Genomic DNA, 52,794 nt, shown 5'->3' on the forward strand with positions numbered 1-52,794 from the left:
CATTCTTTCTCTGAACTTGTGGGCGGGTATCAGCATCTAGCATGTTCATTGTTTTTGCCTCCAGTCTGGATTTCCTCCTGATCTGATGAAGGACCTTCAGTGTGGTTTCTGTTGAAGGTGTCATTACAGCTGACATTCCATCATCTCTTTGTTCGTCCTTGGTAAATCCTGCCCTGGACTTGGTTATAGCAAAGATTAATTTGCGCAGAACTCAAAATGCATATACTTCCCCTTCCTCCCCCCACCCCCCAACAGAGAATAATAGCTGCAAAAGATCCTTCCAGTTGGAGCAAGAAGGAGAGCTGCAGAGTGAAGGAACTGGGTTTCTCCAAGAGCACAGTCCAGGTGAGCAGCAGGGACCTGTGGGTCAGGAGGAGCAGGTGCCTACTGTGAGTGTGTCCTTTAGAAATACTCACTGAAGATTCTGTCAAGTGAGTGATACTTTCTAAAACAAAAGTGAGGATATTGGGGCAAAATGCCTCATGTGGTTACAATCCTTGCATAAATCAATCACAATTCATGTGTCCTCTTCCCCCTGTCTTTCTCTTTAGGGAAAAGGATATTCATGCAATTACTGCAGTGAAACATTGGTGTAGCGGTCCTGATCCTCCTATTTAAAGATTTTTGCAACCATTTGCTGACCCAACATCTTTCCACCACTTAACATCTTTCGCATAATCAATCCTCATTTTTTCTTTCTTTTTTTTATTAATATGAAATTTCTTGTCAGATTGGTTTCCATACAACATCCAGTGCTCATCCCAACAGGTGCCCTCCTCAATGGCCATCACCCACCCTCCCCCCCTCCCACCCCCTATCAATCCTTACTTTGTTCTCAGTTTTTAAGAGTCTTTTATGGTTTGGCTCCCTCCCTCTCTAACTTTTTTTTCCTTCCCCTCCCCCATGGTCTTCTCTTAAGTTTCTCAGGATCCACATAGGAGTGAAAACATATGGTATCTGTCTTTCTCTGTATGACTTATTTCACTTAGCATAACATTCTCCAGTTCCATCCACGTTGCTACAAAAGGCCATATTTCATTCTTTCTCATTGTCACGTAGTATTCCATTGTGTATATAAACCACAATTTCTTTATCCATTCATCAGCTGATGGACATTTAGGCTCTTTCCATAATTTGGCTATTGTTGAGAGTGCTGCTATACACATTGGGGTACAAGTGCCCCTATGCATCAGTACTCCTGTATCCCTTGGGTAAATTCCTAGCAGTGCTATTGCTGGGTCATAAGGTAGATCTATTTTTTAATTTTTTGAGGAACCTCCACACTGCTTTCCAGAGTGGCTGCACGAGTTTGCATTCCCACCAATAGTGCAAGAGGCTTCCCGTTTCTCCACATCCTCACCAGCATCTATAGTCTCCCGATTTGTTCATTTTAGCCACTCTGACTGGCGTGAGGTGGTATCTGAGTATGGTTTTGATTTGTATTTCCCTGACGAGGAGCGACTTTGAGCATCTTTTCATGTGCCTGTTGGCCATCTGGATGTCTTCTTTAGAGAAGTATCTATTCATGTTTTCTGCCCATTTCTTCACTGGATTATTTGCTTCTTGGGTGTGGAGTTTGGTGAGTTCCTTATAGATTTTGGATACTAGTCCTTTGTCTGATATGTCATTTGTAAATATCTTTTCCCATTCCGTGGATTGCCTTTAAGTTTTGTTGATTGTTTCCTTTGCAGTGCAGAAGATTTTTATCTTCATGAGGTCCCAATAGTTCATTTTTGCTTTTAATTCTCTTGACTTTGAAGATGTGTCAAGTAAGAAATTGCTACAGCTGAGGTCAGAGATGTTTTTTCCTGCTTTCTCCTCTAGGGTTTTGATGGTTTCCTGACTCACATTCAGATCCTTTATCCATTTTGAATTTATTTTTGTGAATGGTGTCAGAAAGTAGTCTAGTTTCAACCTTCTGCATGTTGCTGTCCAGTTCTCCCAGCACCATTTTTTAAAGAGACTGTCTTTTTCCATTGGATATTCTTTCCTGCTTTGTCAAAGATCAGTTGGCCATATGTTTGTGGGTCCAATTCTGGAGTCTCTATTCTATTCCATTGGTCTATGTGTCTGTTTTTGTGCCAATACCATGCTATCTTGATGACTACAGCTTTGTAATAGAGGCTCAAGTCTGGGATTGTGATGCCTCCTGCTTTGATCTTCTTCCTCAATATTACTTTGGCTATTTGGGGTCTTTAGTGGTTCCATACAAATTTTAGAATTGCTTGTTCTAGCTTCGAGAAGAATGCTGGTGCAATTTTGATTGGGATTGCATTGAATGTGTAGATAGCTTTGGGTAGTATTGACATTTTGACAATATTTATTCTTCCAATCCATGAGCATGGAATGTTTTTCCATTTCTTTATATCTTCTTCAATTTCCTTCATAAGCTTTCTATAGTTTTCAGCATACAGATCTTTTACATCTTTGGTTAGATTTATTCCTAGGTATTTTATGCTTCTTGGCGCAATTGTGAGTGGGACCAGTTTCTTTTTCTGTTGCTTCATTATTAGTATATAAGAATGCAACCGATTTCTGTACATTGATTTTGTATCCTGCAACTTCGCTGAATTCACGTATCAGTTCTAGCAGACTTTTGGTGGAGTCTATCCAATTTTCCATGTATAATATCATGTCATCTGCAAAAAGTGAAAGCTTGACTTCATCTTTGCCAATTTTGATGCCTTTGGTTTCCTTTTGTTGTCTGATTGCTGATGCTAGCACTTCCAACACTATGTTAAACAACAGTGGTGAGAGTGGACATTTCTGTCGTGTTCCTGATCTCAGGGAAAAAGCTCTCAATTTTTCCCCATTGAGGATGATATTAGCTGTGGGCTTTTAACAAATGGATTTTATGATGTTTAAGTATGTTCCTTCTATCCTGACTTTATTGAGGGTTTTTATTAAGAAAGGATGCTGAATTTTGTCAAATGCTTTTTCTGCATCAATTGACAGGATCATATGGTTCTTTTCTTTTATTAATGTGATGTATCACATTGATTGATTTGCAAATGTTGAACCAGCCCTGCATCCCAGGAATGAATCCCACTTGATCATGGTGAATAATTCTTTTTATATGCTGTTGAATTCGATTTGCTAATATCTTATTGAGAATTTTTGCATCCATATTCATCAGGGATATTGACCTGTAGTTCTCTTTTTTTGCTGAGTCTCTGTGTGGTTTGGGAATGAAAGTAATGCTAGCTTCATAGAATGAGTCTGGAAGTTTTCCTTCCCTTTCTGGTTTTTGGAACAGCTTGAGAAGGATAGGTATTATCTCTGCTTTAAATGTCTGGTAGAATTCCCCAGGGAAGCCATCTGGTCCTGGACTCTTACATGTTGGGAGATTTTTAATAACTGATTCAATTCCTTCACTGGTTATGGGTCTGTTCAAGTGTTCTATTTTTTCCTGTTTGAGTTTTGAAAGTGTGTGAGTGCTTAGGAATTTGTCCATTTCTTCCAGGTTTTCCAGTTTGTTGGCATATATTTTTTTATAGTATCCCCTGATAATTGCTTGTATTTCTGAGTGATTGGTTGTAATAACTCCATGTTCACTCATGATTTATCTATTTGGGTCATCTCCCTTTTCTTTTTGAGAAGCCTGGCTAGAGGTTTATCAATTTTGTTTATTTTTTCAAAAAACCAACTCTTGGTTTCATTGATATGCTCTACAGTTTTTTTTAGATTCTATATTGTTTATTTCTGCTCTGATCTTTATTATTTCTCTTCTTCTGCTGGATTTGGGGTGTCTTTGCTGTTCTGCTTCTAGTTCCTTTAGGTGTGCTGTTAGACTTTGTATTTGGGATTTTTCTTGTTCCTTGAGATAGGCCTGTATTGCAATGTATTTTCCTCTCAGGACTGCCTTCGCTGCATCCCAAAGCATTTGGACTGTTGCATTTTCATTTTCACTTGTTTCAATATATTTTTTAATTTCTTCTCTAATTGCCTGGTTGACCCATTCATTCTTTAGTAGGGTGTTCTTTAACCTCCATGCTTTTGGAGGTTTTCCAGACTTTTTCCTGTGGTTGATTTCAAGTTTCATAGCATTGTGTTCTGAAAGTGTGCATGGTATGATCTCAATTCTTTTATAATTATGAAGGGCTGTTTTGTGACCCAGTATGTGATCTATCTTGGAGAATGTTCCATGTGCACTTGAGCAGAAAGTATATTCTGTTGCTTTGGGATGCAGAGTTCTAAATATATCAGTCAAGTCCATCTGATCCAGTGTATCATTCAGGGCCCTTGTTTCTTTATTGATCCTGTGTCTAGATGATATATCCATTGTTATAAGTGGAGTATTAAAGTCCCCTGCAATTACCACATTCTTAGCTTACGATTGTTTTATATATTTGGGGGCTCCCGTATTCGGCACATAGACATTTATGATTGTTATCTCTTCCTGATGGATAATCCCCATAATTATTATATAAAGCCCTTCTTCATCTCTTATTATAGCCTTTAATTTAAAGTCTAGTTTGTCTGATATAAGTATGGCTACTCCTGCTTTCTTTTAATTTCCAGTAGCATGATAGATGGTTCTCCATCCCCTCACTTTCCCTCTGAAGGTGTCCTGAGGTCTAAAATGAGTCTCTTATAGACAGCAAATAGATGGGTCTTGTTTTTTTTATCCATTCTGATACCCTATGTCTTTTGGTTGCCACATTTATTCCATTTACATTCAGTGTTATTATTGAAAGATATGGGTTTAGAGTCATTGTGATGTCTATAGGTTTCATGCTTGTAGTGATGTCTCTGGTAGTTTGTGGTCCTTGCAACATTTCACTCACAGAATCCCCCTTAGGATCTCTTGTAGGGCTGGTTTAGTGATGAATTCCATCAGTTTTTGTTTGGGAAGACCTTTATCTCTCCTTCTATTCTGAATGACAGACTTGCTGGATAAAGGATTCTTGGCTGCTTTTTTTTCCTATGCATCACATTGAAGATTTCCTGCCACTCCTTTCTGGCCTGCCAAGTTTCAGTAGATAGGTCTTCCACTAGTCTTATGGGTCTCCCTTTGTAGGTTAGAGCTTGTTTATCCCTAGCTGCTTTCAGAATTGTCTCTTTATCCTTGTATTTTTCCAGTTTCACTATGATATGTCGTGCAGAAGATCTATTCAAGTTTCGTCTGAAGGGAGTTCTCTGTGCCTCTTGGATTTCAATGCCTTTTTCCTTCCCCAGATCAGGGAAGTTCTCAGCTATGGTTTGTTCAAGTACACCTTCAGCCCCTTTCTCTCTCTCTTCCTCCTCTGGAGTTCCTATTATACAGATATTGTTCCATTTGATTGCATCACTTAGTTCTCTAATTCTCCCCTTACTCCTGAATTTTTTTATCTCTCTTTTCTCAACTTCCTCTTTTTCTATAATTTTATATTCTAATTCACCTATTCTCTCCTCTGCCTCTTCAATTTGTGCTGTGGTCACCTCCATTTTATTTTGCACCTCATTTATAGCATTTTAGCTCCTCATGACTATTTTTTAGTCCCTTGATCTCTGTAGCAATAGATTCTCTGCTGTCGTCTATGCTGTTTTCAAGCCCAGTGATTAATTTTATGACTATTATTCTAATTCTCATTCTGTTATATTGCTTAAATTGGTTTTGATAAATTCATTAGCTGTTGCTACTTCCTGGAGTTTCTTTTGAGGAGAGTTCTTCCGTTTCATCATTTTGGGTAGTCCCTGCAGTGGCTCCAAACTGCAGGGCACTTCTTCTGTGCTGTCCTGAGTAACTTGTGTTGGTGGGCAGGGCCACAGTGAGACCTGATGTCTGCTCTCAGCCCACCACTGGGGCCACAGTCAGACTGGCATGTACCTTATCTTCCCTTCTCTCAGAGGCAGGACTCACTGTGGAGTGGTGTGGCCCCTGTCTGGGCTATTTGCACACTGCCAGGCTTATGGTGCTTCTTCAATGGGATCTGGCGTATTAGCCAGGGTGGATGATCTGCAAGGTGCACAGGGGCGGGAGGGGCAGGCTTAGCTCTCTTTGCCATTGGTGGTCCCCTTTGGGAGGAGCCCTGCAGCACCAGGAGGGAGGCAGAGCTATCAGAGGGATGGATCCACAGAAGCACAGCTTTGGGCGTTTGCGCGGTGTAAGCAAGTTCGGTGACAGGAACTGGTTCCCTTTGGGATTTCGGCTGGGGGATGGGAGAGGGAGATGGCACTGGCCAGTGCCTTTGTTTCCCACTGATCTGAGCTCTGTCTTCCTGGGCTCAACAACTCTCCCTCCAGGTGTCCTCTTGCCCTCCCCACTCTCCAAGCAGAGCTGTTGACTTTTAACATTCCAGATGTTGAGTCCCACTGGCTGTCAGAACTCACTCTGTCTGGCCCCTGTGCTTTTGCAAGCCAGACTCGGGGGCTCTGCCTTGCTGGGCGAGCTGCCCCTCCACTGCCCCATCTCCCTCCCACAGGTCCGTGTAGTGCTCACCACCTCTCCGCCCTTCCTACCCTCTTCCGTGGGCCTCTTGTCCATGCTTGGCTCTGGAGAGTGCATTTTTCTAGTCTTCTGGTGGTTTTCTGGGTTATTTAGGCAGATGTGGGTGGAATCTGAGTGATCAGCAGGACGCAGTGAGCCCAGTGTCCTCCTATGCTGCCATCTTCCTAATTTTCCCAATCCTCATTTTTTTCTAACTGACAATGAACTTTAAAATGTTTCTATGACCTAGAGTATTCGTTTGGCACACTTTCCCAGCTGAGTGCCAATTTCTGAAAGATACTTACCTGGACTTTGATGATTTTCTACATTTTTATTCCACTAATGCCATTCTAAGAATTTATATTTTTTCAATTATTCTAGACAAGGAAAGTCTCCGCAAAAAACAAGAAATGATATTAACACAGCATATCCACAAGAAGGGCATGGCCCTGACTGTGCCAAAGGTAAGTTTCATGGGGATAGTCCCTAGACATCCAAACTAAAGGCCTAAAGGTAATGAGATAAGTTGATAATTGAGCACAATTGCCTGAATGTAATTAAGTTAGGATTAAGCTCTTTCCTGGCAAAAAGTTTTGGGTAGTTTTAAATCAGTGAAGAAATTAACATGAGTTCAAATGAATGAATAATAACCTGAGATCTAAAAAAAAAAGAGGGAAAGAGACAATTGCATAAACATTGCTTATTACCTCATATTTGAAATGTATATACTCTTCAAAGTTAATCTGATAACTCTGAGGTTGGGATACTAAAAAAGAGAAAATAATGGTGCCTACAGGGGAGTAGCAACATGTGTATGCAACTAATGTTGAAAATATTTTAATAGGATGCTATTATTACTTGCTACTCTAGAATTTATAGGTAGAAAAATAAATGTATGCATGTATGTGGGCAAATCATTAACCAACTTCTGTCTTCTACCCAAAGCATAAATCTCTTGCTCCAGAGAATCCTATTGAATGCACTGATTTGGGTGATGCATTTACTCAGAGATCTGCATTGACTCAACATTTGTTAATTCACCTCAGGAGGAAACGTTACATCAGCAAACAGTGTCGAAAATCACTTAGTGAACAATCATCCCTTACTCGACATAACCAAATTCACACACAAGGCAAACTATATAAATGTCATGTGTGTGGGAAAGCCTTTAGTAATTGCTTTTGCCTTAGGAGACATGAGATGATTCACACTGGAGAGAAACCATTTAAATGCCATCTTTGTGGGAAAGGCTTTGTGCAAAGCTCTGACCTTAGAAACCACAACCAAACACACACAGGGGAGCGGCCATATGAATGCCACGTGTGTGGGAAAGCTTTTCGTCAGAATTCGTACCTGAGACAGCATGAGAATATTCACACAAGAAAGGAATCATACGACTGCCATCTATGTAAGAAGGCTTTCAGTCACAGATCCTACCTTAGAAAACACGAGAGAATTCATTCTGGAAAGAAAGGTTTCCAATGTCATGAATGTAAGAAAACGTTTAGTCAGAGCTCTGGCCTTAGCCAGCACAAGAGAATCCACACTGGAGATAAACCACATGTGTGTCTTCTGTGTGGGAAAGCCTTCATTCAAGGTTCAGAACTCAGACGGCACGAGAGAACACACACAGGGGAGAAGCCATATGAATGTCACCAGTGTGGGAATGCCTTCAGTCAATATTCTAACCTTCGACGACACAAGAGAACGCACACTGGAGAGCAACCATATGCATGTCAGCTATGTGGGAAAGCCTTCAGACATTATTCTTCCCTTAGACGACATGAGGGAACCCATCCCCGTGGAGAAAATCATGAGTGCCCTCAGTAAGTATTCCGACCTGAGACGACACGGTTTTACAGATACAATGAATGTGGAAGAAGTGTCAGTCACAGCTTTCACAGTGACACTCACCACAGGTTGCACATATGGAAGAAATGGCCTGCAGTCAATATGGGAGATGCTTCAGTCCTCATACTCCTCCCTCAAGAAATGTATTTGCATTTGGAAGTGAATTCATATGTATGCCGTCCACATGGCAAAGCCTTTAGTCACTGGTCTGACCTTAGATAACACAGCAGAACTTATGCTGTAATATACTTGACACAGATGTTTCCAGCAAAGCGCTCAACTTGAAAGATACTAGAGCACTTACCGGGAATTCTTGTCAATCATGAGCAAACTCCACACGGGAGAACCGTTTGGTCTGTAATCACTGCGAAGAATATTTAGCCAAATACCTGGTGTGGTGAGCGTAAGAAAAGTCCGTGAAGGAATAAACACTAAGGATGTAAGAGGATGAAGCCTCTGAAGAATACCAAACACTTCTTACAGATAATTCAGGCCTGAGAAGTTATTCAATGTAAAATCGTGGGAAATCCTTTATTCAAAGAACAACTCTTGCGGCACATGTGAAGATTCTGACTGTACGAAACACTCGCAGTGTCAAGAGTGAAGGGGAGTCTTCAGTGTCCCTTATTTCTTAGTCAACAGTAAGGTTCTCACACTGAGAAGATAGCAGTCCTGAAATCAGAGTAGAGAAAACTTAAGCCAGATTTTGTATCAGAAAAAAGAGTGTGTGCATGTGTGTGTGTGTGTGTGTGTGTGTGTGTGCGTGTGAGTGGTGGTATTGCTACATATGAAAGTGTCCTTTAGTACTTGGCAAGTCATTGAGACTTTGAGAAAATACCTGTTTGTGGAAAATGTGGCATGGAGTATAGGAGAGTGACATGGTCTGGCAAGATCGAATGTAGGATTTTGTAAGAAGTTAAATGTTTACTGTAGATCAGCACTTGCAAATCTTGAAACAATAAAACCTGTTGCTAAAGAAGTGAAATGTTGGTGTTCTAGTTTTCTCTGTGTGGTTGTAAACAGATTCAGTTCTGCACTCCTTGGTATGTGGGTGAGAGGATCAGCAAGACTCCCCCCACCTCCCCCTTCGCCAACAGCTCCTTCCAAACAGATCAGCTCCACTCTTTCCAACTTGCCTCCGACACCATCTGTCTCCCTTCAAGCCCTGGTGGTGGCATAGTTGTGATCTTTAGCCCCACTTTCCTGGTTTCTTGGTGTCATGACCCTGGTCAGGCAAAGTCATGGAGGCACTCACTGTCAAGGACATCTAGTCCAAAATTTGGTGACCCTTCACCCTGTGTCTCTGCTACTGGAAGCAACCTGGTGCCAGAGAGATGGCAGTTGTGCCCTCCAAGCCCCCAGAAAGCTCTGCGGATTTTGTCCCCACGCTTCTCAATTGAGCTAAGTAGAAACAAGAGTTAATGCCATGACCACAGTCTACATCTTCTTAAGGTAATTCCTGATTCATGCATGCTCCAGTCACCTTAGATAAAGCCATAGCTGTTCGCCACCCCATCCCACAGACCAGAAAATAGGGCTCCAGTAGGATAAAATCCCTCAACCTATGAACTGCCACATAAGCTGTTTTTTTTTTTTAAATAATGAATGTAATGTACTTCTCCCCTAGAAAATTAAGCATTCTCACAAAGGGGATATCCCTGCTTTGTCTCCAAGGCTTAGAAATATTGTCCTTTGACCAACACCAATATTGAACCTAAACATCAAGGGGAAATACTCCAAGGAGCTCCACTGGGCTGGCCTGTGCTCTTGCCATTCCAGCTCAATCCCAAAAACATGGGCCTGAGACCAAATAAATGAGCACATTCCTGATTGAAACTGATATATCATTAAAAAAAATCTCCACCAGCGATTCTATGGTCCAGGTAGGGTAGAAACATGTCAACTCATGTGCAAGGGTGATGAGCAACCGATATCTGCCTCAGGGAAAGCATGCTCCATCCACACGTTGTAGTTGAATTGAACTGGAATTCTGAGCAACCACCTTATTTGATACCTATCTGGTACCTCATCCAGGAATCACCATCCCTGTCCCCTGGTCTGTGTGTCACCAGGAGGGAAGGGATAGGTCCTGGTTCCACCTGGGGGGTGGGGTCTGTGCTAGTGTTGGGACCCCTATGATGGATGCACACACCCCCATGTCCCAGTGGGATTTATCCATGCCCACATGGATGTGTGCTGGGGAGTCATACTGAGATTAAGGGACTTCAGTATAGGGCTGATCACATACAATTATATGATCACAGTGGGCCATACTCACACAAGATTTGTTTGAGTGGCACACGGACAGCCTGACCAAGTGGAGAGGTCCCTCATGGATGATATCTTCCAGTGGCTACGGTGTGGGGCCACTACCCAGGAAGCTAGGATGGCAAAGAAACTCCCCAGAGGAGAGGGGTTGGAGAAGGTGCTTACCTGTGGAGATGATGTCTCTCAACAACAATATAAGGAGTCTCTGAGCCAGAGAATTATGAATGAATGACAGGAGCTTGTAGACACTGATAGTCATGGTTTATCTTATTTCCTGCTAGTAGACGTTAGATGGGGATTCACGGGGTATGCCCAGAAGATATAGCCACACTAAAAACGGCTTAAAATCTACAAATTTGGGCTATGTTTAGAGCAAGTCAGTGTGTAAAAATTTGAATTTGGCAACAAGAGCTTTTGAGCTAAAGGGCTCTGTCCCCTGTCAATAAATAAACAACATACGCCTGATATGCAGAGACCATCTTTGGCTCATCTATAAACCATGACTGATCATTTCAAATGATTTGCCTTCATGTTTGCTGATTAGTTTTTCTCCTGATCAAATCCAATGCTAGGAGCCCTTTTATGATATGTTTTTTTTTCATTTCAGCTATTGTAATTTTCAACTCCAGAATTTCTATTTAACTCCATTTTATAATTTATGTATTGAAACTCTTGATTTGGTAAAAGCACGTTCTTCCTGGTGTCCTTTATTTTTTTTTAAAGCATCATTAAAATACTACTTTTAAAGCCATGTCCTTAGGGGCAGTGTCTTCAATTTCCTTACTTCCTCTCTCCATCCCCAGAATGAACTGTACTTCATTGCTTTTTTTGTTTGTTTCAAATTGTTATTTAAATATAGTTAGTTCACATATGGTGTAATATTGGTTTCAAGAGTAGAACTCAGGGATTTATCACTTACAGATGACACCCGGTGTCTAGGATGAGCATCCCAACAAGTGCCCTCTTTAATGCCCATCACCTGATTAGCCCATCCCCCCATCTCCCTCTCCTCCAGCAACCCTCAGTTTGTTTTCTCCAGTTAAAAATCTCTGTGGTTTGCTTCTCTCTCGCTCTCGCTCTCGCTCTCTCTTCCTTCCCCTACATAGAAGTACTAAAAAAGAGCTGGGGGGTGAGGGTGGGACTCCAATACACATAATGTAAATGCCTTATAGTATAAGAAAAGGTTTATAATGAAAATAAGAACTGTTCTAGAGACGAAGAATACCAATAAGCAGTACACATTAACAGCCCTGGTCCCATAGGTCAAGCCACGAGGGTTTGTTTTTTTTTTAAACACTCAGTCTGGACCTCCATATCCAAATAGGTAATATGTAAATAGTTGTGCTTAGATAGGTTTAATAAACAAGACTATAATAATGAGATATGCAAAGAACTATGGAAATTAATAGTTTTAAGCATGCATTGAACATTAAAGAGAAATACACAGAAATTGAATACATTAATGAAAGAGTATAAATCACAAATAAACATGTAAAGCAAACAGAATAAATAAATATCCAGAAATATAAGAATAAATAAATGATTGCTATCTGGTAGCAAATTTTACAGTAGAATATCCACCAAGGCAAATCAAGGAATAGTTTCTATTCTCTATGTACAGACCACTTCTAAATATTATTGTCATTAGATTTCTCAAAAGAGATATAAATTGATTTTCCTCTTCTGCAGGAGCCCGAACGACTCCATTCAAATGTATTTTCTCATCCTTTCCCAGACATGCATATAGTTACAAATTAAGGCAAAGGAAGGAGAACTTACTTCCTTTAAAGAGCAAAGTAAGAATTACACCAATTTCTCAACAGAAGTGAATAAAAGTCAATGAATTATCAATAAGGTGCTCAAAAAGGTTAATTATCTGTCAGAATTCTAAAGTTAATGAAAAACCCTTTAAAAAAACAGTATTAAAGACATTTTCATCTGAGAACATATAGTACTTTCCATAGAAAGGCGCTCTTCAGATAAATGAAAGTTATCCCAAATGATGGAAAACTAAAGATAAAGGAAAGGATACAGAAGAACAAAAAAGGCACGTTTTCATGTGATTAAAAACGATTAAGTTTTGTGTAGCACTGTTAATTTTTTTAAAAACTCATGTATGGCATACAAACACACACAAATATATATATATATATATATATATATACACACACACACACACACACATACATACGTATATACATACGTATGTGTGTATATGTGTGTATATATATATATATATATATTTCCTTCTTCGTGGGTTATGTACTGTCATACCACTGTGTTAGTTTATATATTGTACTGTAATGTAATTGTACTATGTTATTAAACTATCATGCTGGTGTTACGGTACATAATTACAGTTAAAACCCAAAGAGATGTAAAATACTAGTTCATACTTCATATTCATATTTAATAACCCAAGGGTGTAAGTCTTCCTTTATGAATAATTACTGGACATATAAATGAATGAAATTACCCAACTAAAGATGTAGAATGGCAGAATGGATTAAAAATTTTAAACAGAAGGACAAACAAAATCATGATGCAATTATATAATGTCTACAAGAGATTCAACTTAAATCTAAAGCTACAACTAGGTTAAAAGTTAAAGGGGGGAAAAGATATGCCATGGAAGTAGTCACCAAAAGAGAGCTAAGGTACTTATTTTAATATCAGACAAAACAGACATCAAGTCCAAAACTGTTACAATAGATAAACACGGAATATATATATTAATGTTTATTTATTTTTGACAGAGAGAGACAGAGCATGAGCAGGGGAGGGGCAGAGAGAGAGGGAGACACAGGATCTGAAGCAGGGTCCAGGCTCTGAGCTGTCAGCACAGAGCCGGATGCAGGGCCTGAACTCACAGACCACGAGATCATGACCTGAGCCAAAGTTGGACACTCAACTGACTGAGCCACACAGGCACCCAAGGATACTATATATTGATTAAAGAATCTGTAGTATAAGGAGATATAATACTTATAAATATATATGTGACAAATATTAGAAGTCCCAAATATATGAAGCAAACATTGACAAAATCAAAGGGAAAAAAGGAAATACTTCCACAATAATGGAGACATCAATACTTATTTTCAGTAATGGATACAAGAACCAGATAGAAGTTCTGTATAGAAAGAAAGTGACTTAAATAGCAGCATATCAGTTAGTCCTCACAGATATATGATACACTCCACCACCAACAGCATAACAAATCAAGCACATGGGGAACATTCTCTGGACCAGACCATATGTTTGGCTGCAAAAAACTTTTAATAAATTTAAAGAGATTGAAATCATACAAAGTACTGTTTCTGCTCATAATGGAAAATAAATAGAAATCGAGGACAGAAGGAAAACTGGAAAATTTGCAAATATGTGGAAATAAAACAATATACATATATTTTAATTTTTAATGTTTACTTATTTTTGAGGGGGCGGTGACAGAAAGAGAGACAGAGAATCTGAATCAGGCTCCACGCATTAGCACAAAACCTGACTTGGGGCCTGAACTCACTAACCATGAGATCATCACCTGAGCCAAAGTCAGACATTAAACCGACTGAGCCAACCAGGCCCTCCAACAACATATTCTTTTTTTTTTTTAGTTTATTTACTTATTTTTGAGAGAGTGTGAGCATGAGCAGGGGAAGAGCATGAGAGAGAGAGAGAGAGAGAGAGAGAGAGAGAATCCCAAGCAGTCTCCACACTCAGTGTAGAGCCCGACGCAGGGCTCAAACTCACAAATTGTGAGATCATGACCTGAGCCAAAATCAAGAGTCACTTAACCAACTGCAACACCCAGGCGCCCCCCAACAGCATTTTCTTAACAACCAATGAGACAAAGGGGAAATCACAAGGGAAATTAGAAAACATCTCGAGACAACTGAAACAAAAACACAATATTCTAAAACCTGTGTGATGCAGTGAAAGCGGCACTAAGAGGGAAGTTCATATATGGAAACACATAAAATGAAATCTTATCTAAACCTAATAACCTAATTTCACATCCTTATAAACCAGGAAAAGATGAGCAACCTAAACCTAAGGATAGAAGAATGAAGAAAAATCATAAAGATTAGAGGAGAGGAAAAGAAAGAAAAGTGACATAGGAAATATGTTAGGGGAGGTGGGGTGGCTCAGTCAGTTAACCATCTGACTTTGGCTCCAGTCATGATCTCATGATTCAGTTCAAGCCTCACATTGGGCTGTCAGCCCAGAGTCGACTTTGGATCCTCTGTCCCCTTGCATCTCTGCCATTCCCCCACTCGTTCTCTCCCTCTCCTCCCCCCTCTCTCTCTCTCATCCCCACACCCTCCCCAAAATTAATAAAGGTTAAAAAATTAAAAAAATATTTTAGAAGTCAGTATTTGAAAACAAAACAAAAGACAAAATTTTAGGTACATTACACATAAAGAGAGGACTCAACTAGCAGAATGAGAAATGAAGTGGGGTTATGTCAGAGTGACAATATAAAAAGTATTACAAAATGATTTGAATATTTGTATGCTAACAAATTAGGTAACCTAGATGAAACCAAAGTGATTTCCATGGGGATCCATTTCACGGACTTTCCTTTATGTCCATGATTTTGAGGGATTGTTTGTATGTGTGCTAGCAATGTGTGGGGTATATGTGTGTGCGAATATTATTTTGGGACACTCTTCCAACACCTGGATCTCTCAGGATGCACAGGCATCTTTCCCTGGTGACACCCCCCGCCCCATTGGCTATCCAAACTCAGTAGCCCCCACCATGAACCTCCACCAGCAGGAGGCCTCTAATTTCCTTAGAAGCCAGAATGGAAGTGCTTGTCCAATTCAGGAGGCAGACACGATGCGGAACCTTTCTAGTAGTTGTTCTGATGGAATCAAAGCATCAAGGTGATATAGCCATGTAGTTTTTCATCACCACCCTGAGGTGGAGGACCACTTCCAATGAAAATTGAATTCTTTTCTTTCTCACATTTTTAAAGAATGGACTAAGGTCTTAGAGTTTCTGTTTCTCTCTTTGCTGTGTTTGTCATGAATGCGTCCTTGGTGGTGAGGAAAGAGTAGTGGCTATTCTCTCTGTGTTGTGTGTTCCCACAGCATCCACACAGGCTGATGCCCATGTATACCACCAAGAGGGCATCTGTCCTGGAATCACACCTCCTGGGTGAGCCTCCTAGCATGACACCTGATATAAGAGCACTGTACCCATCAGCTTATCCCTCACAGAAGAGAGGAGAATTGCTTTTGAAACAATAGCATAGCCCTCCTTGTCCACTTGCTAGGTCCTGGCAGGGGCTGAGGATACAGAACCAGTGAGAGAAGCAAGCGGGTGTCATTGGAGTCTGAAGATGGTAGGCTCCAGACCCGGGAAGAACGGACATGTCAGGGTCAGGCACTCAGACAGGAGTAGGTGTCTCATCCTGGAACAGGGGTGAGCTTTGTGCTCCAGCAAGGTCTGGAATGGATTGGCTCATGTCACTACATTAAATAGGGGGACTTGATTTTTTTCAGACCAGTCATGTGTGAGTTACTATCATCTAACACCGTCCAGTGAGAATGCAATTGATTTTCTAGAAAGAGATGACAACCAAAGGGAGAGATGATTCCTTGCAGAAACAGGTCCAAACTTGGTGCCTACCAACGGATATTTGAAGAACAGGGAAAGGTGTGCTTGTGCCCTGGTCTCGCTCGCCTTCTCCCCCGCCCACTATCTGGTGAATTCTCCTTGGGGAGTGGTCCTGACAGTGGCCCGTGCCAGGCTGGCAAGGTGGAGTGAGGGCCTAGATGTGAGGTGAGGCCAGCTGAGGGTTGAGAGCATTGGGAAGGGCTGTGGGGATGGCTGTGGCAGGGGTAAGGATGCTGCATGTAAGGGTGGGGCCGTGGTATGGTGCCATGGAGTGAGGCCAGGCAGAGGCTGAAGGAAGCGGTGGGTGGGGCTGGAGGGCACCAGGTTGGGAGAGGGCCATGCCTCGAGGGCAGTGGACAGAGGCCACAGGAGCAGCCTCCTGGAGAAGATTGGAAAGGCCAATTCCAAAGTGCATACCACATCCAATAACGCCAATCTTCAAGGAGAGAAACCATCCAGAGTGCCAACAGCACTGCCGATGGAGGCCCTCCATCTTGGCCAGTGGGGCCGCTAGCTTTTGCACTGCTGTGGGAGAAAGGTGATCGCTTGGATGACACTCAGAAATGCCCCGCCGATAGGATTCCACCTTGTTCCTTGGCTCTGGCCCTTCAGGATCTGAAAGACATCCCCCTGACACAGTGTCCATGGCTAATGCCAGCCAGGACATGAGAAATGGTGGCAATCACACCAATATTCCCCAATGGGAGAAAAAGCTAAATAGAATGTCCAAGTTGGTGGGCAAGAAGAAAGAGCCCCAAACGAGGAGAGTCGGAGACAGGGAGCCCCCTGCATCAACACAGGGACTTGTCAGGAACAGCGATTTGGGTCACAAGACCAAGTGCCAAGGCATCTAGTCCCAAGGGGACATGGAGCATAGGATCCCATTCCTCCGAATGTCCTAGCAAGCATAGTTACCATCCTAGAGACAGAAAGGGGAATGGGGAGGGCAGGGCAGGGTGTGGAGTGAAGGGACATTGGAAATAGGTCATGGACACACTGTTCCCATTAGGAAAGTGAGAAGCTTGAACACAGAGGACTGAAGGGGCTGAAGGGGCCCCCAACCACAGGAACATACATGATGCCAGGGGCCCCAAAAGCTTCTGGGTAGGCAAATAAGAAAAGCGAGGTTATGAATGAAACAGGCATACACACACATGTCTCTTTTTCCTAGAATAAAGATGATTCTGAAAAGTCTATCTCCATATACATACTATTTACAAATGCATGAAGGGCACCTGGGGTTTTCAGTTGGTTAAGTGTTGGGCTTCGGTTCAAGCCATGATCTCACAGACTGTGGTTTTGAGCCCTGTGTCAGGCTCAGTGCTGACAGCTGGGAGCCTGGAGCCTATATCAAATTCTGTATCTCCCTCTTTGTCTGCCTTTCCCCTGCTCCTGCTCTGTGTCTCTCTGTCTCTCAAAAATGAATAAACATTAAAATTTTTTTTCTTAATGCATGGAAATGCTAAACCACAGGGTTAATTCCTAGTTTCTTGGAGGGACAACAACACAGCTGATTGAATTAATTGGATTAAAGTGATCGAGAGGTCACGTGACCTTGGGCCGATATAAAGGTCAGGGAAGGAAGGAAGCTTCTCTCACCGACCATTCCTCGTGCATTCGGACGCTGATTCTCCTCCACTGGAGTCTGCCTGCCACACATTGTTCTGAACGTCTCTGACACACAGGGGGAGCACATTTGCATTTCAGGTGGGTTGGGATGATTTGGGCCTCACCTGAGCTAGAAGAGAAATTGGACAGGGACGAAATGGAAGTTGTGATGTGCCTCTACTCACCAGGTTAATAGTCTTTAGTGTTGATGACTATTCTGGGGAAAGAGACTGAGGAAAGTCATGTATCTCAATATTCCTGAGGACATGAGGTTCTGATTCGAAGGGAACTGGACCCCAGAGTCTGATTGGTGTGGGGTATGCGGGAGCAGCGACAGCATCCTGCTCCATTTCACCACTGGGTCCGAAAGCCTAAAGAATTCACTCCGAGTTCACCGGAGTTTCGATATTCATTTCCCATGGTTTACAAGGAAATTCAGAGTGGGGACCTAGAAAGAAACGATAAATAAGAGTTCAGACCCTCACCTTGGAAGATTCCAATCTAGCAGAAGGGATACTGGGTTTTTGGAATTGATTTTGTATTTGAAAATGGCTTCCTTTTATGTCAAATGGGCAGTTCCGTTTTTTGAGAGTCAAGCATACTTGTGTATGTTGGGGCAGTATTTCTCGTGTAAGTCAGGGCAGTATTTCCTGTGGTTTTCATACCAGAGTACATTTGAAAGACTTCATGAAAGTCTCTCCATGGAGTCACTCAAGACCATCTCCCCTGCCTTCCCTAAGGTTTCCCTGCTGGGGGTGGGTCCTCAGTAGACTGTGTAGAACATGCAGGAAGGAGAGGTCATGCAGGCTGAAGACTGTATTTGACCTGGAGGTCATGACGCCCCCTCATGCCTGTTGGGAGAAGGGGTACATGAAAGAGTCAAATATCTATGTGAATATGACTCTCCTTTCTCTTTTGACTCAGGAAATCCAGAAATCCCTATCCGCGGAAGGCTGACCTGACCCTCCAAGGAGGTGGGGCAGATGGCAGCAGGTCACACCAAGCAAGAATTTTACAGACCCTTGAATGCCCCAAAATGGAAGAGGCAACACAGGGTATCCATGGTGTGCAGGACTCCCAGGCCAGTGGAGGTAATATATGTTATTTTTCACATGATATTTATCAACGTGGATGTAAAGTTTATTTTATGTAAATACATATTTAAGAAACTTAGTGAAATTAAATAATAAGTTGTAAGCCTCAATGTAAATATAACCTGTGAAATTACATGCGTTTGGTTTGCAAATGTGCAATTTGGGGATTCTGAATAAAGGATCCAACTGTTTCCTTTGCAAATTCGAAGCAGAGATTAATTCGGTAGACTCTGTGATGGTAGTTTTGTGCCAATTGTACTGGGGAATATATTACCCGCTTTCTTCATTTTCGGTATTAAATGTTATCATGAAGCTATGTTTTTTTCACATTTAATAAAAATTTTCCAAATAGGACATAAGGTGCATTAGTTTCTTTCTCAGCTGTGAAGATTACTTTTAATTATTTACTTTGTCAAAGCTTAATTAACTGTCAGGAAAGAGGAGCTTGATAGGACCTAGGTCTGCTTCGACTTTCAGAACCTCAGGCAAACCCAGCTGTAGTGTGTAAATACATGCTTATTAGAATCATTTTTGTGTGATTGGGCACCTGGGTAGCTCAGCCAGTTAAGCGTCCGACTCCTGATTTCAGGTCATGATCTCAGAGCTCATGAATTCAAGCCCGGTGTCTGGCTCTGCACTGTCAGGGCAGAGCCTGCTTGGGATTCTCTCTCTCTCCTTCCCGCTCTGCCCCTCCCCCACTCCCCCCCCCCGGTCTCCCTGAAGATAAAATAAATAAACTATAAAAATATTTCCATATGATCCTGTGTACCTCCAATATGCACTGGGCAGGCTCAGTCTGTCTTTGGCCCATAATGGGATCCGTTGGTGAGGCTTCATGTATGCATATGCCAGAACCCTATGACAAGAGATGCACATATTGGCTGCCTTTTGGAGGCCTGGCTTGTGATTTACTGCCCTACATAGGATTTTGTGACACAGCAATATTTGACAGGCTGGGCAGGTGCTGGTCAAAATATCACCTTAGGAACAGGCTATCTTTCTTCTCTCCCTCAGGGCAAACTCTGAGGAGGACCCAGGGAAATCCCATAGGTGTGTAGAGAGGAATCCTCCCTTAGGAAGAGCACACGCCTTCTCCTTCGCCCTAAAGAACATTCTTTGGGGAATGCTCCCCTCTCTCTCTCTGCAGATCTGTGCAGCCAGAAGGCAGAGCAACTAGCTGTTGGCCATCCAATGTCACTTAAACCAGGAGAGAAGTACAGGAGTCACAGGGTGAGCCCCACCCAAAACTCCATCCACGCAGACTCTGTGTGACTCAAGTCAGAGGCTGTTGTTCCCTTTCCCCGGCCCCTGACTCAGGCCTTGCCCACTGCCCCATTACTGTCTTATTCCTTCTGACAAAACCGTAATAATCGGGCTCGTTTTCTAATATTCATTTTATTCAGGTCATGTGGCTGCTCTTTTACATTGTTAACCTCACACCCCTTTTGCAACGCATTTAACTGTGGATAATATTATCAATGTTGTAAGTCTTCTCTGGGGGTTCTACATATGAAATGTCTAATATCTTCGGTAAGGCATCATGGAGGGTCAACTACTATGCCAAATATTTTGACTTTATGACGTACACGGAAACTGTGTTAGATGATATTAATAGGTTATCTGATATCATCCATCACAAACAGATGCATTGAGAGGCATCAAGAATTCTCATTGGACTAGGGGGAGGGCCTCCAAGTGCAATGCCATCGGCAGTCTGGATGGTTTCCCTCCTTGAAGATTGGCGTGTATTGGACGTCATGTGCACTTTTCATTTGGCCTTTCCTATCTTCTCCAGGAGGCTGCTCCTGTGGCCTCTGCCCACTGCCCTCAAGGCATGGCCCTCTCCCAGCCTGGTGCCATCCAGCCCTGCCCACAGCTTCCCCCGGCCTCAACCTGGCCTCACTCAATGGCATGGGACCACTGCCCCACCCTTACTGGCAGCATTCTTACCCCTGCCCCACCCATCACCACACCCTTCCCAATTCTCATCCTCTCAACTCCCAGTTGGTCTCACCTCACAACCAGCCCATCCCTTCACCGTACCAGCCTGGCACCAGCCACTCTCAGGACCACTCCCCAAGGAGAATAGACCAGATTCTTGGGGGGGGGGGGTGGTTAGTAGGAGCCAGAGGAGAAGCACACCTTTCACTTTTCTTAAAATATCCATTGGCATGCACCAAGCTTGGACCTGTTTTTTCAATGATTATATATTCCATTGGGTTTTCACCTTTTCCTATAAAATTGTTGGGTTTTCAATGGAGTTTTAGACAGTACTATCTTTGGCATTATTAGAATGAGGTCACAGTTTGCTCTCCTCCGTGTAGTGACCTCAGCCAGTCTATCCCAGGCCTTCCTGGAGCACGAAGCTGACCCACCTCTGAGGACTAGACTTTTGCTCTGTCTGAATGCTTTGGTACTGACATGTGGGTGCTTCCTGGGGCTTGAGTCAGCCCGCCTCCGTACTTGAATGACATCCCAGCTTGTCTTGGTCTCCATATCTCAGAATGGCCCAGAATCTGCCAAGTGAGTAGTCAGGATGGGGAATTGTCTCAAAAAGACCATTCTACCACCTGTTTCCTCATGTCTATGTGTCATCTATCTGTGTGTCTATCATGTATCTTCCTGTCTTCATTGGGTCTCTATTATCTATCTATTGAGTGTATTTCTATTATTGAATTTGTATCTGTTATTTTCCATACTTTGTGCGTGATGTATAAATTCAAATGCCTTTGAGATGCATGTGGAAGACAACCATAATTGTTTAATATTCTAAGTATATTCTACATATATTTTAAGTTCATGTTTCTCATTATCTTTTTAGCCTGGACTCTTTGACAGATTATCCTCATTTTGAATATAGAATATAGCTTATTCTTTTAGCCATTTTTTGCTTTCTCCTTCTGAATATATGTTTTACCTATAGATTGGAGCCATGTCCAGGATCTACTGTGTAGGAAATACATGATTTCAATTTAAACTAATGAAAGATGAAGTTTTCACCATTTTCAGGTGTACTTTTAAGGATGCCTGTGCTCTCACATGAACAAGTAAAAATACATTCATACTGCCTTTTCTTTTCTTTTTTAAATTTCATTTATTTTTTTTAAATTTACATCCAGGTTGGCTAGCAACAATGATTTCATTTATCCCATCTCTCCCTCCCACAACCACTCCCAAAACCCTCTAATTGTTCTCCATATTTAAGAGTTTCTTATGTTATTTCACTACCAGTTTTTATATTATTTTTGCTTGGCTTCCCTTATGCTCATCTGTTTTGCACTTAGAGCCTTCATATGAGTGAAGTCATATGCTAGTTGTCTTTCTCTGACTAATTTCGCTGAGGAGAATACCCTCTACTTCTAGCCACATAGTTGCGAATGGTACCCTGTCTTTCCTTTCGATCGCCGCGTAATGTTCCATTGTATATATATGTGCCACCTCTTCTTTTTCCTTCCCATGCATCTATGGACATTTGCCAAATAATATTCCATTGTATATATAAGCCACCTCTCCTTTTTCCATTACATGCATCTATGGACATTCGGGCTCTTTCCACGCTTTGGCTATTGTTGGTAGTGCTGCTAGAAGCTTTTGGGGGCATTTGGGTGCAGGTGCCCCTTCGAACCAGCACACCCATATCCCTTGGGTAAATACTTAGTCATGCATTGCTGGCTCATAGGGTCGCTGTGCTTTCAATTTTTTGAGGAACCTCCATATTGTTTTCCAGAGTGGCGGCGCCAGTTTGCCTTCCCACCAGCAGTGCAAAAGAGATCCTGTTGCTCCGCACCCTCGCCAACATCGGTTGTTGCCTGAGTTGTTAATGTTAGCCGTTATGACACGTGTGAAGTGGTAGCTCATTGTGATCTTGATACGATTTCCCTGATGATGAGTGAGGTTGAGCATTTTTTCATGTGTCAGTTGACCATGTGGATGTCTTCTTGGAGAAGTGTCTATTCATGACTTTTGCCCATTTCTTCACTGGATTCGTTGGTTTTTGGCTGTTGAGTGTGATCAGTTCTTTATCGGTTTGTATACTGAGCCTTTCTCCGATGTGTCGTTCGCAAATATCTTCTACCATTGAGGACTTAGCTGATTTGTTAGTGTAGCTGATCTGTTTCCTTCCCGGTGCAGAAGAGTCTTCTTTTGATGAGTTCTCAATAGGTCGTGTTTCCTTTTGTTTCCCTTGCCTCCGGAGACGGGTTGAGTAAGAAGTTGCTGTGGCGCAGATCACAGAGGCTTTTCCCTGCTTTCTCCTCGAGGGTTTTGATGGCTTCCTGTCTTACACTTCAGACGTTCCTCCCTTTTGAGTTTCTTTATGTGTACGGTGTAAGAAAGTGGTGCGGGTTGCTTTTTCCGCATGTCGCTGTCCAGTTTTCCCAGCACCACTTGTTGAAGAGACTGTCTTTATTCCATTGGATATTCTTTCCTGCTTTGTCAAGGAATAGTTGGCCATCCATTTGTGGGTCCGTTTCTGTTCTCTTGAGCTGAGTGTCCGTTTTTGTGCCAGAACCATACTGTCTTGATGATTACAGCTGTGTAATTACAGCTTGAGGTCTGCGATTGTGATGCATCCAGCTTTCTTTTCTTTTTCAACAGTGCTTTGGCTCTTCAGGGTCTTTTCTGGGTCCATACAAATTCTAGTATTGTCTGTTCCAGCTCTGTGAGGAGTGCTGGTGTTCTTTGGATAGGTGTTGCTTTGAGTATGTAGATTGCTTTGGGTGGTACTGACATTTTACCCGTATTTCGTCCTCCCAACCAGGAGCGTGGAATATTTTTTCCATTGTGTTTTCTGCCTTCTAAAATTTCATGTAGTTTTCAGTGTATAGATTTTTCATCTCTTTGGTTACATTCATTCGTAGGTATTTATGATTTTGGGTGCAATTGTCAATGGGACCGATGCTTGATTTTTCTTCCTGTTGCTTCATCATTGGTGTATCGGAATGCAGCCCGTTTCTGTGCACTGATTTCACATCCTGCAACTTTGCTGAAGTCATGGATCAGTTCTAGCAGTTTTTGGTGGAATCTTTTGGGTTTTCCATATAGAGTATCATGTCATCCGCCAAGAGGGAACGTTTGACCTCTCCCGGCCAATTTGGAGGTCTTTGAGTCCTTTGTGTTTTCTGATGGCTGAGGCTAAGGCTTCCAATGCGATGGTGAATAACAGTGGCAAGAGTGGACCTCCCTGTCTGGTCCCTGTCCTTAGGGAGAAAGCTCTCAGGTTTTCCCCATGGGGGATGATACTCGAGTTGGGTCTTTCGTATATGACTTCTATGATCCTTCTAGCCCTACGTTCTTGAGGGTTTGTATAAAGATAGGATGTTGTATTTTGTCCCATGCTTTCTCCGCATCGATTGAGAGGATCGTGTGGTTCTTGTCCTTTCTTTTCTCAGATGTGATGAATCACATTGATTGTTTTGTGCATATTGAACCAGATCTGCATCCCAGGTATAGATCCCACCTGGTCGTGGCGAATCATGTTTTGGATATATTGTTGGATCCGATCGGCTAATAACTTGTTGAGGAGTTTTGCATCCATGTTCATCAGGGAAATGGGTCCATCGTTCTCCTTTGTTGTGGGGTCTCTGTCTCGATTTGGAATCAAGGAAACGCTGGCTCCGTAGAAAGAGCTTGGAAGTTTTCCTTCCGTTTCTCTCTTTTGGAGCAGCTTCAAGGGTATAGATGTGAACTCTTCTCTAAATGTTTGGGAGAATTCCCCTGGAAAGCCATCTGGCCCTGGACTCTGTATTCTTCTTTTCGTGGGGGTGGGGGGAGGGGGAGATTTTTTATTACTAATTCATTTTCTTTACTTGTTTTGGTCTGTTCAAATTTTCTTTCTTCCTGCTTCAGTTTTGGTAGTTTATACGTTTCTTGGGATTTGTCCATTTCTCCCAGGTTGCCCATTTTATTGGTGTATAATTGCTCACAACATTCTCGTAGTATTGTTTGTATTTCTGCTGTGTTGGTTGTGATCTTTCCTCTTTCGTTCTTGATTTCCTTTATTTGGGTCCTTTCTTTTTCTTTTTGAGCAAACTGGCTAGGGATTGATCAATTTTGTGAATTCTTTCAACGAATCAGCTCTGGTTTCATTGATCCGTTCTAGTGTTGTTGCTGTTTGTTTTCTTTTTGTACTTGTTTTTGTTTTTGTGTTTTGTGTTTTTGGTTTCGATAGCATTGATTTCCGCTCTAATCTGCATTATATCCTGTCTCTGCTGGTTTGGGGTTTTCTTGGCTGTTCTTTTTCCAACTCTTTAAGGTGAACGGTTAGATTGTGTCTCTGAGCCATTTCTTCTTTCTTTCGGAAGGCCTGGATTGCTATAGACTTCCCTCGAATGACCCCCTTTGCTGCGTCCCAGAGGTTTTGGCCTGTGGTGTTACCATTTTCTTTGGCTTCCATGGACTGTTTAATTTCCGCTTTAACTTCTTAGTCAGCCCATTCACTCTTAAGTAGGGTGTTCTTTAGTCTCCAAGTATTTGTTCCATGTCCACATTGTTTCTTGTCGTGATTTCGAGTTTCATAGCATTGTGGTATGAGAATATGCACGATATGATCTCGATCTTTTTGTCCTTGTTGAGGGCTGATTTGTGTCCCAGTATGTGATCTATTGTGGAGAAAGTTCCGTGTGCACTGGAAAAGAATGTCTATTTGCCTGCTTTAGGATGAAATGTTCTGACTATATCTGTCAAGTCCATTTGGTCCAGTGTGTCATTCAAAACCATTGCTTCCTTGTTGAGTGTAGGTTTAGGTGAGCTGTCCGTTGCTGTAAGTGAGGTGTTGAGGTTCCCTGCTAGTATGGTATCATTCTCAATGAGTGTCTTTATGTGTGTGATGAATTTATGTATGTAATTGGGCGCACCACATTTGGTGCATAAGTGTTCACAATCGTGAGGTCTTCTTGGTGGACAGACCCAATAATTATGATATAACGCCCTTCTACGTGTCTCGTTAGAGTCTTTATTTTAAAGTCTAGATTGTCTGATATGAGTATGGCTAGTCTGCTTTTCTTTGTCAACCATGTGCATGAGAAGATGTGTGTTTCCATCCCCTAGCATTCAATCAGAGAGGCCGTCTTTAAGATCTGGAAGATGTGGGGTGCCCGTAGAACGAGCAGCGAGTGATATGGGGCAGTGTGCAGCCTCAAGCTTTTCTCACCCATTCTAGAGGTCACCCTATGTGTTTTGATTGAGCATTGATCCATTTACGTTTTAGAGTGAGTACATGTCTCACGGGTATATGTAAGTTATCTTTCTGGTTTTATTGGTGTTATGTGGTTGAGAGGTGAGTACCATAGGAGTTTATTAAGAGTCGCACTCTCTGTCTTTTTCTTCTAACCTAACAGCTAGCTGCGGGGGGGGGGGTCAGGGGGGTGACGTGCAATGCAAGTGGGGGGTTCGGGCCGACCCCGATGCTGCCAGTGTTTTTTCAGCCTGTGGTCTGTTTTTTCTTTTATGTCTTGTCCCTGGGAGAGTCTGTCCTTCAAATGTCTTGAGGGCTGGTTGAGTGTCAGGAACCCCTTTACTTTTTGCTGTGGAAACTTTCCATCTCTACTTTCTATTTGGAATGACAGCTTTGCTGGACAAATAGTTTTGGCCGCGTCCTTTTAGATCATTGCGATGAATATATCTGCCACTTCGTTTCTGGGCTGCCAGGTTTATCTGTGGATAGTCTGCTGCAAATGTGGTCAGTCGTCCCCTTGTAGGGTAAGACTTTTGTTTCCCTTGCTGCCTTCCATGATTCTTTCTCGCCCGAGTATTTTGTGAACTCGACTAGGCTCTGCCTTGTTTATGTTAGGACGTTGTTGAATCTAATTGGAGGTCCTTCTGTGCTTCCTGGATTTTGTGTGTCTTTCCCAGGTAGAAAGTTTTCTGGCTGATGTGCTCAATAACCCCTCTGCCCCCTTGTATCTCCTCTCTCTCGTCTTCTGGGACCCTATGCTTGTTGATGTGATTCCTTTTCAATGATTCGCTGAGTTGTCCCGAATGCCTGAAACCCTGCTCGTTTGCTTTAGTCTCCCCTTTCCTTCTGCTTCGTTATTCACCATTGCTTTTCCCCTCTAATCGCTGGTTCCCTGCTCAGCCTTATCATCTTGCCGCTGTGTGCACTGTTCCAGATCGCAGCTCGCTTTTAGCATGTTTATTGCATCCTGGCTAGCTTTTACTTCTTAATCCCCACAGAAAGGCATCTCATCTACTTTTCGACCCAGCCTTGGTATTCTTATGATCGTATTGATTCTAAATTCTGTTCAACGTCTTGCTCGTATCTGGTTGGTTTAGGGCCTGGCTTCCTTTCTTTCGCTGCTTCTATTCTGTTGGGGTGAATTCCTTTGCTTCGACCTTTTGGAGGAAGGAAAGGTATGAATGAGGACAAAAGAATTCAAAATTTAAAAATAAGAAACAACACACACACACAAATCCACACAAGTGATGCTAGATCCTAGGTTGAGTTTGGTCTTGGGTTGTTTGAAATGGGCTTGAAAGATTAGAGGAAAAAGGGAAAGAAACATGAAAGCAAGAACACCGTTTGAACATTTGTGGAAAAAAGAACACAATGAAAATAGATAAAATGAATTGATGGAATTCAACTAGAAATTGACACATTACAAAAAATTAAACGAATATAGTCGATAAACACACAAGGAAATTTTTTAAACAGTGGAAAATAAACAACATATGTTTTCTCTTTCTGTCTTCATGTAAAAGAAAAGAATGAAAGAGAAAAGAAAAGAGATGGAACCGCGAACAGACCGAAATACGATTGAAGTTACATTTGTGTTTGATGCCCTAGAGGTCACGCTCTGTTCTCCACTAGATGGCGCAGCTACACAACGCGGACTGCTGGGCGCTTCTGGTAGGTGTCATAAGCGCATGCGCGGGCGCGGAGCCCTTGGCGTCACTCAGTGCCCAGTCTGTAGTATCTGAACGCGTCTGTCTGCGATCAGCACACCTTCCCCCGTCCTTTGTCGCGGCTTCTTTCCACACGCCGCTTAGACACTGTGTCCGTGGCCCGGTCGTCAGGTTTGCCAGAGACACCATCCCTCCTGGGATTTTACCTCCGCAGGCGGCCTGTGTTCCCCGACCCCTTCACTTCTAGGGCCCGCGGCTGAGGACCTGCTCAATCCTCTGCGTCAGGGTCTCACGAGCGTGGCCGGGTGCCGGCCGCACCCAGAACATTGGCAACACCGTGCCGCTGCCGATGCCCAGAGACGGCGGATCTTGGTGCCGCCTCGCCCGAAAACGTTCACGGCGATAGTGTAGCAGCAGCGTTTCAGGGATTATGGAAAATCACACACATCTGGCACCAGGCTTCACCCTTAACAACCTTGTTCCAGCACCAGCGAATGTGGTTGTTCTCCTGGGTCCACTGGGGCCTTGCCTTTGGGGGACCCACACAGCCTCTACCAGGTGTCCTTCCAGCAGGGGAACCGCCTCTCCCTGTGTGGTTCCAGACACCCTCCTCCACACCCCCAGTCCTTCACTCTGCTCTCGGGGATTCAGCCCATCCGACCAAGCACCGCCAGGTATCACATGCGGAGGTTTCGCTCTCTGTGCTCCCCCGTTTTTATAGTCTTAATGGAATTTAAACCCTCTCCTTTCTCCCTTTTTAATTCAGTCCCTGAGGCTGTTTCCAATTTTCCACTTTCTCTCCAGCTGCTTTTGGCAGGGGGGTGATTTTCCCATATTCTGCCCCTGTCTCCGTCCTCTCTGCTGCAAAAGCATCTCCCTGACCTCTGTGGCTTCTCCTTCCCCAGTTCACCACTCTAGCGCCGTCGTCCCCCACGAGTTCTGGGGGTTCAGGTTGGCAACCTGTTGCGTGATCCTCAGATCAGTTTTCTAGGTGTGCAGGATGGTTTAGTGTTGATCTGGCTGTATTTCATGGATGAGAGACGCAAAAAAAACTTCATGCTGTTCTGCCATCTTGGCCCCTTCCCCCCACACTGCCTTTTCTGTATCCTCATGAATACCCTTACGACTCCTGCAGGTGCCATCTCTGAATTAAGCTCTCCCTTGACAAATCCAGATTTAGGCTGCTGGATTTGAGCGATGACCCAATAACGCTGTTTCCTATTTGCCGTGATTGCTCCCACATCGCCCGCACGTGAGGGCACCTGCCAACCTGGTTTTCCCCTATGCAATCTTCTTTGCCTAATTGTCAACAGTGTTTAAAAATGAATGTCCTTTGACTTCTAACTGGATTTATATTTTTGAAAGAAAATTTCCTGTGGATGTCTGGAAAATAGATCGTCACCAGTGGCCCGAGCAGCTCAAGGTGGTCAATTTTCGCTCAGGTCCAGGGTCCAGCCCGGCCAAAGTATCCACAAGGAGGGAATCCTAGAACCCACCAGACCTTCTGTAACAGTTCATGGTCGTCCTTTATGCCCACAGAAACTCAGTTGCTGCAGTGCGAGGCACGAGGACTCCGACCTGCCAGCTGAGCCAAGTGCACATGCCAGGTCCTCTGGAAGTCTAGCATGCCTGCTGGCCCAGCGGCGCCCCTGCTGGACAGAGAGCAGTGTGGCAAGACTCCCCTTGTGACCTCCCCGACGATTGCAGAGCCAGGGGTGTGGACTTCTCATGTGTGGGTGGAAACGTGACACAAGTCCACCAGGAAAGCTGTCCATAGTCTCTGGGATCTGACTGGATGCTTAAGGAGGCCGTCTTGAGAAGACCAGAACCAATATTGTCCGGGTGTTGCCGTGTGTGTTGTGAGCGTGTGATATACAGGGTTTAATCCAGGAAGAGAAAGTTGGATCCCAAATTTCTACAGGATGACCTGGCGTGGTTTATTTTCTGTGGCTTTTCCCTTGGTGGCTCATTTGCACATACACAGTTTGCATTTTGTACCCACGAATCGCGCCACTGTTTAAATCAAAATCCACAGGAAAGATAGATGTCTCTGTGCATGTCTTTTGAGCTCTAACATCCAGCTACCCTGTTGAACCTTTCCACTGCAAAAGTGCCATGTCATCACTCATGTGTGAATAAAAACAAAACAGAAGAACATAGGGGAAGGAAGAAAAAAAGAACAGAAATAAAATCACAGTCGGGAGGCAAGCCATAGGAGACTCTTCAAAAAATTTTGTTTTCTCTTTATCTTAGCGAGAGAGAGAGAGCAGGGGAGTGGCAGAGAGAGAGAGAGAGAGAGAGCGAGCGCGCGCATGACCAGGGGAGTGGCAGAGAGAGGCATGCACACAGAAACCAGAGCAGCTCCAGGCTATCTGAGCTGTCAACAAGCTCCGGACACAGGCTTGAAAGTCTCAACCCTGAGATCATGAGCTGACTGAATCAAAGTCTGAAACCGCTGAGACACCCACGTGCCCCAGGAGAACCCTTCATGTAGAGAAGAAGGGAGGGTTGGTAGAGTAGGAGTGGGTGGGCTACATTGAAAACGGGCGTTATTGGAGGGCCCCTGTGGGGTTTAGCAGTGGGTGTGTTTCATGTAAGTTGGACGAAGCCTAAGTTCCACCCTGAAACCAAGACTACACTCCCTGTTGAACTGAATTTGATTTTAAATTTGGAAAATGGAGGTGGGACTGGGTGGCTCAGTCAGGTAGAGTGTCCAACTTCAGCTCAGGTCATGATCTCATGGTTCGTGGGTTTGAGCCCCACGTTGGTCTCTGTGCTGACAGCTCAGAGCCTGGAGCTGCTTTGGGGTACTGTGTCTCTCTCTCTCTCCCCCTCCCATGCTCACACTCTGTCTCTGTTTTGTGTGTGTGTCCCTCTCTGTTTATTTAAACATTTTACTTCATGTTTAAAACATGAAAACAACAGACCAATAAATTTTAAAAGTAGATAGGAAAAAGATTTTTCCTCTATCGCTCTGATATTGAATCAATCCAGAATTCAAATATGAATTTGCTGTTAACAAAAATCACATACTGACATTAGTTCCCACTGCGTGTTGAGTGTATGTTTAATGCAGACTGAAACAACAACTACGACAACAACGACGACGACGACGACGACGACGACAGCCAACAACAGCTATTAACCTGTCAGTGCCATTGGCAAACGACCAGAGATCTCCTATATGGCCCCCCTCCCCTAGGGGGAATTGAAGGATCATGCACTAATTCCCATTCAACAGTGTATTTAGTGAGTCTCGCTCCTAAGAAATACAGGTGTGACTGAGAGCATCCATCCATACCCTGACCTGAAATACCACATTGTTGCCTCGGTGTCCACTTGAGACTGTTTTTCTGAGGTGTACAACCGAGGACCAAGATTGCAATGCAACTGAGCAGAAATCCCTGAGCCTCCTCCCTTGTGGAGGAGATTGTCCGATGGGGGGATGGTGGTCAACTCTGCGGAACAAGGTAGAGCTGCTTGGCGGCTCAGCAAGAAGCGGTGGAAGAAGGTTCCTTTCGCCCGTTTGCTCTGCAGCCTCATGGGAGGGGGATTGTTAAGGGAACCTCATCTAACGAACATGGGCCAGGAAGGCTCCACCCACCCGTGTCCAGAGACATGAGCATTTATTTGCTCCTTGCCATTTCCAGGCAAATAGCCAATGTTCACATGAACATGTGGAGACTTTACAAAATATATTATGTATACAAGGAAACACTTTGCACAGTTATGAATTCGTGTTTCCTTCTGCTCCTCTCCTTCCGACACAAGACATTCCTGAAAAGGCTGTCTGCTCCCACGTAGAGCTAGAGTTCTTCCAGTTTCCTGGTCATTTGCCACTCCTCCGTGTGGAAGCCCTGAGATTGTTTCAAACTCCTTCCCCTGCCGGTGCATGTTTGGATATCACCGAGAGTCCCCACACGCACATGTTTGGGCACATGTACTTTACCAATACACAGGGAGTAGGGAATGGGATGATGGGACCGTGAGTCCCAGGCATTTTCACAGGGACTCCCGGTGCTCTGCCTTGTTTCCACCTTCATGCCTCATTGGCCACTTCCTCTGACCCTTTCAGGCTCTGAGAGTGCCCAATGATCCTCGGTGCTGATGGAGGGGAGAAACCTTCCAAATAAATACCCAGCATAATCCACACCTCTCCAATAACATCATTACAGCCAGCCAGCCTTAAAGCTCAGGATTCTCCAGGTCAACTGGAACGCCATACCCCATGAATACAGCCAGATTCATGGTCCCTCCACATGTCCCGATCACACCCACCTACAACACACAAAATGTGGCCTACAAGGGACTGTGAGTGAGTGAGTGAGTAGTGAGTGAGGGCGGGTGAGTGTGCACGTGGGCAGGCGTGTATCTCAAAGCCCGTAGTGGGATCCCTGCACTGCTTCCTGAGACCTCTGTCCCTTCTTGTTCTTCCTCTTGGTAGCTCTGGCTCTGCCGGTGAGACAAGGGACTTGGTGAATGGCCGTTGCCCTCTGAGGGGGGATGTCCCTGGCTGAACTGTTGAGCCGGTAGATGCTTGGTTCACGGTGATCCTTTCCCATCTCATCTCTGTATTTGGACTGGTGAATTAGGACTGCGTCGGGGGGAAGAGCAAATTCTAGTTTCCTGAGGTTGAATTCAGACTTGGGACGGTGGCTTTCTTGGAGGAATCTCCACTGGTCTAACGTGGTTGCTGGCAGTGGTGTCTCTTCCACGTGATCCTCCAATTGTGGCACCTCGATGTTGGGGTCGGTTTCAGGCCCCCCTTGGGCCGCAGCCGTGCCTGCGTGGTCAGCCTGGAGGCATGTGGATTCCCCAGCACCTGGCTCACTCGCACGCTCTCTTTCCAATTCACTCTTCTGGATGTAAAAGAGGACATAGGCGTGTTGGCTCAGGGCAGACGTCGCATCACTGGCGGTCACCTTCGCATCGTCCATTTTGTACCACTGGCCGTTCCCAGCTTTGATGTAACAGAAGTAATGTCCGCTGTGACAATTCCAGCCCGCGTGCACCAGCACGGCATAGAGCACATAAGTCAGCGACCCCCCGTCCTGCCCAGACGCGTAGCGTCGCATGTCAAGGCGCTCAGGGTATTGCACTTCCTTAGCCAGTTTGCTGCCCGTGAAATGGCAGAATCGTTTCAATACCAGCATCAGGACCTTGGAGCAAGTGTGCAAAGTCAACGTCTTGGAAGCAGGTACCTTGTCGAGACAAGTACTACAACGATAGGCATTTTCACCATCCAACTGTTCGGGCTTCACCAAGTGTTGCAAAGCTTGGCTCACACTCTGAGCTGCCCTGATATCCAGGCTAATGTCCAGGTAAGGGTCCAAAGTGCTGGAGACACCCTGGCAGTGGAGACACTGGATTTGAGACCTCCAGTACCCCCCAAAGATTTGCCGGATGAGGGTGGCGTCCTGAGCCTGAGGCTCTGAAGGCTTGTCCTCACGCAAACACGCTTGCTGCATAGCATCCAGAGTGAACATCAGAAACTCATGGGCATCCTCCTGCCTGTGTGTGTGGAAGGCAGCGAGCAGTTTTGGCGGAGGCCGGATCACGTCTCCCGGACGGCAGAGGGCCCGGGTCACGTGAGCCTGCAGAGCACACAGCACGCAGAATGGCTGCCTCCCACAGCTTCGGGAGTGCTCCTGGGACAGCATGTAGCTGGCGAGGGGTGGTGTGTACGTCAGACACTGCAGGGCCGCATTCGCATAGCACGTGTTCCCCAGGTTCTGCAGGCCAGCCCCAACCACAGAAGGTCTCCTCCAACTCACAGGTTTCTTTGCGGGGGGCAGACCCGTCGACGTGGGAGCCCAACCGGTAGGCAGGTCGCAGGGTGTGTGCGATGACGGTGACGGCTTCTCAGGCAGAGTGGGTCCTCCGTGGCCTTCAGCACCACCCGTTTTTGATCCGCAAGGTTTGAGGTTTGGAAAGACATGGAACTGAGACTCCTCTCGGCAGTGGGAAGAGGGCGTCTCCATGTCTCCTGAAACGTGGAGCCTCACGTTGCAGAGCGATGCTTCTCTCAGGAGGCCAGTCTCAGAATGATGGCTGTGGCCCTCTCCTCAGCCCTCGTAAAGCTCGCCCCACCCACCTGACTAGGACCACGTCATCCAATCAGCTACCAGCTGGAGTTGGACGAAGGGTCTTAGGGTGTGGCCACTCTTCTGCAGACAGACCACTCAGCCCAGCCTTCCTCCTGCCCCTGCCTCCTCAAGAGGCACACACACGTCTCACCACTTTCTCCACCTCCCTCATTTCCATTGCTCCCTCTCTGGACAGACGGACTTGAGCATTTCCAACCTAGAGGAAATCCTTCTTTGAGTATCCACTTTGCTCTTAGATAACACAAAGTGTCGGGGAATGACGGCCATGAATTTTTTAGGCCATGGAAATCATTTTACCAATTGAGCTCTGGTATCATGTAGGAGCACCTCCTGTCCGTCAGCCAGAATGTATGTGACACCAGCAAATTATTCTGGAATGATTACTGTCCATGGATTTGATTCTAAAACTCCTGAACTGTCTCCACGGGATCTGTGTCTACAACTATCATGAAGGTCCTTTGCAACATGTCTGTCTACCAAGGGGTGGCCGAGAAATTGTCCCAAGAAATACCCTTTGCCTGGTTTCGGGCTTTGTAAATGCTTTCTTCATCTTGTAGCTCCCTTCCCAATAGGAGAACAAATCCTAAACCCATCATTTGCCAAATTGTCCCTGGTATTACTAGCAAATCACATAGCAAGGTAGGTATAGGTTCCCGTGGTTCAGGACATGTTGGTTGTGGGTTTGTGACATTTATAGACGGTTTGACATTGGAATTTAGACATGCGTGGACCAATGTCCCCTCGTGGAAACTGTGGCTTTAGGGTGTCAGTATCTCTAGACCAGATTTCAGAACTGACCAGGTCTACTGACATTGTGCTTTCTTCTCTAATGTTTGTTTGTTTTTCACTTTTAACATTTTAATTGATTTATTTTGAGAGAGAGAGAGACAGAGAGAGACAGAGAGCGAGAGAGAGCGCTCATGTGGACAAGCCAGGGAGAGACAGAGAGAGAGGGAGAGAGGATCCTCAATGAAACAGTCACCTCCTCGGGGTCACCAACTAGGAGGAAAAGGCTGCGAGCACGTGAGGTGTCTCACTGCCAAACACACTCATGTGAGGGGAAGGAAAGGGGCAAGGGGTCAAGGAGGACACCCAATGGGATGCACAAAAGGAGTCTTCAGACTCTTGTGACCACAGCCTCAAGACACGGCCCTCTCCCTGCCTGGTGCCCTCCAGCCCCACCCACGGCTTCCGTCAGCCTCTGCCTGGCCTCACTGCATGGGACCGGACCACGGCCCCACCCTTACCCGCAGCATCCTTACCCCTGCCACACCCATGCCCACACCTCATCCCAATGCTCTCCGCCCTCAGTTGGCCCGGCCTCACGTCCAGGCCGTCGCTCCACGGGGCCAGCCTGGCGCCTGCCACTCTCAGGACCACACCCCAAGGAGAATCTACCAGAGAGTGGGCAGAGGAGGGGGGCGAGCGAGGCCAGGGCACAAGCACACCTTTCCCTGTTCTTCAAATGTCCGTTGGCAGGCGCCAAGTTTGGACCTGTTTCTGCAAGGAATCATCTCTCCCTTTGGTTGTCATCTCCTCCTAGAAAACCGGTTGTGTTTTCACTGGACGGTGTTAGATGGTAGGAACTCTCACGTGACTGGTCTGAGCAAAGCAAGTTGCCCTATTTAACGTAGTGACTTGAGCCAGTCCATTCCAGACCTTCCTGGAGCATAAAGCTGACCCCTGTCCCAAGACGAGACACCTGCTCCTGTCTGAGTGCCTGGCCCCGACAAGTCCATTCTCCCCGGGTCTGGAGCCTGCCCGTCTTCAGACTCCACGAACACCCCCTTGCTTCTGGAGCCTCAGCCCCGGCCACCTGCCACGTGGGCAAAGAGGCCTGCAGAATTGCTTCCAAAGAACCCTTTGACCACCTAATTCTCTGTCCTCTCTCATCAATCGCTCATCACTCTATGTGTCTATCTCCTAACTCTCGTGTCTCCTTCCCCCTCTCTAGTATCTATCTGTGGAATGTCTTTCTCATCCTTTCCTTTGTATCTCTTCTATGCCACCCTCCTTGACGTGACTTGTGAATGAAAATGCCTTTGAGAGACATGTGGACAGCAGCCCCTAATGCTGATTGATTTCCCACGCACATGTTCTTTCAGTTCATGGGTTTTTATGTTGACAGACAGAGAGAGACAGACAGAGAGAGAGAGACAGAGAGAGAGAGGGAGGGAGGGAGGGAGGGAGGGAGGGAGGGAGAGAGAATGTGGGGGAGGGTTAGAGAGAAAAGGAGAGAGGCAATCCCGAGGAGGGAGGGAAACTCAAAGTTCAATCTCCCCAACCCTGAGATCATGACGTGAGCCGCCGCCTCCAGGTCAGACACTTCTCTGACTGAGCCACCCAGGCATCCCGACCCTCATCGGTTTCGAATTCACCTCTAGCATTGTCTTGTTCCCAGGACACTTGGAGAGACTTTATCTTGAAAGGGGAAGAGAGGTTAACCCGTGTTTCTTTGCTGCTTCTGAATACTTAGTTGTTCCCCACTAGGTGAGGATCCAAGTCCCAAGTGCACTTGGGAACCAATGCAGGATTCTACTCTAAGTGACGGGAAACTACAGTGTGCACACAAAAAAGAAAACCATGCACATTCGGTCGTGTCTGAGCAAATTTTATTAGCTGTGGTAACACTACACACAACGTTGCACTATCAGGGAAAAACAAAAATGCAGACAGCATGTAAAATATTCCCCGATATGATCTGCAGAAAAACGATATCAGTGAACTGTTCTAAAACAAAAGATTGCCTCCACTTGCCCAGCCCAGACTGGAATCATTCCTCCGGTGTCCCCAAATTGAGACATTCGCAAACCCACTACACATTCATTTCACAGATCCTTAACTTTACATTCGAGTGGACGACCTCTTGCTCTCCTGGCTGGATTTCTCATAGAATCTATTGAAACGAAAGAAACGAGACCTTGTTGATTGAGACGGAGCAGGTGAACCAGAAGGTGTAGATGCATAAAGGAAAAGTGCGCCATGAGCGTCTGCACGTGGGCGCTCAACCCACTCCCCGCCCCAAGCAGGACACCAAACACGGTGTGGACGCAAGTTTTTGTCCTTGCAGGTCTTTGGGGGAGTTGCTGCGTTAGCAAAAATAGGTCACGGCCCTGCCTTGCCCGCCGCGCCGCAGTCACCTGCTCGGGGTCACAAGAGCCAGAGGACGAGTGTCCGAGGACATGAGGTGTCTCACTCGCGGTCGCTCTCCTCCGAGGACGAGGAAAGCTGCAGGTCATCGTGGAGGATGCTCCGGGAGACAGGCACACAGCCTCCCTCAGACTGGTGTGTGACGGGCGGGCCCTGGCCAGGGGGGACTGGCCTCTCGGGAGGTGGCAGACAGGGAGCTGCTATGAACCTGGAGCTCCAGCCGCCTTTGTCCAGGCGGCTGAAGACCATTCGCAGGGGCTGGCCGGGTGCCTGCGGACAGGGCGGACACGGGGGCAAGGTGCACGCCTGGAGAGTGTCCAGGTGAGGTTGGGGGCGTGGAGGCTGGAGGCCCCTGCTTTGCACCGAGGCAGGTGTCTTCCTGGTCAGCTGGGCTGCCCCCGTGGGACCACATGCACTTCTCCTTGCTGGACGACACAGACTCTGGCGCAGCCCCACGTGGGTGCTCCCTGTGCTCTTGTGGGGTGGCTGGAAGGGGCTGCAACGTGGTTTCTTTCGGGGGTTCTGGCACGTGTCGTCGGGGAGCGGGGCCCATCTCTTGCCTGGTGTCTGGATGTGGGGCTGGGGACTCGGAGCCAAACGGGCTGGAGGAGGATCAGGGCTCACCTCAGGACGCTTGGCTGGTGCCTGGGCGTGGCCAATGCCACGCGCCTTGGAGACAGCCCTGGAAGCTTCCAGGGAGGCACATCGGGGCCGGTGTTGTCTCAGCTGGACACCGAGGCCTGGATCCCGGGCAGAGCGTTGGTGTGCCGGGGCAGGCGGGGCAGGCGGGGCTGGGGTCCCCACTTGCTGGGCATCCTGTCGGCCAGCAGGCGGGAGGGTGCTCGCCGCAGGTCTCCCGAGAGGAGCAGCCGACGGGGACAGCTGTGTCGTGTCAGGCGTCCCGCTAGGAGGCTCAGCCGGGACGTGCGGCGCCAGCACGGACACCCTCTTGGTGGTGTACACGGGCATCGGCCTGTGCGGATGCTGTGGGAACACACAACACACAGACAACGGCCATCAGTCCTTCCTCCCCACCAAGGACACATGCACGACAAGCACAGCAAAGAAACAGACAGAAACGCAAACAACCGGGAGAGACGGGAAAGGATTGTACTGACAGAGGACAAGGGCCTCCAGCTCCGCGTCGATCGGGAAGAAACACTGGGCAGTAGCCCCTTGATGCTTGGATTCCACGGGAGCGACGGACCAGAAAGGTTGTGCATCGTGCCTGCCTCCCGAAGTGGACAAGCACGTCCATTTAGGCTTCTAGGGAAAGGACAGGCGTCCTGCAGGTGGAGGTTCGCCGGTGGGGGGGGGGGGGAGGGGGGGGCGCTACTGAGTTTGGATGGCCAATGGGGCGGGTGTATGTGTCACCAGGGAAAGATGCCTGTGCCTCCCAAGAGGCCTAGGTGTGGGCACAGCGTCCCGAAGTTATGTTGGCACGCCCACCCGGCACCCGGTTAGCACACATGCAAGGAATCCTGCCGGATCATGGACACCCAGCAAACGTGGCTGGAAAGGACCCGCACGGAAATCCCAATGTTGAGAATCGGGGCGGACCCCCTTCCTCAGCCAGGAGGGCCGGGAAGCCCGTCACATCCCCGTCCCCAGGAGAGAACGAGAGCAGGGACGGGGGACACTCACCCTCACGTAGTCACAGGATTCTGTGGAGTCCCTCCAGGCCCGCTGCTGCCTTCCAGGGCCTATCCTGGGGAATCTCTGCAGCAGCGCCTTCCTCTGCTGGGCTTCTCGCCTGCACGACCAAGAACGGGAAGGTGAAGGAGCGGCATCTCGTGTCTTCACCTGGGGAGCGAGCGATGGGGCTTGGGCAAGATCTCCTTTCTTCATCTGCCCTCCTGGCTCCCACTCCAGCGAGCCGTCCAGGTTGGCCCAAGACGTCCTTGCGTTGAGAGCCGTGTGCGCCACTGCCTGTCATCTGCCGCCTCCCCCTGTCTCCCTACCGCAGGACACACAGCCTCAGGGACTCCCCCAGAGCAGCTCAATAGGCTCGTGAGGTCCCCTGGGGGGCGGGGAGCTCCTTTCTCTGCCTCCCCCACCCCTGTGTGTGTCTGAAGACGACACAGCACCCAGTGTCCGGGTACAGAGACACAGCGACCTGAGCTGCCAGGCCACGGGCAGGCCGGAGCCGGCCGCATCCTCACCTTTGTCCCTCTTCCATGTCCCTCGCAGCCTGGTTGAAGGGCCCGGGCTTGTGCTGGTCCTGCTGCTGGCGTGGTTCCACATTCTCCTTCGGCTTCCTGGGGACAAAGGCCTGGGGGGCCAGGCACCCGTCCCAGCGCTTCATGGGGCACCTGGTGCTGGATGCGTTGTGCCCAAAGGCTCCGCAGTCCTTACACTTGAGCTGCGGACCAAGGAGGAGGGGCTCAGTGAATCAGCACCAATCACAGTCCAACTGCAAAGGACATGACAAGGACACACTCGGGGAGCAGAGGACTGGTGTGGGTGGGCCAGGGCACATCGTGGACGGCTCGGGAGGTGCCAGGAGATGGAAGTTCCTAGGATTCTACCCAAGCCTCTGTGAGGGACGGACCGCGAGTTGGGATTGCAGGTCTCGGGCCGCGTAGAATGAGCCCCACGCCACGATGGGGACAGACACCAGGCTGGACGTGACCCTACGGCCGAGGGAGCTTATCCCAATGGGCAGGCTGCTGAGATGCCAAGGCAGGCCACCGTGGGCCAGGAAAGGACGACCGACTTCCGGACACAGAGTCTTCATTCCCTCCTCATGTGCGATCCCCGGCTTCAGAGGCATGGCTCCCCCACCCCCACCCGACCCAGCCCCTCCAACCCGCCCACTGGTTCACCACGCCTCCAGGGCTCCACTTACCCGAGGATCCTCGTCCTCTAGCCTGGGAACCCTGGGCGCCATGGGTGCTCTCCGTTGCCTCTTCCCGTTTGGGGCTTTCAAGGGTCTGGAAGGTGCGTGCTGGGTGTGACCACCCGCCATCTGCCCCCTCTCCTTGAAGGGTCAAGTCAGCCTTGCTCGAAGATGGGTTTCTGGACTTCCTGAGTCAATGGGAAAAGGAGAGTCATTCCCACAGACACAACGACTCCTTCGTGAACCTTCCTCCCCCAGCGGGCATGAGGGGGCGTCATGCCCACCAGGTCAAACACGGTCCTCACCTGGGAGGTGGGACCTCTCCCTCCTGCATGTTCTACGCGCTCTCCCGTGGACCCACCCGCAGGACGGCACCCTCAGGCAAGGCCGTGGAGGTGGTCTTGCATGACTCGCCGGAGAGACTTTCCGGAAGTCTCTCCCAGCGCCCTCCGGAAGGAAAACCACACACAAAGGCCCGACCCCCATGGACACCGCAATCCACGCTACGGCGATACTCCCTGTGGCACCCAGGGTTGCATGTGCAAAGAGAAGGATGCTTGCCTCTCCAGAATGTACCTCTCCCACTTGACCCCCAGAGAAACCACCCTCAAAGACAAAGTCAAGGAAAACGTTTCGTTTCTGCTCGACTCGACTGGAAGCTTCCCCACGCAGGGCCTGAACCCTTTTCTTTCACGTGGCCTTTACGGGGCCCCACGCTGATCTCACGTGTCAGCCGTGGCAAATGAGCATTTGCCGTGAAATTCGGGTGAACAAGAACATTCCTTAGGCTCTGGGGCCCCACGGCGACATGGAGCAGGATGCTGTCACTGCTCCCGCACGCCCTCACACCAGTCAGACTCTGGGGTTCGGTTCCTTTGGAAGCAGAACCTCATGTGCTCAGGAACACCGAGAGCCACGCCTTTCCTCAGTCTCTGTTCTCACAATAGTCTTCAACACTAAAGCGTCCTTCACCTGGTGAGTCGAGGCGCATCACCACCTCCATTTCCTCCCTGTCCCACATCTGCGCCAGCTCGTGGGAGCCCCAGATCGTCCCAACCCACCTGAAACGCCAATGTGCTCCTGCTGTGTGTCAGGAGACGTCCAGAGCGGCGGGTGGCAGGCGGACTGCCGTGGAGGAGACTCAGCGTCCGGCGTGCCCGAGGGACGGTCAGTGAGGGACACTTCCCTCCTTCCCGGACTCTTAGACCCGCCCAAGGTCACGTGACCTCTCGGGCACTTTAATCCCATGCAGCCCATCACCTTGGTGCTCCTCACGTCTCCACACTAGGAACGAATCCCGGAGGTTTAGCGATTGCTTGCCGTTGTAACTGGTGTGCATGCATGTGGAGATAGACGTCTCAGAACACATCTTCACCCTTGGACAAAGACACTCGCGTGTGCATGCCTGTTGCATTCGTAAACTGGTGTTTCTCGTGGGTCTCCAGGGAAGCTTGCGGGGCCCCTGGCCCCACGTACGTTCCTGTGGTTGGGGGCCCCTTCGGCGTCCTCCGTGTCCAAGCTTCTCCCTTTCCCAACGGGAGCGGTGTGTCCATGACCTATTTGCAGTGTCCCTTCACTCCACACCCTGCCCTGCCCTCCCCGTTCCCCTTTCTGTCTCTAGGGCGGTGACTGCGCTCGCTGGGACCTTCGGAGGAATGGGATCCTATGTCCCGTGTCCCCTGGGAACTAGCTGCCTTGGCACTTGGTCTCGGGACCCAAGTCGCTGTTCCTGACAAGTCCCTGTGTTGACGCAGGGGGCTCCCTGTGGCCGACGCCCCCCGTTTGGGGCTCTTTGTTCTTGCCCATCAACTCGGACGTTCTGTTTAGCTTTTGCTCCCATTGGGGGATGTTGGTGTGACTGCCACCATTTCTCCTGGCCTGGCCTGGCTGGCCTCAGCCACGGACACTGTGTCAGGGAGATGTCTTTGGGATCCTGAAGGGCCAGACCCACGGGACAAGGTGCAACCCCATCGGCGGGGCATTCCTGAGTGTCATGCAAGCGAGCACCTTTCTCCCACAGCAGTGCAAAAGCTAGCGGCCCCACTGGCCGAGGTGGAGGGCCTGCGTCGGCAGTGCCGTCGGCACCCTGGATGGTTTCCCTCCTTGAACGTTGGCCTGTGTTGGGTGTCGTGTGCGCTTTTCATTTGGCCTTTCCTATCTTCTCCGGGAGGCTGCTCCTGTGGCCTCTGTCCACTGCCCTCAAGGCATGGCCCTCCCCCCACCTGGTGCCCTCCAGCCCCGCCCACCGCTTCCTGCAGCCTCTGCCTGGCCTCCTCACTCCATGGCACCATCCTACGGCCCCACCCCGTTTACACGCAGCATCCTTACCCCTGCCACACCCATGCCCACACCCTTTCCCAATGCTCTCAAACCTCCCCGTTGGCTTGGCCTCGCTTCCAGGCCGTGGCTCCACGGGGCCAGCCTGGCGCCGGCCACTCTCAGGACCACTCCGCAGGGAGAAGCCCCCAGACAGTGGGCGGGGGAGGGGGCGAGCGAGGCCAGGGCACAAGCACACCTTTCCCTGTTCTTCAAATATCCGTTGGCCCCCTCCCTGCTTGGTTTTGTACCCCTCCCTGTTTTTATATTATTTTTCCTTCCCTTCCCTGATGCTCATCTGTTTGGCACCGTAGAGCCTTCATATGAGTGAAGTCATATGCTAGTTGTCTTTCTCTGGCTAATTTCGCCTGAGGAGAATACCCTCTACTTCTAGCCACATAGTTGCGAATGGCACCCTGTCTTTCCTTTCGATCGCCGCGTAATGTTCCACTGTATATATATGTGCCATCTCTTCTTTTTCCATTCCATGCATCTATGGACATTCGGGCTCTTTCCACGCTTTGGCTATTGTTGGTAGTGCTGCTAGAGGCTTTTGGGGGCGTTTGGGCGCAGGTGCCCCTTCGAAACAGCACACCCATATCCCTTGGATAAATACCTAGTCGTGCAGTTGCTGGCTCATAGGGTCGCTGTGCTTTCAATTTTTTGACGAACCTCCATACTGTTTTCCAGGGTGGCGGCGCCAGTTTGCCTTCCCACCAGCAGTGCAAAAGAGATCCTGTTGCTCCGCACCCTCGCCAACCTCGGTTGTTGCCTGAGTTGTTAATGTTAGCCGTTATGACACGTGTGAAGTGGTAGCTCATTGTGATCTTGATACGGATTTCCCTGATGATGAGTGAGGTTGAGCATTTTTTCATGTGTCAGTTGACCATGTGGATGTCTTCTTGGAGAAGTGTCTATTCATGACTTTTGCCCATTTCTTCACTGGATTCGTTGGTTTTTGGCTGTTGAGTGTGATCAGTTCTTTATCGGTTTGTATACTGAGCCTTTCTCCGATGTGTCGTTCGCAAATATCTTCTACCATTGAGGACTTAGCTGATTTGTTAGTGTAGCTGATCTGTTTCCTTCCCGGTGCAGAAGAGTTTTCTTCTGATGAGTTCTCAATAGGCCGTGTTTCCTTTTGTTTCCCTTGCCTCCGGAGACGGGTTGAGTAAGAAGTTGCTGTGGCGCAGATCACAGAGGCTTTTCCCTGCTTTCTCCTCGAGGGTTTTGATGGCTTCCTGTCTTACACTTCAGACGTTCCTCCCTTTTGAGTTTCTTTATGTGTACGGTGTAAGAAAGTGGTGCGGGTTGCTTTTTCCGCATGTCGCTGTCCAGTTTTCCCAGCACCACTTGTTGAAGAGACTGTCTTTATTCCACTGGATATTCTTTCCTGCTTTGTCAAGGAATAGTTGGCCATCCATTTGTGGGTCCGTTTCTGTTCTCTTGAGCTGAGTGTCCGTTTTTGTGCCAGGACCATACTGTCTTGATGATTACAGCTGTGTAATTACAGCCTGAGGTCTGCGATTGTGATGCATCCAGCTTTCCTTTCTTTTTCAACAGCGCTTTGGCTCTTCAGGGTCTTTTCTGGGTCCGTACAAATTCTAGTATTCCGATATGAGTATGGCTACTCCTGCTTTCTTTTGTCAACCATGAGCATGAGAGATGGTTTTCCATCCCCTTGCTTTCAACCTGAAGGCGTCTTTAGATCTAAAGTGGGTCCCTTGTAAGCAGCGTGTGGATGACCTTCTTTTCTCACCCATTCTGTCACCCTATGTGTTTTGATTGGAGCATTGAGTCCATTGACGTTTAGAGTGAGTACTGAAAGGTATGAAGTTATTGCCATTGTGTTGCTTGTAGAGTTGGAGTTTCTGGTGGTGTTCGCCGATGCTTGCCAGTGTTTTCTGCCTGTGGTCTGTTTTTTTCTTTTATGTCTTTTGTCCCCTGGGAGAGTCTGCCTTCAAATGTCTTGCAGGGCTGGTTGAGTGGTCAGGAACCCCTTTACTTTTTGCTTGGGAAACTTTCCATCTCTACTTCTATTTGGAATGACAGCTTTGCTGGACAAATAAGTTTTGGCCGCGTCCTTTTAGGATTCAGTGCGATGAATATATCCTGCCACTCGTTTCTGGGCTGCCAGGTTTCTGTGGATAGGTCTGCTGCAAATGTGGTCAGTCGTCCCTTGTAGGGGAAGGACTTTTGTTTCCCTTGCTGCTTTCATGATTCTTTCCTCGCCTGAGCATTTTGTGAACTCGACTAGGCTCTGCCTTGTTGATGGTTGGACGTTGTTGAATCTAATGGGAGTCTTCTGTGCTTCCTGGATTTTGTGTGTCTTTCCCAGGTTAGGAAAGTTTTCTGCTGTGATGTGCTCACATAACCCCTCTGCCCCCTTGTCTCTCTCTCTCTTCGTCTTCTGGGACCCCTATGATTGTGATGTGATTCCTTTTCAATGAGTCGCTGAGTTCCCGAATTCTGAAACCCTGCTCGTTTGCTTTAGTCTCCCTCTTTCCTTCTGCTTCGTTATTCTCCATTGCTTTGTCCCCTCTATCGCTGGTTCCCTGCTCAGCCTTATCATCCTTGCCGCTGTGGCATCTGTTCCAGATCGCAGCTCGCTTTTAGCATTGTTTATTGCATCCTGGCTAGCTTTTACTTCTTTTATCCCCACAGAAAGGCATTCTCATCTACTTTCGACCCCAGCTGGTATTCTTATTATCGTGATTCTAAATTCTGGTTCAAACGTCTTGCTCGTATCTGGGTTGGTTAAGGGCCTGGCTGTCCTTTCTTCCTGCTCTTTCTGTTGGGGTGAATTCCTTTGCTTCGTCATTTTGGAGGAAGGAAAGGAATGAATGAGACAAAAGAATTCAAAATTTAAAAATAAGAAACAACACACACACACACAAATCACACAAATGATGCTAGATCCTAGGTGAGTTTTGGTCTGGTTGTTGAAATGGGCTTGAAAGATTAGAGGAAAAAGGGAAAGAACATGAAACAAGGAAACCGTTTGAACATTTGGAAAAAAGAACACAATGAAATAGGATAAAAATGAAATGATGGAATTCAACTAGAATTTGACACATTTACAAAAAATTAAACGAATATAGTCGAAAAACACTCAAGGAAATTATTTTAAACCATGGAAAATAACAACATATGTTTTCTCTTTCTGTCTTCATGAAAAAGAAAAGAAATGAAAGAGAAAAGAAAAGAGATGGACCCGCGAACAGACTGAAATACGATTGAAGTTACATTGTTGTGCCCTAGAGGTCACGGCTCTGTTCTCCACTAGATGGCGCAGCTAGCCTACAAGCGCGGACTGCTGGGGCGCTTGGAGGTGCATATGCGCATGCGCGGGCGCGGAGCCCTTGGCGTCACTCAGGTGCCCAGTCTGTAGTATCTGAACTCGGCTGTCTGCGATCAGCAATCCTGCCCCCGTCCTTTGTCGCCGGCTTCTGTCCACTCGCCGCTTTGACACTGTCCGTGGCCCAGCCGTCAGGTTGCCAGGAGACACCTCCCTCCTGGGATTTACCTCCCAGGCGGCTGTGTTCCCCGACCCCTCACTTCTGAGGGCCCGCGGCTGAGACCTGCTCAGATCCTCTGCGTCAGGGTCTCAGCGAGCGGTGGCCGGGTGCCGGCCGCACCCAGGAACATTGGCAACACCGTGCCGCTGCCGATGCCCAGAGACTGCGGCTGGGTGCCAGCCTGCGCCCGAAAACGTTCACGCGATGGTGTAGCAGCAGCGTTTCGAGGGTTATGGACCATCACCACACCCTTCCGGTACCGGGCTTCCCCCTTAACGACCTTGTTCCAGCACCAGCGAATGTGGCTGTTCTCCGGGGTCTGCTGGGACCTCTGGGGTCGGCTGGGGTGGCCACACAGACTCTACCTCGTGTCCTCGCAGCAGGGGAACCGCTTTTCTCCGTGTGGTTCCAGACACCCCTCCTCCACACCCCCAGTCTTCACTCTGCTCTCGGGGATTCGCCCTTCCGACCAGAGCACCGCCAGGTATCACATGCGGAGTTTCGCACTCTGCCCTCCCCCCGTTTGTACAGTCTTCATGGAATTTAAACCCGCTCCTTTCTCCTTCCTCCCGTTTTGGTTCAGTGCCTGTGGCTCTTTCCACATTTCCACTTTCTCCCCAGCTGCTTTTGGCGGGGGGAGGGGAGGGCGAGGGGATTGCTTTCCCCATATTCTGCCCCTGTCTCCGTCCTCTCTCTGCAGGCAAAAACAGCTCCCTGCCCTCTGTGGCTTCTCCCTTCCCCAGTTCACCTCTCTGCGCCGCGTCCCCACGGAGTTCTGGGGTTCAGGTTGGGCAACCTGTTGCGTGAATCCTCAGATCAGTTTTCGAGGTGTGCAGGATGCTTTTGTGTTGATGTGGCTGCATTTTATGGATGCAAGACGCAAAAAAAACTTCCATGCTCTTCTGCCATCTTGGCCCCTCCCCCCACACTGCCTTTTCTGTATCCTCATGAATACCCTTACGACTCGCAGGGTGACATCTCTGAATTAAGCTCTCCGTGACAAATCCAGATTAGGCTGGCTGGATTTGGCGAGACCCAATAACGCTGTTCCTATTGCCGTGATTGCTCCCACATCGCCGCACGTGAGGCCACCTGCCTCCTGGTTTTCCCCTATGCAATCTTCTTTGCTAATTGTCAACAGTGTTTAAAATTGAATGTCTTGACTTAACTGGATTTATATTTTGAAAGAAAAGTTCCTGGAATGTCTGGAAAATAGATCGTCACCAGTGGCCCGAGCAGCTCAAGGTGGTCAATTTTAGCTCAGGGTCCAGGGTCCAGCACGGCCAAAGTTAAGTCACAAGGAGGGAATCCTAGACCCACCAGACCTTCTGTAAATGTTCATGGTCGCCTTTATGCCCCACGAAATGCTCAGGCTGCAGTGCGAGGCACGGAGACTCCGACCTGCCAGCCTGAGCAAGTGCCCGATGCCAGGTCCTCCTGGAAGTCTAGGCAGTGCCCGTGCTGGCCAGCGGCGCCCCCTGCTGGACAGAGAGCAGTGTGGCAAGACTCCCCCTTGTGACCTCCCCGACGGATTGCAGAGCCAGGGGTGTGGACTTCATCATGTGTGGGTGGAACACGTGACACACGGCCACCCAGGAAGAGCTGGTCATAGTCGTCTGGGGAGCTGACTGGATGCTTATGGAGGCCGTCTTGAGATCCAGATCCAATATTGTCCGTGTGTGCGTGTGTGTGTGTGTGCGTGTGATATACAGGTTTTAATCCAGGAAGAGAAAGTTGGATCCCAAAATTTCTACAGGATGACCTGGCGTGGTTATTTTCTGTGGCTTTTCCCTTGGTGGCTCAGTTGCACATACACTGTTTGCATTTTACCCACGATTCTGCCCACTTTAGAATCAAATCCACAGGAAAGATAGACGTCTCGTGTGCATGTCTTTTGAGCTCTAACATCCAGCTAGCCCTGTTGAACTCTTTCACTGCGAAAGTGCCATGTCATCACTCATGTGTGGAATAAAAAACAAAACAGAAGAACATAGGGCAAGCGAAGAATAAATAACATAAGATAAAATCACAGCGGGAGGCAAGCCATAGGAGACTCTTCAAAAAATTTTGTTTTCTCTTTATCTTAGCGAGAGAGAGAGAGAGAGAGAGAGAGAGAGAGAGCGCATGACCAGGGGAGTGGCAGAGAGAGGCATGCACACAGAATCCAGAGCAGGCTCCAGGCTCTGAGCTGTCATCAGAGCGCCGGACACGGGGCTTGAAGTCTCAAACCCTGAGATCATGAGCTGACTGAATCAGAGTCCGAACCGGCTGAGACACCCACGTGCCCCAGGAGAACCCTTCAGTGTAGAGAAGAAAGTGAGGGTTGGTAGAGGGGAGGAGTGGGTGGGCTCCATTTAAAACGGGCGTTATGGAGGGCCCCTGTGGGGGTTAGCAGTGGGTGTTTCATGTAAGGGACGAAGCCCTAAGTTCCACCCCTGAAACCAAGACTACACTCACTGTTAACTGAATTTGATTTAAATTTGGAAAATGGAGGGGGGACTGGGTGCCTCAGTCGGTTGAGTGTCCAACCTCAGCTCAGGTCAGGATCTCATGGTTCGTGGGGTTGAGCTCCACGTTGGGCTCTGTGCTGACAGCTCAGAGCCTGGAGCTGCTTTGGGTTCTGTGTCTCTCACTCTCTCCCCCTCCCATGCTCACACTCTGTCTCTGTTTTGTGTGTGTGTCCCTCTCTGTTTATTTAAACATTTTACTTCATGTTTAAAACATGAAAACAACAGACCAATAAATTTTAAAAGGAGATTAAGAAAAAGTATTTTTCCTCTATCGGCTCTGATATTTGAACATCCAGACTTCAATATGATTTGCTGTACAAAATTCACATACTGACATTAGTTCCCACTGCGTGTGATGTGTATGTTTAATGCAGACTGGAAACAACAACAACGACAACAACGACGACGACGACGACGACGACGACAGCAACAACAGGCTTTACCCTGTCAGTGCCATTGGCAAACGACCAGAGATCTCCTATATGGCCCCCCTCCCCTAGGGGGAATTGAAGGATCATGCACTAATTCCCATTCAACAGTGTATTTAGTGAGTCTCGCTCCTAAGAAATACAGGTGTGACTGAGAGCATCCATCCATACCCTGACCTGAAATACCACATTGTTGCCTCGGTGTCCACTTGAGACTGTTTTTCTGAGGTGTACAACCGAGGACCAAGATTGCAATGCAACTGAGCAGAAATCCCTGAGCCTCCTCCCTTGTGGAGGAGATTGTCCGATGGGGGGATGGTGGTCAACTCTGCGGAACAAGGTAGAGCTGCTTGGCGGCTCAGCAAGAAGCGGTGGAAGAAGGTTCCTTTCGCCCATTTGCTCTGCAGCCTCATGGGAGGGGGATTGTTAAGGGAACCTCATCTAACGAACATGGGCCAGGAAGGCTCCACCCACCCGTGTCCAGAGACATGAGCATTTATTTGCTCCTTGCCATTTCCAGGCAAATAGCCAATGTTCACATGAACATGTGGAGACTTTACAAAATATATTATGTATACAAGGAAACACTTTGCACAGTTATGAATTCGTGTTTCCTTCTGCTCCTCTCCTTCCGACACAAGACATTCCTGAAAAGGCTGTCTGCTCCCACGTAGAGCTAGAGTTCTTCCAGTTTCCTGGTCATTTGCCACTCCTCCGTGTGGAAGCCCTGAGATTGTTTCAAACTCCTTCCCCTGCCGGTGCATGTTTGGATATCACCGAGAGTCCCCACACGCACATGTTTGGGCACATGTACTTTACCAATACACAGGGAGTAGGGAATGGGATGATGGGACCGTGAGTCCCAGGCATTTTCACAGGGACTCCCGGTGCTCTGCCTTGTTTCCACCTTCATGCCTCATTGGCCACTTCCTCTGACCCTTTCAGGCTCTGAGAGTGCCCAATGATCCTCGGTGCTGATGGAGGGGAGAAACCTTCCAAATAAATACCCAGCATAATCCACACCTCTCCAATAACATCATTACAGCCAGCCAGCCTTAAAGCTCAGGATTCTCCAGGTCAACTGGAACGCCATACCCCATGAATACAGCCAGATTCATGGTCCCTCCACATGTCCCGATCACACCCACCTACAACACACAAAATGTGGCCTACAAGGGACTGTGAGTGAGTGAGTGAGTGAGTAGTGAGTGAGGGCGGGTGAGTGTGCACGTGGGCAGGCGTGTATCTCAAAGCCCGTAGTGGGATCCCTGCACTGCTTCCTGAGACCTCTGTCCCTTCTTGTTCTTCCTCTTGGTAGCTCTGGCTCTGCCGGTGAGACAAGGGACTTGGTGAATGGCCGTTGCCCTCTGAGGTGGGATGTCCCTGGCTGAACTGTTGAGCCGGTAGATGCTTGGTTCACGGTGATCCTTTCCCATCTCATCTCTGTATTTGGACTGGTGAATTAGGACTGCGTCGGGGGGAAGAGCAAATTCTAGTTTCCTGAGGTTGAATTCAGACTTGGGACGGTGGCTTTCTTGGAGGAATCTCCACTGGTCTAACGTGGTTGCTGGCAGTGGTGTCTCTTCCACGTGATCCTCCAATTGTGGCACCTCGATGTTGGGGTCGGTTTCAGGCCCCCCTTGGGCCGCAGCCGTGCCTGCGTGGTCAGCCTGGAGGCATGTGGATTCCCCAGCACCTGGCTCACTCGCACGCTCTCTTTCCAATTCACTCTTCTGGATGTAAAAGAGGACATAGGCGTGTTGGCTCAGGGCAGACGTCGCATCACTGGCGGTCACCTTCGCATCGTCCATTTTGTACCACTGGCCGTTCCCAGCTTTGATGTAACAGAAGTAATGTCCGCTGTGACAATTCCAGCCCGCGTGCACCAGCACGGCATAGAGCACATAAGTCAGCGACCCCCCGTCCTGCCCAGACGCGTAGCGTCGCATGTCAAGGCGCTCAGGGTATTGCACTTCCTTAGCCAGTTTGCTGCCCGTGAAATGGCAGAATCGTTTCAATACCAGCATCAGGACCTTGGAGCAAGTGTGCAAAGTCAACGTCTTGGAAGCAGGTACCTTGTCGAGACAAGTACTACAACGATAGGCATTTTCACCATCCAACTGTTCGGGCTTCACCAAGTGTTGCAAAGCTTGGCTCACACTCTGAGCTGCCCTGATATCCAGGCTAATGTCCAGGTAAGGGTCCAAAGTGCTGGAGACACCCTGGCAGTGGAGACACTGGATTTGAGACCTCCAGTACCCCCCAAAGATTTGCCGGATGAGGGTGGCGTCCTGAGCCTGAGGCTCTGAAGGCTTGTCCTCACGCAAACACGCTTGCTGCATAGCATCCAGAGTGAACATCAGAAACTCATGGGCATCCTCCTGCCTGTGTGTGTGGAAGGCAGCGAGCAGTTTTGGCGGAGGCCGGATCACGTCTCCCGGACGGCAGAGGGCCCGGGTCACGTGAGCCTGCAGAGCACACAGCACGCAGAATGGCTGCCTCCCACAGCTTCGGGAGTGCTCCTGGGACAGCATGTAGCTGGCGAGGGGTGGTGTGTACGTCAGACACTGCAGGGCCGCATTCGCATAGCACGTGTTCCCCAGGTTCTGCAGGCCAGCCCCAACCACAGAAGGTCTCCTCCAACTCACAGGTTTCTTTGCGGGGGGCAGACCCGTCGACGTGGGAGCCCAACCGTTAGGCAGGTCGCAGGGTGTGTGCGATGACGGTGACGGCTTCTCAGGCAGAGTGGGTCCTCCGTGGCCTTCAGCACCACCCGTTTTTGATCCGCAAGGTTTGAGGTTTGGAAAGACATGGAACTGAGTCTCCTCTCGGCAGTGGGAAGAGGGCGTCTCCATGTCTCCTGAAACGTGGAGCCTCACGTTGCAGAGCGATGCTTCTCTCAGGAGGCCAGTCTCAGAATGATGGCTGTGGCCCTCTCCTCAGCCCTCGTAAAGCTCGCCCCACCCACCTGACTAGGACCACGTCATCCAATCAGCTACCAGCTGGAGTTGGACGAAGGGTCTTAGGGTGTGGCCACTCTTCTGCAGACAGACCACTCAGCCCAGCCTTCCTCCTGCCCCTGCCTCCTCAAGAGGCACACACACGTCTCACCACTTTCTCCACCTCCCTCATTTCCATTGCTCCCTCTCTGGACAGACGGACTTGAGCATTTCCAACCTAGAGGAAATCCTTCTTTGAGTATCCACTTTGCTCTTAGATAACACAAAGTGTCGGGGAATGACGGCCATGAATTTTTTAGGCCATGGAAATCATTTTACCAATTGAGCTCTGGTATCATGTAGGAGCACCTCCTGTCCGTCAGCCAGAATGTATGTGACACCAGCAAATTATTCTGGAATGATTACTGTCCATGGATTTGATTCTAAAACTCCTGAACTGTCTCCACGGGATCTGTGTCTACAACTATCATGAAGGTCCTTTGCAACATGTCTGTCTACCAAGGGGTGGCCGAGAAATTGTCCCAAGAAATATCCTTTGCCTGGTTTCGGGCTTTGTAAATGCTTTCTTCATCTTGTAGCTCCCTTCCCAATAGGAGAACAAATCCTAAACCCATCATTTGCCAAATTGTCCCTGGTATTACTAGCAAATCACATAGCAAGGTAGGTATAGGTTCCCGTGGTTCAGGACATGTTGGTTGTGGGTTTGTGACATTTATAGACGGTTTGACATTGGAATTTAGACATGCGTGGACCAATGTCCCCTCGTGGAAACTGTGGCTTTAGGGTGTCAGTATCTCTAGACCAGATTTCAGAACTGACCAGGTCTACTGACATTGTGCTTTCTTCTCTAATGTTTGTTTGTTTTTCACTTTTAACATTTTAATTGATTTATTTTGAGAGAGAGAGAGACAGAGAGAGACAGAGAGCGAGAGAGAGCGCTCATGTGGACAAGCCAGGGAGAGACAGAGAGAGAGGGAGAGAGGATCCTCAATGAAACAGTCACCTCCTCGGGGTCACCAACTAGGAGGAAAAGGCTGCGAGCACGTGAGGTGTCTCACTGCCAAACACACTCATGTGAGGGGAAGGAAAGGGGCAAGGGGTCAAGGAGGACACCCAATGGGATGCACAAAAGGAGTCTTCAGACTCTTGTGACCACAGCCTCAAGACACGGCCCTCTCCCTGCCTGGTGCCCTCCAGCCCCACCCACGGCTTCCGTCAGCCTCTGCCTGGCCTCACTGCATGGGACCGGACCACGGCCCCACCCTTACCCGCA

General features: G+C 47.7%; 5 protein-coding genes across 5 annotated transcripts in view; 2 read left to right on the top strand and 3 right to left on the bottom strand.

Moving 5' to 3' along the window:
- Positions 1-419, top strand: part of LOC113596524 (putative zinc finger protein 705EP) — a 3,955-nt gene extending 3,536 nt beyond the window's left edge. Inside the window, exon 3 of the mRNA XM_053216140.1 lies at positions 256-419. Within this exon, the coding sequence (XP_053072115.1) occupies positions 256-419 (164 nt within the window). The remainder of the gene's footprint in view (positions 1-255) is intronic.
- Positions 420-6,696: 6,277 nt separating this feature from the next.
- LOC113596523 (zinc finger protein 596-like) lies at positions 6,697-9,390 on the top strand. The gene is made up of 2 exons (XM_027049958.2): positions 6,697-6,873; positions 7,355-9,390. Exons 1-2 carry the CDS (start codon positions 6,820-6,822, stop codon positions 8,237-8,239), a joined length of 939 nt encoding a protein of 312 aa, XP_026905759.1. The 5' UTR covers positions 6,697-6,819; the 3' UTR covers positions 8,240-9,390.
- Positions 9,391-31,263: 21,873 nt separating this feature from the next.
- LOC128314303 (ubiquitin carboxyl-terminal hydrolase 17-like protein 6) lies at positions 31,264-33,677 on the bottom strand. Its single transcript, XM_053216240.1, has one exon. It carries the CDS (start codon positions 33,675-33,677, stop codon positions 32,070-32,072), a length of 1,608 nt encoding a protein of 535 aa, XP_053072215.1. The 3' UTR covers positions 31,264-32,069.
- A 2,720-nt stretch (positions 33,678-36,397) lies between these two features.
- LOC113597179 (putative protein FAM90A24P) lies at positions 36,398-40,464 on the bottom strand. Its single transcript, XM_053216141.1, has 6 exons — positions 39,802-40,464; positions 39,116-39,315; positions 39,056-39,074; positions 38,598-38,882; positions 36,944-37,937; positions 36,398-36,699 (listed from the first exon to the last, which is right to left on the bottom strand). Exons 1-5 carry the CDS (start codon positions 39,919-39,921, stop codon positions 36,996-36,998), a joined length of 1,566 nt encoding a protein of 521 aa, XP_053072116.1. The 5' UTR covers positions 39,922-40,464; the 3' UTR covers positions 36,398-36,699; positions 36,944-36,995.
- A 7,945-nt stretch (positions 40,465-48,409) lies between these two features.
- Positions 48,410-51,686, bottom strand: LOC106989238 (ubiquitin carboxyl-terminal hydrolase 17-like protein 6). Its single transcript, XM_015087714.3, has one exon. It carries the CDS (start codon positions 51,414-51,416, stop codon positions 49,809-49,811), a length of 1,608 nt encoding a protein of 535 aa, XP_014943200.3. The 5' UTR covers positions 51,417-51,686; the 3' UTR covers positions 48,410-49,808.
- Positions 51,687-52,794: the final 1,108 nt, after the last annotated feature.

The sequence above is a fragment of the Acinonyx jubatus genome, chromosome B1 (genome assembly GCF_027475565.1).
Source record: "Acinonyx jubatus isolate Ajub_Pintada_27869175 chromosome B1, VMU_Ajub_asm_v1.0, whole genome shotgun sequence".
NCBI classification, from domain to species: Eukaryota; Metazoa; Chordata; class Mammalia; order Carnivora; family Felidae; genus Acinonyx; species Acinonyx jubatus.

Bases quoted from the DNA above. Each gene is read 5' to 3' on its own strand.
- LOC113596523 (XM_027049958.2), top strand. From the start codon at position 6,820: ATGATATTAACACAGCATATCCACAAGAAGGGCATGGCCCTGACTGTG. The intron at 6,874-7,354 runs GTAAGTTTCATG...TTCTACCCAAAG, and splicing joins TGGCCCTGACTGTGCCAAAG to CATAAATCTCTTGCTCCAGA.
- LOC128314303 (XM_053216240.1), bottom strand. From the start codon at position 33,677: ATGGAGACGCCCTCTTCCCACTGCCGAGAGGAGTCTCAGTTCCATGTC.
- LOC113597179 (XM_053216141.1), bottom strand. From the start codon at position 39,921: ATGGCGGGTGGTCACACCCAGCACGCACCTTCCAGACCCTTGAAAGCC. The intron at 39,316-39,801 runs GTAAGTGGAGCC...CTTGGTCCGCAG, and splicing joins TAGAGGACGAGGATCCTCGG to CTCAAGTGTAAGGACTGCGG. The intron at 37,938-38,597 runs GTGAGTGTCCCC...GTGTTCCCACAG, and splicing joins AATCCTGTGACTACGTGAGG to CATCCGCACAGGCCGATGCC.
- LOC106989238 (XM_015087714.3), bottom strand. From the start codon at position 51,416: ATGGAGACGCCCTCTTCCCACTGCCGAGAGGAGACTCAGTTCCATGTC.